The following is a 72,089-nucleotide window of genomic DNA, read 5'->3' as shown; positions in this document are numbered from 1 at the left end:
AACCGCAGCAGCCTTATACTGGCCACCTGATGTAATTGCAGCAGCCTTATACTGGCCACCTGATGTAACAGCAGCAGCCTTATACTGGCCACCTGATGTAACCACAGCAGCCTTATACTGGCCACCTGATGTAACCGCAGCAGCCTTATACTGGCCACCTGATGTAACCGCAGCAGCCTTATACTGGCCACCTTATGTAACCGCAGCAGCCTTATACTCGCCATCTGATGTAACCGCAGCAGCCTTATACTGGCCACCTGATGTAACCGCAGCAGCATTATACTGGCCACCTGATGTAATTGCAGCAGCCTTATACTGGCCACCTGATGTAATTGCAGCAGCATTATACTGGCCACATGATGTAATTGCAGCAGCATTATACTGGCCACCCGATGTAACCGCAGCAGAATTATACTGGCCACCTGATGTAGCCGCAGCAGCCTTATACTGGCCACCTGATGTAACCGCAGCAGCATTATACTGGCCACCTGATGTAACCGCAGCAGCCTTATACTGGCCACCTGATGTAACCGCAGCAGCCTTATACTGGCCACCTGATGTAACCGTAGCAGCCTTATACTGGCCACCTGATGTAACCGCAGCAGCATTATACTGGCCACATGATGTTTATACTGGCCACCTGATGTAACCGCAGCAACCTTATACTGGCCACCTGATGTAACCGCTGCAGCATTATACAGGCCATCTGATGTAACCGCAGCAGCCTTATACTGGCCACCTGATGTAACCGCAGCAGCCTTATACTGGCCTCCTGATGTAACCGCAGCAACCTTATACTGGCCACATCATGTAACCGCAGCAGCCTTATACTGGCCACCTGATGTAATTGCAGCAGCATTATACTGGCCACCTTATGTAACCGTAGCAGCCTTATACTGGCCACCTGATGTAATTGCAGCAGCATTATACTGGCCACCTTATGTAACCGTAGCAGCCTTATACTGGCCACCTGATGTAACCGCAGCAGCATTATACTGGCCACATGATGTTTATACTGGCCACATGATGTAACCGCAGCAGCATTATACTGGCCACCTGATGTAACCGCAGCAGCATTATACTGGCCACCTGATGTAACCGCAGCAGCCTTATACTGGCCACCTGATGTAACCGCAGCAGCCTTATACTGGCCACCTGATGTAACCGCAGCAGCCTTATACTGACCACATGATGTAATTGCAGCAGCATTATACTGGCCACATGATGTAATTGCAGCAGCATTATACTGGCCACCTGATGTAACTGCAGCAGCCTTATACTGGCCACATGATGTAATTGCAGCAGCATTATACTGGCCACATGATGTAATTGCAGCAGCATTATACTGGCCACCTGATGTAATTGCAGCAGCATTATACTGGCCACCTGATGTAACTGCAGCAGCATTATACTGGCCACATGATGTAATTGCAGCAGCATTATACTGGCCACCTGATGTAATTGCAGCAGCATTATACTGGCCACCTGATGTAACCGCAGCAGCCTTATACTGGCCACCTGATGTAACCGCAGCAGCATTATACTGGCCACATGATGTAACCACAGCAGCATTATACTGGCCACCTGATGTAACCGCAGCAGCCTTATACTGGCCACCTGATGTAATTGCAGCAGCATTATACTGGCCACCTAATGTAACCGTAGCAGCCTTATACTGGCCACCTGATGTAACCACAGCAGCATTATACTGGCCACATGATGCTTATACTGGCCACATGATGTAACCGCAGCAACTTTATACTGGCCACCTGATGTAACTGCTGCAGCATTATACAGGCCATCTGATGTAACCGCAGCAGCCTTATACTGGCCACCTGATGTAATTGCAGCAGCATTATACTGGCCACCTGATGTTACCGTAGCAGCCTTATACTGGCCACCTGATGTAACCGCAGCAGCCTTATACTGGCCTCCTGATGTAACCGCAGCAACCTTATACTGGCCACATGATGTAACCGCAGCAGCCTTATACTGGCCACCTGATGTAACCGTAGCAGACTTATACTGGCCACCTGATGTAACCGCAGCAGCATTATACTGGCCACCTGATGTTTATACTGGCCACATGATGTAACCAAAGCAGCCTTATACTGACCACCTGATGTAACCACAGCAGCATTATACTGGCTATCTGATGTAACCACAACAGCATTATACTGGCCATCTGATGTAACCGCAGCAGCCTTATACTGGCCTCCTGATGTAACCGCAGAAACATTGTACAGGCCATCTGATGTAACCGCAGCAGCCTTATATTGGCCACCTGATGTAACTGCAGCAGCCTTATACTGGCCACCTGATGTAACTGCAGCAGCCTTATACTGGCCACCTGATGTACCCGCAGCAGCCTTATACTGCCCACCTGATGTAACCGCAGTAGCCTTATACTGGCCACCTGATGTAACTGCAGCAGCCTTATACTGGCCACCTGATGTAACAGCAGCAGCCTTATACTGGCCACCTGATGTAACCGCTGCAGCATTGTACTGGCCACCTAATGTAACCACAGCAGCCTTATACTGGCCACCTGATGTAACCACAGCAGCCTTATACTGGCCACCTGATGTAACCGCAGCAGCCTTATACTGGCCACCTGATGTAACCGCAGAAGCCTTATACTCGCCATCTGATGTAACCGCAGCAACCTTATACTGGCCACCTGATGTAACCGCAGCAGCCTTATACTGGCCACCTGATGTAACCGCAGCATCCTTATACTGGCCACTTGATGTAACCGCAGCATCCTTATACTGGCCACTTGATGTAACCGCAGCATCCTTATACTGGCCACTTGATGTAACCGCAGCAGCCTTATACTGGCCACCTGATGTAACCGCAGCAACCTTATACTGGCCACCTGATGTAACCGCAGTAGCATTATACTGGCCACCTGATGTAACTGCAGCAGCATTATACTGGCCATCTGATGTAACCGCAGCAGCCTTATACTGGCCACCTGATGTAACTGCAGCAGCCTTATACTGGCCACCTGATGTAATTGCAGCAGCATTATACTGGCCACATGATGTAATTGCAGCAGCATTATACTGGCCACCTGATGTAACCGCAGCAGCCTTATACTGGCCACCTGATGTAATTGCAGCAGCCTTATACTGGCCACCTGATGTAACAGCAGCAGCCTTATACTGGCCACCTGATGTAACCACAGCAGCCTTATACTGGCCACCTGATGTAACCGCAGCAGCCTTATACTGGCCACCTGATGTAACCGCAGAAGCCTTATACTCGCCATCTGATGTAACCGCAGCAACCTTATACTGGCCACCTGATGTAACCGCAGCAGCCTTATACTGGCCACCTGATGTAACCGCAGCATCCTTATACTGGCCACTTGATGTAACCGCAGCATCCTTATACTGGCCACTTGATGTAACCGCAGCATCCTTATACTGGCCACTTGATGTAACCGCAGCAGCCTTATACTGGCCACCTGATGTAACCGCAGTAACCTTATACTGGCCACCTGATGTAACCGCAGTAGCATTATACTGGCCACCTGATGTAACTGCAGCAGCATTATACTGGCCATCTGATGTAACCGCAGCAGCCTTATACTGGCCACCTGATGTAACTGCAGCAGCCTTATACTGGCCACCTGATGTAATTGCAGCAGCATTATACTGGCCACATGATGTAATTGCAGCAGCATTATACTGGCCACCTGATGTAACCGCAGCAGCCTTATACTGGCCACCTGATGTAATTGCAGCAGCCTTATACTGGCCACCTGATGTAACAGCAGCAGCCTTATACTGGCCACCTGATGTAACCACAGCAGCCTTATACTGGCCACCTGATGTAACCGCAGCAGCCTTATACTGGCCACCTGATGTAACCGCAGCAGCCTTATACTGGCCACCTGATGTAACCGCAGCAGCCTTATACTCGCCATCTGATGTAACCGCAGCAGCCTTATACTGGCCACCTGATGTAACCGCAGCAGCATTATACTGGCCACCTGATGTAATTGCAGCAGCCTTATACTGGCCACCTGATGTAATTGCAGCAGCATTATACTGGCCACATGATGTAATTGCAGCAGCATTATACTGGCCACCCGATGTAACCGCAGCAGAATTATACTGGCCACCTGATGTAGCCGCAGCAGCCTTATACTGGCCACCTGATGTAACCGCAGCAGCATTATACTGGCCACCTGATGTAACCGCAGCAGCCTTATACTGGCCACCTGATGTAACCGCAGCAGCCTTATACTGGCCACCTGATGTAACCGTAGCAGCCTTATACTGGCCACCTGATGTAACCGCAGCAGCATTATACTGGCCACATGATGTTTATACTGGCCACCTGATGTAACCGCAGCAACCTTATACTGGCCACCTGATGTAACCGCTGCAGCATTATACAGGCCATCTGATGTAACCGCAGCAGCCTTATACTGGCCACCTGATGTAACCGCAGCAGCCTTATACTGGCCTCCTGATGTAACCGCAGCAACCTTATACTGGCCACATCATGTAACCGCAGCAGCCTTATACTGGCCACCTGATGTAATTGCAGCAGCATTATACTGGCCACCTTATGTAACCGTAGCAGCCTTATACTGGCCACCTGATGTAATTGCAGCAGCATTATACTGGCCACCTTATGTAACCGTAGCAGCCTTATACTGGCCACCTGATGTAACCGCAGCAGCATTATACTGGCCACATGATGTTTATACTGGCCACATGATGTAACCGCAGCAGCATTATACTGGCCACCTGATGTAACCGCAGCAGCATTATACTGGCCACCTGATGTAACCGCAGCAGCCTTATACTGGCCACCTGATGTAACCGCAGCAGCCTTATACTGGCCACCTGATGTAACCGCAGCAGCCTTATACTGACCACATGATGTAATTGCAGCAGCATTATACTGGCCACATGATGTAATTGCAGCAGCATTATACTGGCCACCTGATGTAACTGCAGCAGCCTTATACTGGCCACATGATGTAATTGCAGCAGCATTATACTGGCCACATGATGTAATTGCAGCAGCATTATACTGGCCACCTGATGTAATTGCAGCAGCATTATACTGGCCACCTGATGTAACTGCAGTAGCCTTATACTGGCTACCTGATGTAACTGCAGCAGCCTTATACTGGCCACCTGATGTAACAGCAGCAGCCTTATACTGGCCACCTGATGTAACCGCTGCAGCATTGTACTGGCCACCTAATGTAACCACAGCAGCCTTATACTGGCCACCTTATGTAACCACAGCAGCCTTATACTGGCCACCTGATGTAACCGCAGCAGCCTTATACTGGCCACCTGATGTAACCGCAGAAGCCTTATACTCGCCATCTGATGTAACCGCAGCAACCTTATACTGGCCACCTGATGTAACCGCAGCAGCCTTATACTGGCCACCTGATGTAACCGCAGCATCCTTATACTGGCCACTTGATGTAACCGCAGCATCCTTATACTGGCCACTTGATGTAACCGCAGCATCCTTATACTGGCCACTTGATGTAACCGCAGCAGCCTTATACTGGCCACCTGATGTAACCGCAGTAACCTTATACTGGCCACCTGATGTAACCGCAGTAGCATTATACTGGCCACCTGATGTAACTGCAGCAGCATTATACTGGCCATCTGATGTAACCGCAGCAGCCTTATACTGGCCACCTGATGTAACTGCAGCAGCCTTATACTGGTCACCTGATGTAATTGCAGCAGCATTATACTGGCCACATGATGTAATTGCAGCAGCATTATACTGGCCACCTGATGTAACCGCAGCAGCCTTATACTGGCCACCTGATGTAATTGCAGCAGCCTTATACTGGCCACCTGATGTAACAGCAGCAGCCTTATACTGGCCACCTGATGTAACCACAGCAGCCTTATACTGGCCACCTGATGTAACCGCAGCAGCCTTATACTGGCCACCTGATGTAACCGCAGCAGCCTTATACTGGCCACCTGATGTAACCGCAGCAGCCTTATACTCGCCATCTGATGTAACCGCAGCAGCCTTATACTGGCCACCTGATGTAACCGCAGCAGCATTATACTGGCCACCTGATGTAATTGCAGCAGCCTTATACTGGCCACCTGATGTAATTGCAGCAGCATTATACTGGCCACATGATGTAATTGCAGCAGCATTATACTGGCCACCCGATGTAACCGCAGCAGAATTATACTGGCCACCTGATGTAGCCGCAGCAGCCTTATACTGGCCACCTGATGTAACCGCAGCAGCATTATACTGGCCACCTGATGTAACCGCAGCAGCCTTATACTGGCCACCTGATGTAACCGCAGCAGCCTTATACTGGCCACCTGATGTAACCGTAGCAGCCTTATACTGGCCACCTGATGTAACCGCAGCAGCATTATACTGGCCACATGATGTTTATACTGGCCACCTGATGTAACCGCAGCAACCTTATACTGGCCACCTGATGTAACCGCTGCAGCATTATACAGGCCATCTGATGTAACCGCAGCAGCCTTATACTGGCCACCTGATGTAACCGCAGCAGCCTTATACTGGCCTCCTGATGTAACCGCAGCAACCTTATACTGGCCACATCATGTAACCGCAGCAGCCTTATACTGGCCACCTGATGTAATTGCAGCAGCATTATACTGGCCACCTTATGTAACCGTAGCAGCCTTATACTGGCCACCTGATGTAATTGCAGCAGCATTATACTGGCCACCTTATGTAACCGTAGCAGCCTTATACTGGCCACCTGATGTAACCGCAGCAGCATTATACTGGCCACATGATGTTTATACTGGCCACATGATGTAACTGCAGCAGCCTTATACTGGCCACCTGATGTAACAGCAGCAGCCTTATACTGGCCACCTGATGTAACCGCTGCAGCATTGTACTGGCCACCTAATGTAACCACAGCAGCCTTATACTGGCCACCTTATGTAACCACAGCAGCCTTATACTGGCCACCTGATGTAACCGCAGCAGCCTTATACTGGCCACCTGATGTAACCGCAGAAGCCTTATACTCGCCATCTGATGTAACCGCAGCAACCTTATACTGGCCACCTGATGTAACCGCAGCAGCCTTATACTGGCCACCTGATGTAACCGCAGCATCCTTATACTGGCCACTTGATGTAACCGCAGCAACCTTATACTGGCCACTTGATGTAACCGCAGCATCCTTATACTGGCCACTTGATGTAACCGCAGCATCCTTATACTGGCCACTTGATGTAACCGCAGCATCCTTATACTGGCCACTTGATGTAACCGCAGCAGCCTTATACTGGCCACCTGATGTAACCGCAGTAACCTTATACTGGCCACCTGATGTAACCGCAGTAGCATTATACTGGCCACCTGATGTAACTGCAGCAGCATTATACTGGCCATCTGATGTAACCGCAGCAGCCTTATACTGGCCACCTGATGTAACTGCAGCAGCCTTATACTGGCCACCTGATGTAATTGCAGCAGCATTATACTGGCCACATGATGTAATTGCAGCAGCATTATACTGGCCACCTGATGTAACCGCAGCAGCCTTATACTGGCCACCTGATGTAATTGCAGCAGCCTTATACTGGCCACCTGATGTAACAGCAGCAGCCTTATACTGGCCACCTGATGTAACCACAGCAGCCTTATACTGGCCACCTGATGTAACCGCAGCAGCCTTATACTGGCCACCTGATGTAACCGCAGCAGCCTTATACTGGCCACCTGATGTAACCGCAGCAGCCTTATACTCGCCATCTGATGTAACCGCAGCAGCCTTATACTGGCCACCTGATGTAACCGCAGCAGCATTATACTGGCCACCTGATGTAATTGCAGCAGCCTTATACTGGCCACCTGATGTAATTGCAGCAGCATTATACTGGCCACATGATGTAATTGCAGCAGCATTATACTGGCCACCCGATGTAACCGCAGCAGAATTATACTGGCCACCTGATGTAGCCGCAGCAGCCTTATACTGGCCACCTGATGTAACCGCAGCAGCATTATACTGGCCACCTGATGTAACCGCAGCAGCCTTATACTGGCCACCTGATGTAACCGCAGCAGCCTTATACTGGCCACCTGATGTAACCGTAGCAGCCTTATACTGGCCACCTGATGTAACCGCAGCAGCATTATACTGGCCACATGATGTTTATACTGGCCACCTGATGTAACCGCAGCAACCTTATACTGGCCACCTGATGTAACCGCTGCAGCATTATACAGGCCATCTGATGTAACCGCAGCAGCCTTATACTGGCCACCTGATGTAACCGCAGCAGCCTTATACTGGCCTCCTGATGTAACCGCAGCAACCTTATACTGGCCACATCATGTAACCGCAGCAGCCTTATACTGGCCACCTGATGTAATTGCAGCAGCATTATACTGGCCACCTTATGTAACCGTAGCAGCCTTATACTGGCCACCTGATGTAATTGCAGCAGCATTATACTGGCCACCTTATGTAACCGTAGCAGCCTTATACTGGCCACCTGATGTAACCGCAGCAGCATTATACTGGCCACATGATGTTTATACTGGCCACATGATGTAACTGCAGCAGCCTTATACTGGCCACCTGATGTAACAGCAGCAGCCTTATACTGGCCACCTGATGTAACCGCTGCAGCATTGTACTGGCCACCTAATGTAACCACAGCAGCCTTATACTGGCCACCTTATGTAACCACAGCAGCCTTATACTGGCCACCTGATGTAACCGCAGCAGCCTTATACTGGCCACCTGATGTAACCGCAGAAGCCTTATACTCGCCATCTGATGTAACCGCAGCAACCTTATACTGGCCACCTGATGTAACCGCAGCAGCCTTATACTGGCCACCTGATGTAACCGCAGCATCCTTATACTGGCCACTTGATGTAACCGCAGCATCCTTATACTGGCCACTTGATGTAACCGCAGCATCCTTATACTGGCCACTTGATGTAACCGCAGCAGCCTTATACTGGCCACCTGATGTAACCGCAGTAACCTTATACTGGCCACCTGATGTAACCGCAGTAGCATTATACTGGCCACCTGATGTAACTGCAGCAGCATTATACTGGCCATCTGATGTAACCGCAGCAGCCTTATACTGGCCACCTGATGTAACTGCAGCAGCCTTATACTGGCCACCTGATGTAATTGCAGCAGCATTATACTGGCCACATGATGTAATTGCAGCAGCATTATACTGGCCACCTGATGTAACCGCAGCAGCCTTATACTGGCCACCTGATGTAATTGCAGCAGCCTTATACTGGCCACCTGATGTAACAGCAGCAGCCTTATACTGGCCACCTGATGTAACCACAGCAGCCTTATACTGGCCACCTGATGTAACCGCAGCAGCCTTATACTGGCCACCTGATGTAACCGCAGCAGCCTTATACTGGCCACCTGATGTAACCGCAGCAGCCTTATACTGGCCATCTGATGTAACCGCAGCAGCCTTATACTGGCCACCTGATGTAACCGCAGCAGCATTATACTGGCCACCTGATGTAATTGCAGCAGCCTTATACTGGCCACCTGATGTAATTGCAGCAGCATTATACTGGCCACATGATGTAATTGCAGCAGCATTATACTGGCCACCCGATGTAACCGCAGCAGAATTATACTGGCCACCTGATGTAGCCGCAGCAGCCTTATACTGGCCACCTGATGTAACCGCAGCAGCATTATACTGGCCACCTGATGTAACCGCAGCAGCCTTATACTGGCCACCTGATGTAACCGCAGCAGCCTTATACTGGCCACCTGATGTAACCGTAGCAGCCTTATACTGGCCACCTGATGTAACCGCAGCAGCATTATACTGGCCACATGATGTTTATACTGGCCACCTGATGTAACCGCAGCAACCTTATACTGGCCACCTGATGTAACCGCTGCAGCATTATACAGGCCATCTGATGTAACCGCAGCAGCCTTATACTGGCCACCTGATGTAACCGCAGCAGCCTTATACTGGCCTCCTGATGTAACCGCAGCAACCTTATACTGGCCACATCATGTAACCGCAGCAGCCTTATACTGGCCACCTGATGTAATTGCAGCAGCATTATACTGGCCACCTTATGTAACCGTAGCAGCCTTATACTGGCCACCTGATGTAATTGCAGCAGCATTATACTGGCCACCTTATGTAACCGTAGCAGCCTTATACTGGCCACCTGATGTAACCGCAGCAGCATTATACTGGCCACATGATGTTTATACTGGCCACATGATGTAACCGCAGCAGCATTATACTGGCCACCTGATGTAACCGCAGCAGCATTATACTGGCCACCTGATGTAACCGCAGCAGCCTTATACTGGCCACCTGATGTAACCGCAGCAGCCTTATACTGGCCACCTGATGTAACCGCAGCAGCCTTATACTGACCACATGATGTAATTGCAGCAGCATTATACTGGCCACATGATGTAATTGCAGCAGCATTATACTGGCCACCTGATGTAACTGCAGCAGCCTTATACTGGCCACATGATGTAATTGCAGCAGCATTATACTGGCCACATGATGTAATTGCAGCAGCATTATACTGGCCACCTGATGTAATTGCAGCAGCATTATACTGGCCACCTGATGTAACTGCAGCAGCATTATACTGGCCACATGATGTAATTGCAGCAGCATTATACTGGCCACCTGATGTAATTGCAGCAGCATTATACTGGCCACCTGATGTAACCGCAGCAGCCTTATACTGGCCACCTGATGTAACCGCAGCAGCCTTATACTGGCCACATGATGTAACCACAGCAGCATTATACTGGCCACCTGATGTAACCGCAGCAGCCTTATACTGGCCACCTGATGTAATTGCAGCAGCATTATACTGGCCACCTAATGTAACCGTAGCAGCCTTATACTGGCCACCTGATGTAACCACAGCAGCATTATACTGGCCACATGATGTTTATACTGGCCACATGATGTAACCGCAGCAACTTTATACTGGCCACCTGATGTAACCGCTGCAGCATTATACAGGCCATCTGATGTAACCGCAGCAGCCTTATACTGGCCACCTGATGTAATTGCAGCAGCATTATACTGGCCACCTGATGTTACCGTAGCAGCCTTATACTGGCCACCTGATGTAACCGCAGCAGCCTTATACTGGCCTCCTGATGTAACCGCAGCAACCTTATACTGGCCACATGATGTAACCGCAGCAGCCTTATACTGGCCACCTGATGTAATTGCAGCAGCCTTATACAGGCCACCTGATGTAACCGTAGCAGACTTATACTGGCCACCTGATGTAACCGCAGCAGCATTATACTGGCCACCTGATGTTTATACTGGCCACATGATGTAACCAAAGCAGCCTTATACTGACCACCTGATGTAACCACAGCAGCATTATACTGGCTATCTGATGTAACCACAACAGCATTATACTGGCCATCTGATGTAACCGCAGCAGCCTTATACTGGCCTCCTGATGTAACCGCAGAAACATTGTACAGGCCATCTGATGTAACCGCAGCAGCCTTATATTGGCCACCTGATGTAACTGCAGCAGCCTTATACTGGCCACCTGATGTAACTGCAGCAGCCTTATACTGGCCACCTGATGTACCCGCAGCAGCCTTATACTGCCCACCTGATGTAACCGCAGTAGCCTTATACTGGCCACCTGATGTAACTGCAGCAGCCTTATACTGGCCACCTGATGTAACAGCAGCAGCCTTATACTGGCCACCTGATGTAACCGCTGCAGCATTGTACTGGCCACCTAATGTAACCACAGCAGCCTTATACTGGCCACCTGATGTAACCACAGCAGCCTTATACTGGCCACCTGATGTAACCGCAGCAGCCTTATACTGGCCACCTGATGTAACCGCAGAAGCCTTATACTCGCCATCTGATGTAACCGCAGCAACCTTATACTGGCCACCTGATGTAACCGCAGCAGCCTTATACTGGCCACCTGATGTAACCGCAGCATCCTTATACTGGCCACTTGATGTAACCGCAGCATCCTTATACTGGCCACTTGATGTAACCGCAGCATCCTTATACTGGCCACTTGATGTAACCGCAGCAGCCTTATACTGGCCACCTGATGTAACCGCAGCAACCTTATACTGGCCACCTGATGTAACCGCAGTAGCATTATACTGGCCACCTGATGTAACTGCAGCAGCATTATACTGGCCATCTGATGTAACCGCAGCAGCCTTATACTGGCCACCTGATGTAACTGCAGCAGCCTTATACTGGCCACCTGATGTAATTGCAGCAGCATTATACTGGCCACATGATGTAATTGCAGCAGCATTATACTGGCCACCTGATGTAACCGCAGCAGCCTTATACTGGCCACCTGATGTAATTGCAGCAGCCTTATACTGGCCACCTGATGTAACAGCAGCAGCCTTATACTGGCCACCTGATGTAACCACAGCAGCCTTATACTGGCCACCTGATGTAACCGCAGCAGCCTTATACTGGCCACCTGATGTAACCGCAGAAGCCTTATACTCGCCATCTGATGTAACCGCAGCAACCTTATACTGGCCACCTGATGTAACCGCAGCAGCCTTATACTGGCCACCTGATGTAACCGCAGCATCCTTATACTGGCCACTTGATGTAACCGCAGCATCCTTATACTGGCCACTTGATGTAACCGCAGCATCCTTATACTGGCCACTTGATGTAACCGCAGCAGCCTTATACTGGCCACCTGATGTAACCGCAGCAACCTTATACTGGCCACCTGATGTAACCGCAGTAGCATTATACTGGCCACCTGATGTAACTGCAGCAGCATTATACTGGCCATCTGATGTAACCGCAGCAGCCTTATACTGGCCACCTGATGTAACTGCAGCAGCCTTATACTGGCCACCTGATGTAATTGCAGCAGCATTATACTGGCCACATGATGTAATTGCAGCAGCATTATACTGGCCACCTGATGTAACCGCAGCAGCCTTATACTGGCCACCTGATGTAATTGCAGCAGCCTTATACTGGCCACCTGATGTAACAGCAGCAGCCTTATACTGGCCACCTGATGTAACCACAGCAGCCTTATACTGGCCACCTGATGTAACCGCAGCAGCCTTATACTGGCCACCTGATGTAACCGCAGCAGCCTTATACTGGCCACCTGATGTAACCGCAGCAGCCTTATACTCGCCATCTGATGTAACCGCAGCAGCCTTATACTGACCACCTGATGTAACCGCAGCAGCATTATACTGGCCACCTGATGTAACCGCAGCAGCATTATACTGGCCACCTGATGTAACCGCAGCAGCCTTATACTGGCCACCTGATGTAACCGCAGCAGCCTTATACTGGCCACCTGATGTAACCGTAGCAGCCTTATACTGGCCACCTGATGTAACCGCAGCAGCATTATACTGGCCACATGATGTTTATACTGGCCACCTGATGTAACCGCAGCAACCTTATACTGGCCACCTGATGTAACCGCTGCAGCATTATACAGGCCATCTGATGTAACCGCAGCAGCCTTATACTGGCCACCTGATGTAACCGCAGCAGCCTTATACTGGCCTCCTGATGTAACCGCAGCAACCTTATACTGGCCACATCATGTAACCGCAGCAGCCTTATACTGGCCACCTGATGTAATTGCAGCAGGCTTTTACTGGCCACATGATGTTTATACTGGCCACATGATGTAACCGCAACAACCTTATACTGGCCCCCTGATGTAACCGCTGCAGCATTATACAGGCCATCTGATGTAACCACAGCAGCCTTATACTGGCCACCTGATGTAACCGCAGCAGCCTTATACTGGCCTCCTGATGTACCCGCAGCAACCTTATACTGGCCACATGATGTAACCGCAGCAGCCTTATACTGGCCACCTGATGTAATTGCAGCAGGCTTATACTGGCCACCTGATGTAACCGCAGCAGCATTATACTGGCCACCTGATGTAACCGCAGCAGCCTTATACTGGCCACCTGATGTAATTGCAGCAGCCTTATACTGGCCACCTGATGTAACCGCAGCAGCCTTATACTGGCCACCTGATGTAATTGCAGCAGCCTTATACTGGCCACCTGATGTAACCGCAGCAGTCTTATACTGGCCACCTGATGTAACCGTAGCAGCCTTACACTGGCCACCTGATGTAACCGCAGCAGCATTATACTGGCCACATGATGTTTATACTGGCCACCTTATGTAACCGCAGCAACCTTATACTGGCCACCTGATGTAACCGCTGCAGCATTATACAGGTTATGTGATGTAACCGCAGCAGCCTTATACTGGCCACCTGATGTAACCGCAGCAGCCTTATACTGGCCTCCTGATGTAACCGCAGCAACCTTATACTGGCCACATGATGTAACCGCAGCAGCCTTATACTGGCCACCTGATGTAACCGCTGCAGCATTATACAGGTTATGTGATGTAACCGCAGCAGCCTTATACTGGCCACCTGATGTAACCGCAGCAACCTTATACTGGCCACCTGATGTAACCGCTGCAGCATTATACAGGTTATGTGATGTAACCGCAGCAGCCTTATACTGGCCACCTGATGTAACCGCAGCAGCCTTATACTGGCCTCCTGATGTAACCGCAGCAACCTTATACTGGCCACATGATGTAACCGCAGCAGCCTTATACTGGCCACCTGATGTAACCGCTGCAGCATTATACAGGTTATGTGATGTAACCGCAGCAGCCTTATACTGGCCACCTGATGTAACCGCAGCAGCCTTATACTGGCCTCCTGATGTAACCGCAGCAACCTTATACTGGCCACATGATGTAACCGCAGCAGCCTTATACTGGCCACCTGATGTAACTGCAGCAACCTTATACTGGCCTCCTGATGTTTATACTGTCCACATGATGTAACCACAGCAGCATTATACTGGCCATCTGATGTAACCGCAGCAGCATTATACTGGCCATCTGATGTAACCGCAGCAGCATTATACTGGCCTCCTGGTGTAACCGCAGCAGCATTATACTGGCCACCTGATGTAACCGCTGCAGCATTATACTGGCCTCCTGATGTAAACGCAGCAGCATTATACTGGCCACCTGATGTAACCGCAGAAACATTGTACTGGCCATCTGATGTAACCGCAGCAGCCTTATATTGGCCACCTGATGTAACCGCAGCAGCATTATACTGGCCACCTGATGTAACCACAGCAGCCTTATACTGGCCACCTGATATAACCGCAGCAGCCTTATACTGGCCACCTGATGTAACTGCAGCAGCCTTATACTGGCCACCTGATGTAACAGCAGCAGCCTTATACTGGCCACCTGATGTAACAGCAGCAGCCTTATACTGGCCACATGATGTAACCACAGCAGCATTATACTGGCCACCTAATGTGACCACAGCAGCCTTATCCTGGCCACCTGATGTAACCACAGCAGCCTTATACTGGCCACCTGATGTAACCGCAGCAGCCTTATACTGGCCACCTGATGTAACCGCAGCAGCCTTATACTCGCCATCTGATGTAACCGCAGCAGCCTTATACTGGCCACCTGATGTAACCGCAGCAACCTTATACTGGCCACCTGATGTAACCGCAGCAGCATTATACTGGCCACCTGATGTAACTGCAGCAGCCTTATACTGGCCACCTGATGTAATTGCAGCAGCATTATACTGGCCACCTTATGTAACCGTAGCAGCCTTATACTGGCCACCTGATGTAACCGCAGCAGCATTATACTGGCCACATGATGTTTATACTGGCCACATGATGTAACCGCAGCAGCCTTATACTGGCCTCCTGATGTAACCGCAGCAGCATTATACTGGCCACCTGATGTAACCACAGCAGCCTTATACTGGCCACTTGATGTAATTGCAGCAGCATTATACTGGCCACCTGATGTAACCGCAGCAGCCTTATACTGGCCACCTGATGTAACCGCAGCAGCCTTATACTGGCCACCTGATGTAACCGCAGCAGCCTTATACTGGCCACCTGATGTAACCGCAGCAGCATTATACTGGCCACCTGATGTAACCGCAGCAGCCTTATACTGGCCACCTGATGTAATTGCAGCAGCATTATACTGGTCACCTGATGTAATTGCAGCAGCATTATACTGGCCACCTGATGTAACCGCAGCAGCCTTATACTGGCCACCTGATGTAACCGTAGCAGCCTTACACTGGCCACCTGATGTAACCGCAGCAGCATTATACTGGCCACATGATGTAACCGCAGCAGCCTTATACTGGCCACCTGATGTAACCGCAGCAGCCTTATACTGACCACATGATGTAATTGCAGCAGCATTATACTGGCCACATGATGTAATTGCAGCAGCATTATACTGGCCACCTGATGTAACTGCAGCAGCCTTATACTGGCCACATGATGTAATTGCAGCAGCATTATACTGACCACCTGATGTAATTGCAGCAGCATTATACTGGCCACATGATGTAACTGCAGCAGCATTATACTGGCCACATGATGTAATTGCAGCAGCATTATACTGGCCACCTGATGTAATTGCAGCAGCATTATACTGGCCACCTGATGTAACCGCAGCAGCCTTATACTGGCCACCTGATGTAACCGTAGCAGCCTTACACTGGCCACCTGATGTAACCGCAGCAGCATTATACTGGCCACATGATGTAACCGCTGCAGCCTTATACTGGCCACCTGATGTAACCGCAGCAACCTTATACTGGCCACCTGATGTAACAGCAGCAGCCTTATACTGGCCACCTGATGTAACAGCAGCAGCCTTATACTGGCCACCTGATGTAACCACAGCAGCATTATACTGGCCAGCTAAAGTAACCACAGCAGCCTTATACTGGCCACCTGATGTAACCGCAGCATCCTTATACTGGCCACCTGATGTAACCGCAGCAGCCTTATACTGGCCACCTGATGTAACCACTGCAGCATTATACTGGCCACCTAAAGTAACCACAGCAGCCTTATACTGGCCACCTGATGTAACCGCAGCATCCTTATACTGGCCACCTGATGTAACCGCAGTAGCCTTATACTGGCCACCTGATGTAACCGCAGCAGCCTTATTCTCGCCATCTGATGTAACCGCAGCAGCCTTATACTGGCCACCTGATGTAACCGCAGCAGCATTATACTGGCCACCTGATGTAACTGCAGCAGCCTTATACTGGCCACCTGATGTAATTGCAGCAGCATTATACTGGCCACCTTATGTAACCATAGCAGCCTTATACTGGCCACCTGATGTAACCGCAGCAGCATTATACTGGCCACCTGATGTAACTGCAGCAGCCTTATACTGGCCACCTGATGTAATTGCAGCAGCATTATACTGGCCACCTTATGTAACCATAGCAGCCTTATACTGGCCACCTGATGTAACCGCAGCAGCATTATACTGGCCACATGATGTTTATACTGGCCACATGATGTAACCGCAGCAGCCTTATACTGGCCTCCTGATGTAACCGCAGCAGCATTATACTGGCCACCTGATGTAACCACAGCAGCCTTATACTGGCCACTTGATGTAATTGCAGCAGCATTATACTGGCCACCTGATGTAACCGCAGCAGCCTTATACTGGCCACCTGATGTAACCGCAGCAGCATTATACTGGCCACATGATGTTTATACTGGCCACCTGATGTAACCGCAGCAGCCTTATACTGGCCTCCTGATGTAACCGCAGCAGCATTATACTGGCCACCTGATGTAAACGCAGCAGTTTTATACTGGCCACCTGATGTAATCGCAGCAGTTTTATACTAGCCACCTGATATAACTGCAGCAGCCTTATCCTGGCCACCTGATGTAACCACAGCAGCCTTATACTGGCCACATGATGTATCCGCAGCAGCCTTATACTGGCCACCTGATGTAACCGCAGCAGCATTATACTGGCCACCTGATGTTTATACTGGCCACATGATGTAACCAAAGCAGCCTTATACTGACCACCTGATGTAACCACAGCAGCATTATACTGGCTATCTGATGTAACCACAACAGCATTATACTGGCCATCTGATGTAACCGCAGCAGCCTTATACTGGCCTCCTGATGTAACCGCAGAAACATTGTACAGGCCATCTGATGTAACCGCAGCAGCCTTATATTGGCCACCTGATGTAACTGCAGCAGCCTTATACTGGCCACCTGATGTAACTGCAGCAGCCTTATACTGGCCACCTGATGTACCCGCAGCAGCCTTATACTGCCCACCTGATGTAACCGCAGTAGCCTTATACTGGCCACCTGATGTAACTGCAGCAGCCTTATACTGGCCACCTGATGTAACAGCAGCAGCCTTATACTGGCCACCTGATGTAACCGCTGCAGCATTGTACTGGCCACCTAATGTAACCACAGCAGCCTTATACTGGCCACCTGATGTAACCACAGCAGCCTTATACTGGCCACCTGATGTAACCGCAGCAGCCTTATACTGGCCACCTGATGTAACCGCAGAAGCCTTATACTCGCCATCTGATGTAACCGCAGCAACCTTATACTGGCCACCTGATGTAACCGCAGCAGCCTTATACTGGCCACCTGATGTAACCGCAGCATCCTTATACTGGCCACTTGATGTAACCGCAGCATCCTTATACTGGCCACTTGATGTAACCGCAGCATCCTTATACTGGCCACTTGATGTAACCGCAGCAGCCTTATACTGGCCACCTGATGTAACCGCAGCAACCTTATACTGGCCACCTGATGTAACCGCAGTAGCATTATACTGGCCACCTGATGTAACTGCAGCAGCATTATACTGGCCATCTGATGTAACCGCAGCAGCCTTATACTGGCCACCTGATGTAACTGCAGCAGCCTTATACTGGCCACCTGATGTAATTGCAGCAGCATTATACTGGCCACATGATGTAATTGCAGCAGCATTATACTGGCCACCTGATGTAACCGCAGCAGCCTTATACTGGCCACCTGATGTAATTGCAGCAGCCTTATACTGGCCACCTGATGTAACAGCAGCAGCCTTATACTGGCCACCTGATGTAACCACAGCAGCCTTATACTGGCCACCTGATGTAACCGCAGCAGCCTTATACTGGCCACCTGATGTAACCGCAGAAGCCTTATACTCGCCATCTGATGTAACCGCAGCAACCTTATACTGGCCACCTGATGTAACCGCAGCAGCCTTATACTGGCCACCTGATGTAACCGCAGCATCCTTATACTGGCCACTTGATGTAACCGCAGCATCCTTATACTGGCCACTTGATGTAACCGCAGCATCCTTATACTGGCCACTTGATGTAACCGCAGCAGCCTTATACTGGCCACCTGATGTAACCGCAGCAACCTTATACTGGCCACCTGATGTAACCGCAGTAGCATTATACTGGCCACCTGATGTAACTGCAGCAGCATTATACTGGCCATCTGATGTAACCGCAGCAGCCTTATACTGGCCACCTGATGTAACTGCAGCAGCCTTATACTGGCCACCTGATGTAATTGCAGCAGCATTATACTGGCCACATGATGTAATTGCAGCAGCATTATACTGGCCACCTGATGTAACCGCAGCAGCCTTATACTGGCCACCTGATGTAATTGCAGCAGCCTTATACTGGCCACCTGATGTAACAGCAGCAGCCTTATACTGGCCACCTGATGTAACCGCAGCAGCCTTATACTGGCCACCTGATGTAACCGCAGCAGCCTTATACTGGCCACCTGATGTAACCGCAGCAGCCTTATACTCGCCATCTGATGTAACCGCAGCAGCCTTATACTGACCACCTGATGTAACCGCAGCAGCATTATACTGGCCACCTGATGTAATTGCAGCAGCCTTATACTGGCCACCTGATGTAATTGCAGCAGCATTATACTGGCCACATGATGTAATTGCAGCAGCATTATACTGGCCACCCGATGTAACCGCAGCAGAATTATACTGGCCACCTGATGTAGCCGCAGCAGCCTTATACTGGCCACCTGATGTAACCGCAGCAGCATTATACTGGCCACCTGATGTAACCGCAGCAGCCTTATACTGGCCACCTGATGTAACCGCAGCAGCCTTATACTGGCCACCTGATGTAACCGTAGCAGCCTTATACTGGCCACCTGATGTAACCGCAGCAGCATTATACTGGCCACATGATGTTTATACTGGCCACCTGATGTAACCGCAGCAACCTTATACTGGCCACCTGATGTAACCGCTGCAGCATTATACAGGCCATCTGATGTAACCGCAGCAGCCTTATACTGGCCACCTGATGTAACCGCAGCAGCCTTATACTGGCCTCCTGATGTAACCGCAGCAACCTTATACTGGCCACATCATGTAACCGCAGCAGCCTTATACTGGCCACCTGATGTAATTGCAGCAGGCTTTTACTGGCCACATGATGTTTATACTGGCCACATGATGTAACCGCAACAACCTTATACTGGCCCCCTGATGTAACCGCTGCAGCATTATACAGGCCATCTGATGTAACCACAGCAGCCTTATACTGGCCACCTGATGTAACCGCAGCAGCCTTATACTGGCCTCCTGATGTACCCGCAGCAACCTTATACTGGCCACATGATGTAACCGCAGCAGCCTTATACTGGCCACCTGATGTAATTGCAGCAGGCTTATACTGGCCACCTGATGTAACCGCAGCAGCATTATACTGGCCACCTGATGTAACCGCAGCAGCCTTATACTGGCCACCTGATGTAATTGCAGCAGCCTTATACTGGCCACCTGATGTAACCGCAGCAGCCTTATACTGGCCACCTGATGTAATTGCAGCAGCCTTATACTGGCCACCTGATGTAACCGCAGCAGTCTTATACTGGCCACCTGATGTAACCGTAGCAGCCTTACACTGGCCACCTGATGTAACCGCAGCAGCATTATACTGGCCACATGATGTTTATACTGGCCACCTTATGTAACCGCAGCAACCTTATACTGGCCACCTGATGTAACCGCTGCAGCATTATACAGGTTATGTGATGTAACCGCAGCAGCCTTATACTGGCCACCTGATGTAACCGCAGCAGCCTTATACTGGCCTCCTGATGTAACCGCAGCAACCTTATACTGGCCACATGATGTAACCGCAGCAGCCTTATACTGGCCACCTGATGTAACCGCTGCAGCATTATACAGGTTATGTGATGTAACCGCAGCAGCCTTATACTGGCCACCTGATGTAACCGCAGCAACCTTATACTGGCCACCTGATGTAACCGCTGCAGCATTATACAGGTTATGTGATGTAACCGCAGCAGCCTTATACTGGCCACCTGATGTAACCGCAGCAGCCTTATACTGGCCTCCTGATGTAACCGCAGCAACCTTATACTGGCCACATGATGTAACCGCAGCAGCCTTATACTGGCCACCTGATGTAACCGCTGCAGCATTATACAGGTTATGTGATGTAACCGCAGCAGCCTTATACTGGCCACCTGATGTAACCGCAGCAGCCTTATACTGGCCTCCTGATGTAACCGCAGCAACCTTATACTGGCCACATGATGTAACCGCAGCAGCCTTATACTGGCCACCTGATGTAACTGCAGCAACCTTATACTGGCCTCCTGATGTTTATACTGTCCACATGATGTAACCACAGCAGCATTATACTGGCCATCTGATGTAACCGCAGCAGCATTATACTGGCCATCTGATGTAACCGCAGCAGCATTATACTGGCCTCCTGGTGTAACCGCAGCAGCATTATACTGGCCACCTGATGTAACCGCTGCAGCATTATACTGGCCTCCTGATGTAAACGCAGCAGCATTATACTGGCCACCTGATGTAACCGCAGAAACATTGTACTGGCCATCTGATGTAACCGCAGCAGCCTTATATTGGCCACCTGATGTAACCGCAGCAGCATTATACTGGTCACCTGATGTAACCACAGCAGCCTTATACTGGCCACCTGATATAACCGCAGCAGCCTTATACTGGCCACCTGATGTAACTGCAGCAGCCTTATACTGGCCACCTGATGTAACAGCAGCAGCCTTATACTGGCCACCTGATGTAACAGCAGCAGCCTTATACTGGCCACATGATGTAACCACAGCAGCATTATACTGGCCACCTAATGTGACCACAGCAGCCTTATCCTGGCCACCTGATGTAACCACAGCAGCCTTATACTGGCCACCTGATGTAACCGCAGCAGCCTTATACTGGCCACCTGATGTAACCGCAGCAGCCTTATACTCGCCATCTGATGTAACCGCAGCAGCCTTATACTGGCCACCTGATGTAACCGCAGCAACCTTATACTGGCCACCTGATGTAACCGCAGCAGCATTATACTGGCCACCTGATGTAACTGCAGCAGCCTTATACTGGCCACCTGATGTAATTGCAGCAGCATTATACTGGCCACCTTATGTAACCGTAGCAGCCTTATACTGGCCACCTGATGTAACCGCAGCAGCATTATACTGGCCACATGATGTTTATACTGGCCACATGATGTAACCGCAGCAGCCTTATACTGGCCTCCTGATGTAACCGCAGCAGCATTATACTGGCCACCTGATGTAACCACAGCAGCCTTATACTGGCCACTTGATGTAATTGCAGCAGCATTATACTGGCCACCTGATGTAACCGCAGCAGCCTTATACTGGCCACCTGATGTAACCGCAGCAGCCTTATACTGGCCACCTGATGTAACCGCAGCAGCCTTATACTGGCCACCTGATGTAACCGCAGCAGCATTATACTGGCCACCTGATGTAACCGCAGCAGCCTTATACTGGCCACCTGATGTAATTGCAGCAGCATTATACTGGTCACCTGATGTAATTGCAGCAGCATTATACTGGCCACCTGATGTAACCGCAGCAGCCTTATACTGGCCACCTGATGTAACCGTAGCAGCCTTACACTGGCCACCTGATGTAACCGCAGCAGCATTATACTGGCCACATGATGTAACCGCAGCAGCCTTATACTGGCCACCTGATGTAACCGCAGCAGCCTTATACTGACCACATGATGTAATTGCAGCAGCATTATACTGGCCACATGATGTAATTGCAGCAGCATTATACTGGCCACCTGATGTAACTGCAGCAGCCTTATACTGGCCACATGATGTAATTGCAGCAGCATTATACTGACCACCTGATGTAATTGCAGCAGCATTATACTGGCCACATGATGTAACTGCAGCAGCATTATACTGGCCACATGATGTAATTGCAGCAGCATTATACTGGCCACCTGATGTAATTGCAGCAGCATTATACTGGCCACCTGATGTAACCGCAGCAGCCTTATACTGGCCACCTGATGTAACCGTAGCAGCCTTACACTGGCCACCTGATGTAACCGCAGCAGCATTATACTGGCCACATGATGTAACCGCTGCAGCCTTATACTGGCCACCTGATGTAACCGCAGCAACCTTATACTGGCCACCTGATGTAACAGCAGCAGCCTTATACTGGCCACCTGATGTAACAGCAGCAGCCTTATACTGGCCACCTGATGTAACCACAGCAGCATTATACTGGCCAGCTAAAGTAACCACAGCAGCCTTATACTGGCCACCTGATGTAACCGCAGCAGCCTTATACTGGCCACCTGATGTAACCACTGCAGCATTATACTGGCCACCTAAAGTAACCACAGCAGCCTTATACTGGCCACCTGATGTAACCGCAGCATCCTTATACTGGCCACCTGATGTAACCGCAGTAGCCTTATACTGGCCACCTGATGTAACCGCAGCAGCCTTATTCTCGCCATCTGATGTAACCGCAGCAGCCTTATACTGGCCACCTGATGTAACCGCAGCAGCATTATACTGGCCACCTGATGTAACTGCAGCAGCCTTATACTGGCCACCTGATGTAATTGCAGCAGCATTATACTGGCCACCTTATGTAACCATAGCAGCCTTATACTGGCCACCTGATGTAACCGCAGCAGCATTATACTGGCCACCTGATGTAACTGCAGCAGCCTTATACTGGCCACCTGATGTAATTGCAGCAGCATTATACTGGCCACCTTATGTAACCATAGCAGCCTTATACTGGCCACCTGATGTAACCGCAGCAGCATTATACTGGCCACATGATGTTTATACTGGCCACATGATGTAACCGCAGCAGCCTTATACTGGCCTCCTGATGTAACCGCAGCAGCATTATACTGGCCACCTGATGTAACCACAGCAGCCTTATACTGGCCACTTGATGTAATTGCAGCAGCATTATACTGGCCACCTGATGTAACCGCAGCAGCCTTATACTGGCCACCTGATGTAACCGCAGCAGCATTATACTGGCCACATGATGTTTATACTGGCCACCTGATGTAACCGCAGCAGCCTTATACTGGCCTCCTGATGTAACCGCAGCAGCATTATACTGGCCACCTGATGTAAACGCAGCAGTTTTATACTGGCCACCTGATGTAATCGCAGCAGTTTTATACTAGCCACCTGATATAACTGCAGCAGCCTTATCCTGGCCACCTGATGTAACCACAGCAGCCTTATACTGGCCACATGATGTATCCGCAGCAGCCTTATACTGGCCACCTGATGTAACCGCAGCAGCATTATACTGGCCACCTGATGTAACCGCAGCAGCATTATACTGGCCACCTGATGTAATTGCAGCAGCATTATACTGGCCACCTGATGTAACCGCAGCAGCATTATACTGGCCACCTGATGTAACCGCAGCAGCATTATACTGGTCATGTCATGTATCCGCAGCATCCTTATACTGGCCATCTGATGTATCCGCAGCAACCTTATACTGGCAGCCTGATGTAACCGCAGCAGCCTTATACATGCCGGCTCGATAAGATTTAAAGGCCCAGCGCTGGCCTGATATAAATTCCTGCCACTTCCTGCGACCCTTGCCAGATCTTCAAACCTGAAGAGAAAGCTCTCCTGTGTTTCCTGCGTTCCTGTGATTCCTGCATTTCTGTGTGCCTGTCCGTTCTTGTGGTTTCTGCGTTTCTGTGTGCCAGTCCGTTCCTGTGAATTCTGCGTTCCTGGTGCCAGTCTGTTCCTGTGTTCCTTATGCCAGCTCCTTTGTTTCCTGACGTGAGTCCTGGTGTGCCTTCCTCTGCTATTCTCCTGTCGTCACCCTGGATACAGACTGCCTCCTGTATTGCTACCTTGGTAGCCACCGCGGGCTAGTCGCACATGTGGAACGACCTGGTGGCATCCTGCAGCAGCAAGCCCATCTTTCTTTGCAGCAGGCTCTGGTGAAGACCGGGTGCCACTTAGACTCCGGTCCCAGGTCGGCTAGTACCATCTTCCGCGGTGGTCCACAGACTCCCAGCCCTGACAATGAGACTTGATCCCAGGACCCCAGTGCTGCAAGGCTGTAATGCTAACCACTGAGCCACAGTGCTGCACCAATGAGCCACTGTGCTATCCATTTTTTCTGCAGTTAACACAAGGCCTTATTACTGTCTATGGGTTGATACCCACTGTCATACCCAATGCTGACAGCCCATGCTGCAAATTATAGCTCAGGTCCTATTCCTGTTAGTCTTTGCAGCCAGATCTGTTTGTTCCTTTGTTTGTTGCCTACCAAGTGCACAAAACCGTGGCCTAAGATTTGTGGGGACAGGAACGTTATTTTTTATATAAGGCCTAGCTGCCTAACACAAATCCCAGATTACCCCTCTAATTGGATGTTTGCATGTACCCTAGATCATTGTAAGCGGCATCCCGTTCATCCCGCGTCAGTGACAGCACGCAGCCGTTTCTCTGCTGCACTCGAACATCTCGGTTTGGGCACTTGGGCAGCACAGAATCTGCCACTCAAACAGCAGGATCCCCTGTAGTTTTTGACCTGATGAAGATGCCATTACGGTGTTGAAACGCGTTGTAATAATTCTAATAAAACCCTTAATACTTTACTTTGGACGTAGCGCGTCTCACTACTTGACCCCGCATTTTCCTTCGTTGCCGCATATTTCATCTGGATTCACAACCAGCCCCGGGGCCTGACGCTGCAACTCCATCACAACATCCCCCAACTCTCCCCCCCCCCCTCTCTTTTGTGCACACGTTCTTTGGCGCCTGGCTCAAAAAAATCCCCCAAATTTTTTTTCCTCCCCCTCAGATCATTGTAAGGTATTCTCCGTTCTTGTGACTTCATAATAATGGCTGGCTAATGGCTAAGGAAGTGATGGCAATAGAATAACTCTGTTCCAATGTCAAAACCATGTTTCTAGCTGTTAACACTTGGAAAAGAACCAGCGGTGCACCAGCCATCAGCCGAGTTTAACCTCTTGCCTCAAGCAGCACCAATTGCAACAAGATGGGGGGCAGCATCCTACAAAGTATGTCATGTATTATTTTACAATAGAACCCGAAGCAAACATTCTTAGAAGTTTACTCATAGGCCACAGCTAATATGTGTGCACACCCTGTAACATGAACTGTTCATATGGGATGCATCACTGTAAAGAATTGATTTCTTACCTTATTTATTATACTCTAGAAAAGTTATAGATCTTGTTCTACTGAGATAAACATTTGAAAATGTAACCACTGCAGTTTACAGACATGGTCAAGTAAGACTCGCAGAGTTTAGCACAGCTAGGCTCTGGTTGGGAAGAAATCCTGTTTATGGGTTGACATTTAGGATTGCTCTGGATGTTTATCAAGGTCAAATGGCTCAAGTAGAAATAAACCACTAAATCAAAGGTCTATGAGTGTTCCTGTCTATTTTAAGCTTCTGGCTTACTTATTGTTATTCCTGAAAAGTCTTAGAATTTCCTAATTTGAATAAAATCAATTCTTAGAACAAGATTCCTCCAAATATGTTAATATTCGTTTTAGTCCTAAAGAAAAACTACCATCAGAAGTGTACCTATTAAGGCAGATTCGATGGTTCCTTCTCTCCTCAGCCCTAATGTTGAATCCTTTTATATAGCCAAACCTGAAATTAACTTTGAATTACTATCTTTGAATTCCGCAAATTATTAGCAGAGACTTCTTGGGCATTTTTGATCTTCTGCACAAGCTGTAGTCACGCTGCCGGCTACTGCGAAGCTCTGCGCATGCACAGTAGCTCCTCCTTCAGTGCCAGTGGCAGCGACTAGATATGAATGTATGAAGAGTCGCACATGCGCAGACCTCCGAAGAAACCAATGGCAAGACCATAGCATGTGCACGAGCAAAAATCACGAGGATGCACAAGTAGGCAGATCAGCAGAGCCTACTGAGACGAATAACCTTTGCTCCCATAGCCTGTACAGGCTACTCCCCGATCTAGTAATCTCTGCCAATAATTTGTATAAATCAAATATAAAATTTATTTCAGTTTTGGCTACATAGAAAGATTAGAGCAAAATACTTTAGGGCTGAGGATAGAAAGAGAAACTTAGATTCTTGATGGTAGTTTTCCTTTAAAACATTTTTCTGATTTTAGTGAGGGCTGAGCCAATCGTGCAAGATTTGCTCCACTGTACCTTCAACCAATTTTTTTTGGAGATTTGGTGCAGGTTCGATTCGAATAAGTCCGAACTGATGTCGCTCTAATTGTCCTGGAATTTGGTATATAACTCATAGATGGTAAACTCCTGCGAGCTGGACCATCACTCCTATTGTTTCATATAAACATGTTATCACTCTGTAATGTTTTATTTTGTTTGTTTATGTGCCCCATAATTGGTAAAGCGTTGTGGAATATGATAGCGCTATATAAATTTAAAGGGAACTTTTTACAAGCTTCCAAAGCACTAAAGAAAGCAGCTCCCACAGGTAGGGTATAACTTATCCTTTTCAGCATTCCCACAGTGGTGAAAAGAACAGTGTGCTGACAGGTTTAATAAAGTTTTATTCTATTTAAGTAAAAACTCACTTGTTTAACTACATAAATTACCTCACATGTAAATAAGTTGAAAGGAGCCACTAAGTTATTTTCAACTCTCCTACCCGGGTTTTATAGCACCTGAAAGCATTATTCTGGTATTATTTCAAAGATGAGATGTGGTCAGTTAAATACATTGTTGGAAACACTTTGGGCACATTTGCTTACCATTCCTTTGAGTTCATAGATTCACTAATATTGTGCGCCCGTTATGTGTCGTTTCCCCCACTCAGGTCCGCCAGAGGTTCATCTTCTTCGTGGTGCATGTAAGTGCATTATCTTGCGACACAATTTGAATCTTAAATCCTGTGCTCAGTCCAAATCAGTTGCGCGGCTGCGCAACAATCCGATTGCGTGCGACACAATCCCAGCACAAACCCCTATTAAATACAGAAACTGGCGAACAGTCCAATGAAAGTGTGATCCGCGACCTTTAGTAAATAAGCCCCTTTGTCTATGGCTGCGTATATGTTTCAATAGCATGAAAATTACAACCCTAATATAAGATTGTCCTCTTTAGAATCACACCAGAAGCAAATGTCTAGGTGCTATAGAGCTCAAGATACAGATGTCTATAGTGTTGCTATTCCTTCATCACCTTCATCATGACTCATCTCTCTTATCCTCTTGGCGCACCTGAACATACATCATCAAGGCTGGTGTTGAAAAATGTCTTTGGAATGGAAGATCCACCAACAAAATACTTAACCTGATATAACAATACATTTCTTGTATTACCATGGTGTTTAGAAATTATGCATATATATGAATAAATTGCAAAGGAAAACGATTCTTTTTTTCTTATTGTTACTCATCTTAGATAAAAAATGACACTTTTCAGCTCATTTGAGTGTGATAATTTTTCATGGATAAACAGGTGGAATTTCACATAATGCTAGAAAAGATACTTCATGCCCTACCTGAGGGGGTGGTAGTTTAGTGGTGTAATAGTTGGGCAGAGTACATTTTAAAGCTCAATAGTTATGAATTAAGCAGATGGTTGGCATTTTTAAAATGTGGCCTAATACATAATTCCAGATGACTTAAATAGGAAATCATCATCTCGAAAAAAAACTTTCTACTCATCCCGAGTAACCAGATGGCATGTTTCTTTAAGAAAGGAGAGAAGAGTAGGAGTGGACATTCCCCACCATATAAAAGACAGCGAAGGGCCAATTTTAGGTCAGTAAGATCAGTGACAGAAAGAGAACAAGACCGATCGAGGACAGAGATCCCTCGAAATACCATCTGCAATCCTCCCTGCCTCTCCTTCCCTCCTCTCCCAAAACCATTTAGCAGGGAACATAAGAAAACACCAAGGATTCACAGTCATGAGTGAAGGAACAGCTGAAGAACCAAAGCCCAAAGCTCCAGGGACGGAGCCAATTGCTGCCGCCCCTGGTCCTGGTGAAGTGGAGAGGAAAGTATTGGGTGAGTACAATGAACATATCAATATCTAGTAATGAACGTACAATATCTAGTAATTCTGTTGTAGTTAAAACTTTTGCTGCACCACAACATGTGGATTTTCTGTGTTATAGTAAGTTTTGTGAATTAATCGCATAATGTCCCTGTCATGGTCTATTTCTGGCCTGGATGAATCCCATCTGTTCAGCTAATGTGCTAAATTTGGCTCAGCGTAGTGAGGCAAGAGAAAGGAACACATGTTTCTACTATCAGTCTTATCTTAGATGTTTTATATTAAACCAAGAGTAGATTAAAATAAGAGTGTGACCACTTTTGTACTTTTTTCACTAAAATATTGAAAATTTGCATCTGTAAAAACTTCATGCTCCTGCCAAAAATGACATGAAACCCCAAATTTTTTTTTTTAGCAACAAAAGTCCAGGGAACTGTAAAATGGTTCAATGTAAGGAATGGCTATGGATTCATAAATAGGTAAGTTTCCAAAAATTTTAGTTTATAATACAGACGAAGGTCTTAAAAATAGAAGCACATTACAAAACCTGTTATATAGACTTACAAAATACTGAGGACTACAGCGCCTCTGTGTGTATGTATGGATTTTAAATAGAGATATTTGTGTTGTCGTTATAGAGCAGCACATGGAGTGCCTATAGATCCAAAGTACAGACCCAGAACCACGCCATATACCGATACTTCATAACAGACCTTATCTGTACCGACTGCTATACTTCCAAATTGTCACATTATTAAAGGGGTTATCCATTGACAACAGGTTAGCCCCTACCCACAGATGGCACCCCCACATATCATGAGAACTGTGCACCCCAAAGAATAAAGCGGCCGTTCACACATACACACTGCATTCAATGTCTATAGAACCGCAGGAGATAGCTGATCACAGCGCATGCGTGGCTGCTTTATTTATTGGGAGTGTAACGAAGCCCTTTTCTGATCAGCAAGTTGTCACTTGACAACACATTTAAATACTAAACTATATGGTCAAATGTAGATTTGGCATCTCTCTGCCTGAGTAAAGTTAAGTTTGGGGGATGCCTAATACATATCTCCTTTTCAAGAAGAAAAGCAGGAAGTCTATGCTCCAGACTCTGCCATCGCTTTAAGGCTACATACACACGACCGAAATTGTGGCCGTGATCTGGTGCCACCAGATCACAGCCACAGTAAAGGTCTAGGGCACCAGGTTTTGATGAGCGCACCGTGACCTGGCCAGGTTGCCGAGCCGCCAAGGATAGGACATGTCTCCCTTCCCTTATACTTAGCTTTTTAAAGTTTTGTAGTGGCCAACCCATTAAACTATATAATAGTAAATAAAAGGTCTTCAGTATATTTCCCTTTTATTTGTTATCCATGGTCTCCTTCCTTTTAAAATCAACTTTTTAAATTCTGCTAATGAGCCGGAAGGGCTGTACCAGAGCCCATCCATGCTGTAGCTTCACAGGCTGTTAAACAGAGCAATCAGCACTTTCCCTTCCCACCATGTTCTGAAACTACCTTGCTGCAGTGAGGATGGGGATGGGGAAATGCTGAGGGAGCAGGGGAGAGGGGAGAAAATGTGAAGCCTTGTGAAGTTGCATCACATAGGGACTCTGGGAACACCCCCAGATCTGTATAGATTTTTGAAGGTTATCTACATTTCCATTAATACTCTGCATTGACTTTACAAATATCCGAGCTGAGCTTCCGCTCATCTACAATCTATGGCTTTTCTCTCACAATATACTGTACCTGTGTAGAACAAACTATTAACTAATATCTCCGTGTTTGCGTGGGTTTCCTCCGGGTACTCCGGTTTCCTCCCACACTCCAAAACATATGGTTAGGCTGTTTAGATTGTGAGCCCCATGGGGACAGGCACGATTTTACATGCTTTGTGCAGCGCTGAGTAATCTGTGCTGCGCTATATTAATAAAGGAATTATTATTATTATTAATATCTTTTTTATATGTTATCTTCCTAGAAACGACACCAAAGAAGATGTCTTTGTCCACCAGGTATTTCAATCCATTGTAAAATTTCTATTATTATATGGTAGAGGGATTATAGAAGGTCTATAGATTATAAAGTTAATGGATCTCTAGACTGTTTGTTACACAGTTCATTTCACCTATAAGTGTAGGCCTCATGTACACTACCGTATACTTTCCAATTTTTTTTCGTACAATAGGTCTGGTTATCCCATGATCCTAGAAAGCCATGTCCCTCCCCTATAAGCCAATACCCAATTTTTAACAACATAAAAAATGTCTAAAATACTTAAAGGTGTATCCTCATCTTGTGTACATATGAAATATCCTTTGGACATATTATAAATATTATAAATAAGCATTGGGCTTATCCCTCTTGGTTCAAGCACCAAAAATAGCTGTTACCGCTTTCTCTGCTACAGTAATTTTGCTGCTGCAAATTACATGAATTGACCTCCCTTCTCACAGTAGTGCGGTGTCAGGTGTAAGACCGATATCAATTAGGTACTTTGTGATGAATCCTACAGATATCAAAACCTGAGATAGGGCAAAGACACTGAGGGGGTCATTTATCTTTAGTCAGGACATTTGTGCATGTTTTTTCTTGGGTTTTTTTCCAACTTTTGGACTTCTTTGATTTATCTTAGAGGTTGATATATCAGGCAGCTGAGTCTATAGGGGTTTTGCGACTTTTTGTTAAAAAATTGCACAGAAGTCGCAAACTTTTCTGCAATGTCTTCTAAAGTTTTTCCTACAACTGGCCAGGACTGGAGTTTATTTGCAACTTTTTAACCACGATTTGTGCCAAAATTTTAAATTTTTCCTACCTCCACATCAGGATTTTAAAGATATATCAGGCACAACTCTGAAAATTTCTTGCGCGCTAATTTTGCTAGTCGATTGAAAGATTGGAATAGTCGTAAATTTAGGCAATAATATTTTACGTTAAATACTAAAATAATTGATCCCCTAAGTCTTTTGATGAACTACAACTCTGTATCCTCAAAAAGGTTGACAATTTAAAGTGCTGTTGTACAGAGTTTTTTTCCAAGGAACCCAAAATTGTATTTACACTCAGTCAGTAGTGAGCCTAACTGGAATATCGGGCGTTGAAAGTAACAGCACTGATTGGTGGGGGGTTGAGAAAAAACTCTATCTGTGCCAAAAACAGGGAGTTGGTAGAGGTTCCAAAAGATTTTACAGTTTAGAAAATATTGTGCAAGGCATGTTTTCCATTTTTTGGGTGCATAATATGTTAGAATTGTGGTACAAATTGACATCTACATCTTAATATATTACTAAGCATGGTTGGAACTACAGTGGTAGAAGACATAGCACCTGCCATGGATGTGTGCTAGCAGTTTTTTTTTCAACAGTCGTTGTAGTGGTGTTCACGATTATGGGACGGGAACCCCATGATGAATTTTGCCACGGAGCCCACTGTTACTAAGTATATTATATATAGTATATAGTTTGTGTCTTTCTCTCCAGAATGTTTTATGGTAAGGATAATGATTGATTGGTCACTGACTTCATCCCTTCTGGTAAGGTGTTAGAGCTGAGTAGTTAAAATAGAACACCCATCTCCTTCCAGCGCTGTCAGCCTGTAACCTGAGAAAGTCACTAACACTGAGAGCAGAGGGAAGGGTCAATTGGAGAAGTCAGTAGGACAATCATGTCTGAATAGTAGTAAACTCATGTTTCATACTGAGAAAGCATCCAGACAATTCACCGTCATAGCGAGGGACTGAAATATGAAAACAATATAGTAGGACTGACAAAGCTATTTGTCTGTATGAGGACCAGCTTTGCCTAACTTGGTGATAGGTAGTCGGTGTGGCTGGACGGGTTCCAGTTTTCTAGCAGTGTTCTATTCCATGTCATGGCACAGAGCCTGTTATTACTGCCGTCCTATGGAGAAGGCACCTGTTCCCTTCACATAATGCCATGCACAGCGAAAGTGCTGAGGAAGTCAACTTTATAGTCTAGGTTTTAAGATGAAGCAGGAGCTTTCCCCTTGTCCTGGTCGTGACACTCCTATTTTATTTTAAGCCATTTGCACTTATTGTATATTCTTGGCACACTTTACAAAGACAAGTTTTTTTAATTTGCATTGTGTATGAGTAATGGAGATATGTTTTTTTTTTATCTGGGTTAAGTTGTTTGTGGTAGTTGTATAGGCAGCACCGCACCCACTCCATGGTTTCCTAGACACTATGGGGAGGACGTTTTTTATTGACTTTGCACCAGATTTTTTGTTCCTGCGCAATGTACGTCATATTTATTATATGTCAGCACCCACAATTCAGCTTCTTTATGACACTTTTTTATGCTGCTCAATTTGGGCGCAGCTCTACAATCCCGGGACCTTTCCTGCAATACTACTGCAGGTCTACCAATTTCAAAACCCCTTCATGAATGTGGTTTATCAGTGCTGTTCTTCTGTTTGTTCATCTTATGGTATGCCAAATATATTAAGGCTGTGCTTCACAATATAAAATCACAGTACAAATCACCACGCCAAAAACCAAGGCCTAGTGCCAAAGATAATAAATAGTCCCCTCTGCAGCTTTTACTACATCAGAGAAAGGTCCACCTGACCAAAAACTATATCGGGGCATGTCAACTCTCCTCCCACTCTCACATTAACAACACATACATAAACCAATTTAAATAGAGGGCACATTTTTATGCTTACCAGTATTCCTTTAAAGGGGGTTGTTCGAAAAAAAAAAAAAAACATTAGTGGTCGGGAGGGGGCTACTGAAAAGAAATAAACATTCACTTACCTCCGCGGTTCCTCAAGGCGTCCCGCGCTTCTGTCTCTCTGGCCCATGACCTTGTAAAAAAAAACAGGAGCACGGAAGCGGAGATGCGTTCAGCTTCAAGCCAGTCGAGGTGGCAGGGCCACGCCTACCCGTCACTATTCCCAGTGCTATATAATGTGGGATTGGTGGGCATGGCCGGTCACCTCGGTCGAAGCGCTTTTCAGTTTCCGGACTGGAGAGACAGCAACAAAGGACGTAAATGTTTATTAAGTGAATGTTATTAAGTAAATGTTTATTTTTTAAGCAGCCCCCTCCCGACCACCAATGTTTTTTTACAGTGTCGGACAACCCTTTAAGTGAGTGAGACAAAGGTCAATACAATACATCGTATTCTGTAATTTCTATCCCACAGATTAGACCCATCAGGTATACAGGCAGTCCCCTACTTAAGTACACCTAACTTACAGACAATCCCTAGTTAAAGACGGGCCCCTCTGCCAACTGTGACCTCTAGTGAAGCTCTCTGGATGCTTTACTATAATCCCAGACTGCAATGATCAGCTATGAGGTTAATCTTTATTGATATTCTTCGGTCCCATTAGAGGAAAAAATTTGCAACTCCAATTGTCATTAGGACAAAGAAAATTTTTGTCTGGAGCTACAATTATAAAATATACAGTTTCAACAAATTCAACTTAAAAACAAACCTATGGAACCTATCTTGTACGTAATGCGGGGACTGCTTATATCTAATGGGTTTGTCAAAAATCATGAGATGGGAGTATCCCTTTAAGGACTGATTAGAAAAAAAGAAAACCCAAATTTCTACCCAGGGGTATTCATAAAATGTATCCCAGCTCTAGTAGTTACTGATCCAGTAAATGCTAGTTTAATCAATAACATTTTTTTGTAACTTTGTAACTTTCTTATTATGAGTGTAAATGGATGGTTGTATTGCTCATTGAAATGAATGGGGCCGTATGCTACCCGTATGTGTGCTAGTGTGAATGCAGCCTAACATCTCCAAAAAGTTGCTTTTATTATACAACTTTATGAAATTGTACTGTTTTTTTTACTTCACAGACAGCAATCAAGAAAAATAATCCTCGCAAATACCTGCGGAGTGTAGGGGATGGAGAGGTGGTGGAGTTTGATGTTGTTGCTGGGGAAAAGGTAAGAGGTTTGCTAAGTATTTGTCTAGAACTTAGTTCTTAATATTTAGAAATATATATAAGTATCACTAATCTTTTTCCTATTTTACTATGTTTAGCCGTTGTTCCCAAAAAGTTTTGATTGGAAGATAGTGCACATGCTTCATCCAAATGGTTGGGTTCCAGAGATTCTACCAATGTAACAACTATCCACTGGATGGGTGATTACTATTGTTGGTCATAGTACCCTATTAAAGGGAACCTGTAATGTAAAACCTTTCATCCAATGCATGGGTAGATGTTATAGAGCAGTACCCTTACTTAAAGAAAACCTACCATCAGAAATCTACCGATTAATCTAGATGTGATGGTAGGTGGCTAGTAACATGCTAAGCCCTAATCTATTTTTACCTAATCCTAACATACTTTCTAAACTAAACTACACTCTATCTAGCCCAGTAGCCTCTGCCGATAATTAGCATATTAGTTAAATAAAGTGTAGTTTAGTTTAGGAAGTATTCTAGAATTAGGTAAAAATAGAGATTTAGTATGTTACTAGCCACCTACCATCTCATCTACCTTAGTAGGTAGATTTCTGATGGTAGGTTACCTTGAAGAATAGGGTGTATTAACATAGCAAGAAATGTTTTTTACCTACATTTAAAGTTCATCTTGTCTACCAAACCTATAGGGTGCCGAAGCAGCTAACGTAACAGGCCCAAAAGGAGCTCCAGTCCAAGGCAGTCGTTATGCTGCTGATCGTCGCAGATATCGCCGCGGTTATTATGGACGCAGAAGAGGACCACCAAGAGAGGTTTGTGAAAGATATAATTGTTGTATATTGTGGAACAAAGAGGGCAAGGAAGAAAAAAAAGTTCCAGCATTCTTAAAATCTCCATGTTTTATTAGTTACAAAATATTCGTAAAATGCATGAAGTTCATTGTATGGGCATACAGACACGGCGATATTCCAGATGAGAACAGAAACGTACTCAGATTTTCAAATCCACAGTCCTTTGTCAAGCATAGCAGCCTAATCATACAAACGAAATGTATATTACAAAAACCAGGGCTAGTGGTCAAAACAGTTGTATATTGTGACTTAGGTGTGATCATATTAGCTTTGTGTATAGTACGAATGTATGAAAACAGCCGTATGCTACCCGTACTGTACTGTTTTCATATGTTAGCATATGGCCACATTCATTTGAATGGGCAATCTGGCCATCCACTTGAATGAATGGCCATATATTTCCAGCCACCAGCCAGCCCACCGTATTTTATACCGATACGATACAGATATAGTGACATACGTATCAAAAATATCCTGTATATACAAATTCATACAGCACAGAAATACAGGACTGGTGGCTGATCGTGGGTGTTACACTGGGGTGCCGGCTATATGTTACGATATATCGGACGCAGAGCAGGAAAGGGTTAAGGACACCTGACTTACAGACACCCCTTAGTTACAGACAGACTTCTCTGCCCACTGTGACTTCTGGTGAAGCTCTCTGGATGCTATTACTTAAGTCCCAAGCTGCAATGATCAGCTGTATTGTGTCTGTAATGAAGTTTTATTGATAATACTTGTTCCCATAACAGCACATAATTGTGAAAATCCAAATGTCACAGGAACAAAATCAAAATTCTAATTCACATGCAAATTCAACTTAAAACAATCCCAAAGAATCTTGTATGTAACCTGGTGGCTGTCTGCACTACCAAAAAAACTATTTAGATGCATAAAATAGTACTGTAAATATCTATTTGATTGCTTGTTCTTTACAAATGTCTCAGCTTTGTGTACATCTGGATCTGGAATTTTCTTACCAGGTGTGCACTATTTTCGGTAAATTGACAACCAAATCTAGCGAAGTAATAGACCTAAAAGAGATGTCACAGTTCTAACTTGTATATGACTGCCAGCCGGTTCTTCCTGGAAATGAATGGGTAGATGAAGAATTAACTGGAGCAGCTGCTGTTGTTGAAAGTCTAAATTGGTCTCCTGAATTTCAGACTTTGAGAGAGAGAAACAGATGCTTAGGATTATGAGAGAAAAAGGAGTGTGATAGCCCAGTCAACTTGAACAACTCGGGTTACAAGCACACATGTCTAAGGGTCAGCCCACAATGACTTGTCATGTTTTAACGGCTGCAGAATTGCTTAATGGCCATGTCTATCGGGTAACCTACCCATATTTAGGAATTACGGATTATGGATATGAATTTTCTTTGCAAGACCTTCGCTGGTCAAGTTGGTTCTTTTCAGATACAATGGGGCACATATACTAAGGGCCATCCGCCAGTTTTCTGTCGGACTTTGCACATCCTTTGTAGCACAAACTGCTACGCAAAATGGGCATTCTGGTGCTCAGTCGGGCCGTGAGCCACATTTAATATGCAAAGTCCGACAGAAATGTGCCACACACACTCTGGTGCACTCTGTCGGGGCAGTGCAGGGGGGGCTAGATTCATGAAGAATGGGCACCACAATTCATGAATCTGGCGCAACCTGCACAATACACAGGCAAACTGCACACAGCACAGACTTTACTGTTTTTACTAAATGTGCTGCATTCAGTTGAAATTTAATGGACTTTCTTTTTATTTAATAATGTCAAATAATTCCTGCACTATTTTACAATAAAGTCCCTTCTTCCAAAGGTACTTTGCTCTTTGTTCATAACTCCATTGCTCCATTACATTCCATCTTAAGTTGACCATACACATTAAAAGCATCTTAGGTAGATCCAATTGGGCATAAATGGCTGATTATCTAATATGTACAAAGGCCAACTCAAATGTTAAACCTACCCAAAATTTTTGTCTTCATGGAGATAAGCCAACAGAGGTGTATGGCTGCAGTTTACAACCCTATCTCATTCAGAACGTATACACACTATGCGATTCCATGCTGAGTCAGCATGTGTATAGCAAGCTTAAAGCACACCTGTCACCAGGAATGTCATGTTTAGTTGGTGACAGGTTCCTACGCTATGCTGATTTTAAAAATGTCATTTCATTTCATTAGTTTCTATAAGTTTAATTCACATTACGTGGCTCCCTGCCAGCAAATTGTGGTGAGTCCTGGGGGAAGGGAGAGGCAGCTGCGGCCTGTGTGTGTCTCAGTTGCTGTACTTTTTACACTATAGTTATTTAATGACCCTGTTCCAGCCCTGAGTTAAAGCCATTTTCTAATCTAGTTTTAAGGAGTTGTGCAGGTTTAAATATTTGTTTGTACATGGCTGGAGGAGGGGCTTGAAAGATAATAAAGAACATATATTCACTTCCCCTAGCCTCTGTATACAATGAGAGTATGTTCTTCAATATTTTTAAAGCCCCCCCCCCCCAGTCATGTATAAAAACATCTTTAAACTGTGATAACCCCTTAAAAATTGATTGATTTCAGGGCACAAGGACATATACAGTATGCTTTCATTCAGATTTGCTACACGGGGCCCACTGTATGAATGTATGAGATTTTAATTACATTGTAATCCTAATAACTGAGCTAATCCTTTACCAAACTTCAGGGAGGTGATGGAGAGTTCAAAGACGGTGCCCCTGACGCAACCCAAGCCCAGCAACCAATTCGCCAGCCTACCAACTACAGACCAAGGTATCGCAGGTAGGCTTTACTAGTTATCCTTATCTTTTTTACTAATAATTAATTAGTTAATATTTGAATTTGTTTGATGGCAAAATGCCAAATCACCAAATAACATATTGTTATTGGGGCGGATTTAACATTCCCAGTTTTCTATAAGCCATGAAAAAGTGACTATTCCTTGCCATGCACCAACTTTTTATCCCCCCAACGCCACCCTTGCGCCAAGTGGGTGGGGAGGGGGTGTGGAGGGGCAGGAAGTGGGCCGAGGCCAGGACTTGTAGAATTTACCTAAGTGCACATTGGTTCTCCGGCCTCTTGGTAAATAGGGCATGTCTAGTGCACAAACAGTCATGATAGATCCTTCTAGATCGTCAATGTCCCTTACATTTAGTGAAGTTCTAGCAAACCTTCTTATTGCAAATATTGGTTTATTTTGTCTAAAGCATTACGTGCACAATTTAAATGTAAAAACTCCTGTGTTTATGCAACACCCCTGCCGATGTAAAGGGATAGGTAGGTGTTGTGAAACTCATCCCTTTCCATGTCAGGAGCTGCTTGGTGAGCCTGATCACCTCACTAGGGGGGTCTCCAGCATGGAAATCTAGTATTTAGCTATAAGTCTCTGTCTGTGACGCAGGGGTTGATCTGATTGTCCAATTGTTTGCTCTGTGTGACTGTGATGGTAAGAGCAAGCTGGTTGGATGAAAGGGCTTGCTACCTCACAAGGGTAACTTATAAAATCTCTTTTGGGTGGGGCATGCTGCCCTAAAACCAGGCCCAAAGCAGAGCTCCACCACAAGGACTCTGCTTCAACACTCCTAGCCCAACCTGAAGCTATTTACCAGGCTGTATGCACACCTTCCTGAGGACCTGAGATCCAACCAGCGACTTCCATCCAGCTGAGGTTTTGCTGTTGTTATGGCCGTTGCCTGTTGCCAATAAACAACTGTAAGTTATGCTTTATCAACGAGCCTTAGATTGATCTCTGGATCCGGCTGTATATCATCCCGGGTGCCCCATACGTCATCACCAGAGATGTTGCACTTTCAACAATGTCAACCTCTCCCTCCATTTTCTTGCACACACCACCTGCTAGAGATCTGCCAGGCTGTGGGCGAGGCCTCCGCTCCTGATACCAAGCACCGTGACCACCGGCGTGTGCTAGCCCGCACTAGCCAGCCACTCCGGTATGCTGGGCCCTGGCTTCATCAAGCCCTAGAAAAAAGGCTAGGCCCCTGTGGGGGATGTTTCATTTATAGTCCAGAGAAAAAAAAAATTTAAAACATGCCTTTACTTTCTTGTGTAGAACAAACTGGAGTTTAGGTAATCTTCAATTATGTATCGGAGGAGATTTACAAATTTAAAATATAGTAAATGCACCATAATCCTGCTTTGCAGATTTTTAATGACTTCTAGACACAACTTCTTCCTTTCTCTTTTGTCTAGAAAGGTAACAGGAAGGAAGGGGACATTGATTGATGCAAGTGAAAATGTGCCATGCGTCTTTAGAACAGAAGGCACATGGCTGCACTAAATACAATACTTTTTAATCAGCAGGGTTGGATTAAGACTGCTATGGTCCCTGGAAAGTTTGAATAACATAGCCCCTACAAGTCTGGAATTCACTTCCTACATATGATCCTAGAATTCAACTTCTTGGAGAATAGAGGATTACTCCTTTCTGCCTATTTTAAGTCTGTAGTTTCAGGACCTTTGGAGGGCCTTCAAAGGTCTTGAAATGGCTCTTGTGTACATGTGTAGGAACAGATCGGTAAAAGCCCCCTTGAAGGCTTGGACCCCAGGCTACCACCCAAATTGCCTATATTATAATCAGTGCCCTTGGCCATTATTTTAACAGATCATAAAGGTGTCCTAGTCTGATCCGTTTGTCAGCGATTGTTCATAGAGTATAGTTTATAAAATTCCTTGAAAATAAGAAGCCAAATTGATACAAACTAGGGTGAAAATTTTACTTTTTTAGATTTTTCAAAAGAGTTTTATTGAAGCCTTTTTCTATTAAATCTGTACATCATACGCAACAGTAACAACAAAACATGTACAGGTGGTCCCCTACTTAAGGACACCCGACTTACAGACAACCTCTAGTTAAAGGCTAGCCCCTCTGCCCACTGTGACCTGTGGTGAAGCTTTGTGGATGCTTTACTATAGGCTGAAACTGTAACGATCAGCTGTAAGGTGTCTGTAATGAAGCTTTATTGATAATTCTTGGTCCAAGGAAAAGAGGGGATAAAAGGTCAGAAATAAGCCACATAGCGGGGAGACAGAACCTCATTTAAGGAGGGTTCCGCAGTCTTTTATAGTGAGTAGATGATTAGCTATGAGGGTGAGTCATCATGCTTCAAGCAGGTTGAGAATCCTATAAAAATGAATTTTACACTCTGTTTTCCACAGCCAATTTTGGCCAGATTCATTTGGATGTAGCCTAATGAATTAAGAAAATTATACAGGATCATTTCAACAGTTGTATTTATTTTTTGTTCCTTAAAGACCTATGCCTCAGTCTAGACCTGTTCCACCTACTGGAGAAAATGAGAACAAAGAAATCCAATATGATACAGGAGCTCCGGATCGACAAAACCAACGCGGTTTCCGAAGACCGTACAACTACCGGCGTCGCCCTAACCAAGCAAGTGCTCCAATACCGGGGAATAAGGAGGCCAAGGTATGGAAGATACAATTTGTAAGCCACAAACATTGTATAACAATATCAGTAATAATGGGGTCACCCAAGTCTAAGTAAAATCTTGAAATTATGTTAATGAGGCCTGAAGGACTAAGGGCGTGTTACAGAAGCCCTCTGTGCTGTTGCTTCACAGGCTGTTGTTACACTTCAGCCGCACATCCCAGTCTCATCCTCCCCCTGCACTTCCTGTTATCTCAGCAGCAGTGTGCGCACAGCGGGAGGGGGAAGAGCTCTTTCAAAATGTAATAGCCTGTGCAGCTACCGTACAGAGGGTCTCTGATACCACACTCATAGCCTTTCTGGCTCATTAGCATCAATTTAAAAGTTGATTCTGCAAATAAGTAGGCCATGGATAACAAATATAAAAAGATTACCATAGTCACAGTGCCTGGATCAATGAGTAATTGTCCCTGGTGTATCATGTTAATTTTTATGGTAGATTTTCTTTAATGTATCAAATATGTTGTTTAGTAAATTTAGTACAGTAGTGGTCTGTGAGCTTGAACTTGTTGATGTGGTTAGGGGTAGAAGAATTTTGTGTAATTTTACTTGGATTGTTGTAGATGGTTCACTCCCTCCTTGCTTTCAAGGGACATTATAGTATAGGTCATTTAATTCATGGTGATGTGTGTCAAGGAAAAATATAGCAGGACTGTTTAACCCCTTAAGGACCAGGCCCTTTTTCGTTTTTGCGTTTTTATTTTTCACTCCCCACCTTCAAAAATCTATAACTTTTTTATTTTTCCGTGTACAGAGCTATGTGATGGCTTATTTTCTGCGTAACAAATTGCACTTCGTAGTGATGGTATTAAATATTCCATGCCGTGTACTGGGAAGCGGGAAAAAAATTCTAAATGCAGTGAAAATGATGAAAAAACACATTTGCGCCATTTCTTGTGGGCTTGGTTTTTACAGCTTACACTGTGCGCCCCAAATGACAGGTCTATTTCATTCATTAGGTCAATACGATCACGGGGATACCAAATTTGTATAGGTTTTATAATGTTTTCATACATTTACAAAAATTAAAACCTCCTGTACAGAAAAAAAATTCTTCATTTTGCCGTGTTCTTGCGCTAATAACTTTTTCATACTTCGGTGTATGGAGCTGTGAGTGGTGTCATTTTTTGCGACTTCTGATGACGTTTTCAATGCTTCTATTTTTAGGACTGTGCGACCTTTTGATCACTTTTTATAGAATTTTTTCTATTTTTCAAAATGGCAAAAAAATGCCATTTGCGACTTCGGGCGCTATTTTCCGCTACGGGGTTAAACGCAGTGAAAAACGGTTATTATATTTTGATAGATCGGGCATTTTCAGACGCGGCGATACCTAATGTGTTTATGATTTTTACGGTTTATTTATATTTATATCAGTTCTAGGGAAAGGGGGGTGATTTGAATTTTTATGTTTTTTTAATATAATTTTTTTTTTTTTACTTTTTTTTATTTTTTTTTTTCACTATTTTTCAGACTCCCTAGGGTACTTTAACCCTAGGTTGTCTGATTGATCCTACCATATACTGCCATACTACAGTATGGCAGTATATGGGGATTTTGCATACCATCTATTACAATGTGCAGATCGCACATTGTAATAGATGGCCTAAAACATGATAGCCTCGGATCATTGTGTGATCCGAGGCTGTCATGGCAACGGATCGCCGCTCCCCGGTGACGTCACGGGGAGTGACGATCGGAGCCAAGATGGCGGCGCCCACGCGCCGCCGGCTCTTTAATGCCGCCGGCAGCTTTGCCGGCGGCGATCAAAGGGTTAACACCCGCGATCGGTGCAAGCACCGATCGCGGGTGTTAGCGACGGGCATTTGCTTCATTATGAAGCAAATGCCCGGTGAGTATGAAGAGGGCTCAGCCCGTGAGCCCTCTTCATACTCCCCCATGCGCAGTAAGACGTAAGGGTACGTCTTATTGCGCTATGGGGTTAACAAGCCTAAATTCTAGATGTATAAGAAGCAAAATAAAATACCAGGAATATACGGACGCACTACTCTGTTTTGTTCGTATGATGATATTTATTTTTCAACAGTGGGCAGACAAATAAAAATAATAAAAAAATGTTTTTAATTATCATACAAACAAAACAGAGTAGCGTGTCCGAATATTCCTGGTATTTTATTTTGCTTCTTACCGTATTTACTCGAGTATAAGCCGAACCGAGTATAAGCTGAGACCCCTAATTTTACCACCAAAAACTGGGAAAACCTATTGAATCAAGTATGATCCAAGGGTAGGAAATGCATTGGTCACAGTCTCCCTGTAGTATACAGCCAGCCAGCCCCCCTGTAGTATATAGCCAGCCAGCCCCTCTGTAGTATACAGCCAGCCCAACCTGCCCCTCTGTAGAATACAGCCAGCCAGCCCCCAGTAGTATACAGCCAGACAGCCCCCTGTAGTATACAGTCAGTCAGCCCCCTGTAGTATACAGCCAGCCCCAAGTAGTATACAGCCAGCCCCCAGTAGTATACAGCCAGCCTGCAGCAGTATACAGCCACCCTGAATTAGTATACAGCCAGCTCCCAGTAGTATACAGCCAGCCAGCCCCATGTAGTATACAGTCAGTCAGCCCCCTGTAGTATACAACCAGCCGCCAGTAGTATACAGCCAGCCACCCCCTGTAGTATACAGCCACCCCCCAGTAGTATACAGCCAGCCCCCTGTAGTATACAGCCACCCCCCTGTAGTATACAGCCAGCCAGCCCCCTGTAGTATACAGCCAGCCCCCAGTAGTATACAGCCAGCCAGCCCCATGTAGTATACAACCAGCCAGCCTCCAGTAGTATACAGCCACCCCCCAGTAGTATACAGCCAGCCCCTAGTAGTATACAGCCAGCCCCAATTAGTATACAGCCAGCCCCCAGTAGTATACAGCCAGCCAGTCCCAAGTAGTATACAGCCAGCCAGTCCCAAGTAGTATACAGCCAGCCAGCCCCAAGTAGCATAAAGCCAGCGAGCCCCAAGTAGTATACAGCCATCCAGCCCCAAGTAGTATACAGTCACCCCAAGTAGTATACAGCTAGCCACATGCCAAGCACATACAAAAAAACAAACTTCTGCGCCCCAATGTTCGTCGCGGCTCCCAATCCTCGGCACGGCTCCTCTTCGGCCTTCCCACTGCTGTATTAGCCGGCAGAGACGTGTCCATGTGATCTGCCGGTCGGCGCACACTATGACGTCATCAGCAGCATCATAGTGTGCGACAGATCACATGGAAGTGCCGAGGATCGGGAGCCGGCCGAGGATAGAGATCCGTGACGAGCATCGGGGCATCGGACGGTGAGTATGTAAGTTTATTTGTTTTAATTGACTCGTGTATAAGCCGAGGTGAGGTTTTTCAGCACATTTTTTGTGCTGAAAAACTCAGCTTATACACGAGTATATACGGTATACTCTCTCATCCGGATCCTTTGGATTCCGGCAACCAGTGGACGCTGCAACTCCTGAAAAGAATATTTGAGATTTCTATTATCTTTGTTTATATTTTACCAATTGTATTTATTTTGACAAATTCTAATTGTGCTGTGACATTTTTGTATATCCTAAATTCTTGATGGTGAGAGATTTATTTTGTTTTATCTGTTTTATGCTTATTGTACATGTATCTAAGCATGATATGTTAATACATTAATATATGCAATTAAAGTTTACCAGAATAATATATTGTGAAGAACTAGTGATAAGTAAATGAGCGGAGAGCTCTTCTTTCAGTGACCTACCCTGAGAATATATGATATGCTGTTGGCTGTTGTTATCTTATTACCATAGCAATTAATGATGTGCTTATTGCTGATATGAATTTGTCTTATCTTTGCACTGTAGCCGACTGAGACCACAGCTGAGAAGCCCGTGCCAGTAGCTGAGAAGAGCAATGCTGTGTAATCTGAGTGACCCGATCTTCCATCATGTAAGTGAGACGTTTAGTTACAATTACATATAATACAGTTGTCTCTATGTCCAACCCCAAATAGAACTGTGATCATCATCAAAATCAAGTTATATTTAAAAGAAGGACACATTTAATATTCCCAATTTTTCATGTGCAACTCAAGTGGAAAGGTGAATAATAATCTGTTTTATAGATGTGAACTATTTTATACTCCCATGTGGATTGAGCTGTGGTGGATTTGGCATTTCTAATTCCACTTCAAAGATTTTCTCTAAATGGCAAAGCTTATGGCATACCCTCAAAGAGGTATTCCCATTAAAGAAAACTCTCAAATTTCAATACCCTAGTGTACACAGTAAAGATGATTTTTAACCCCTTAGTTTACAGCTTCTATCACTAAATGATGGTCAGTGATGTGCAAACACTTCATAATTCCTCTGTGCTGTGAGATGCTGCATGCTGACAATGTGCTTAGACTATCAAGGTACAAGGTTTGTATACAATTCCATTTCGCTTCTGAACATTGTACTAGTATCTGACACATAGAAAAAGAGATGAGACAGATCAGAGATGATGAGATCCGCCAGCAGGAAGTCTGTTGGGGACATTTACATAAATTGTTGGTGTCTGCACTGGCTTGGTTACCGACTTGCTTTTTGAAAGGAGACACATATTTAATATTGTGGAGCTGTACAGATACATTTCTGGTGCCGAGATCATTTTCTATCCCAAGCTCCAGAAATGTGTCTCGCAGTCAGAGAACAGGCTAAGCAATCTGCCCTGAAGTGGAGCAATGGCCTCTGCGGCAGTGCATTGGTGGCTGACCTCGTCCGACAGCTCGTCCAGTCTGAATTAGATGCCAGAAGGACAGGCAGCAGACATCCTAATGTGGTGAGTGTTTTCCGGGTACGGTAATGTAAGCTGAGTACAGTAGCACAATTTTGTGTCCCTGCAAGACCAAATTTCTCATGCAGTGTTGGGGGAAGCAATATGGCTTCCCCGACCCTAAGTCAGAAGATCTATTGTCTAAGACACATGAAAACCAGGGCCAATTTTTATGCACATTTTGCTATACCATGCTGTGCTCACACTGTACATACAGATCACTGAGGTAGGTGATAATGTTTTGGTAAAACAAAGTGAATGTTTTATTTTTGGTCTAATTTTTTTCAGGCAAAATGTGAGCAGAAGAAAGAAGAACCTTACAAGTGGCCACTAACTATTACTAATGCTAGAAGTTCTAAAGTTGCCTATTAATTAGGAGGGTGACGGACTGCCTCTTCGCTATTCAGCTTGTATGCTGCGGATTTCTGCATTATGAACAATTTGGGTTCTACAACCTAACCATGCCAATGTCAGAATTAAGAATATATATCATTTTATCAATGAGAAAAAAAAACTATTGAGCTGTGCGGAAGAGATACAGATTAATTGATATTCTTTTACTATTGTACCCAGAACCAAACATTATATAGATCATATAACTGTTCTGATGAATGAGAATGTGATTTCCAGCTACTGCAGCACATGTCAAATGCACTTCTAAGCAAAGAATAGTGAAAATGGAATGCAAAAAAGAAAAAGCTTGAGACAACCTTTCCCCTCCTAGCTGATGCACATCTGATGACATCATGGGCCATACATTGACCTTGGTTCACAGATACATTATTGACAAGTTTGTTATTTTGCACAAGCCGAGCACAACCTTCAGATGCCTTGAAATAAAATCAATCAACCTAAAAGATCATAATGTATTATGTTTATTTAATTACATATATGGGGGACATTTATCAGGACTTGTATGCAAGATTTCTGGAGTACATAATTGCAATTCCTTTAGAATCACCAGGAATTGTTATTATTAAGGGGGCCAGCCTGAGGCGGAGGGGGCCGGCACAAGGCATTTCTGCGCCTGCGTACTCGCTATAGCCTGCGACCGAACAAATTTGAACAGTTTCTGGTAAAAGTGCAACTATACGCTTGACAGACTTATATGCACCGGATCCCCAGAATACAACATCAGACTGGAGCCTTGTGATGTAACCCTACAACTAAAGGGGAAGAAACTTCATCATACACCAGGACACAATGCACTTGTGTGTTATAAATGTCCCCCTTGGATTGGTGTGTTTGGTATCTTTGCCCTCCATGTACCACATTAATTTTCTAGAGGAGATACGGATGCACCTTGCCTGCCCAGACCTAACAGGATTGGTGTGGTCTGAGGCCTAGTTAGGTGGTCACAGTGACCACTCCTGGCTGGTGTTAATTCTCCCATACCTCCTGGTGCTGACAGGGATGCTGTGATGATTCAAACTCACAGTTCTTTATAATGGTCAACATCAACAATCTATTAGCAGATAGGGCTCAGGTAGGGCTGTCTGTCTGTAGGCCCCAAACAACTACCTCAGGCTTAAGGATGTAGCTGCGGAGGAATTTTGGGCCGTATACATCAGATGCAGATTTGCAGTGATGGTCTGCAGGCAGGGGCATAAATACAGGTGTATAGCCATAGCAGCTGCTATAAGGCCCGGAGTGTCAGGGGACCCAAGCACCCGACATAACACACTAAAGAATAGAGGAGGTACACTGGTATATACATATTATGCTGCACAGTGCATATTTTCCAGAGTATACAATTCAGCCGGGAGCAAGGAGGCCAACTGGGACTAATTTGATAGTAATGACCCATCCTGCGGGCCATTACAATAGCAATATAGAACATATTGGGAAGCATTGTATAATACAAAGCGCTCCTGTTCACTTGTTTTACTTTGCAAGTATCTGCTCAGCTCTAGAATTAGTATGCTGTTTACCATTTTGATATGATGTCAGAGGTTCTACATATGTTTTTACCAGTACATGACACAACCCCCAGTTATCCTCTGGCTTATACACTTAGCTAAGCTGTTTGCTCCTCATCGTCCTTGCGGGTACTGCCAGTGAAGACAAATACCAGTTCAATTCTGCTATTTCGTTCGATGACAGGGTGAAAAAATGAAGCTAAGTCCTTAAGGATCTCCAACATTTGGACAAAATTAACAACAATGCTATAAAGCTGCGTAATCTAACATTAATATTAAAAGCAACATTATGTCCTATATTACAGTATTCAATGCAAAAGGACAACTTTATATAAGTGGCTGGTTACAGCATACATGTCTGTCCCTAGAGACTTGCACTTGAGAGATAAACAAAGGTAACCTGACACAGAGCAGCCTGTGACTCCTGTAATGATATACCTGAGGACGTGCATTTGAATAGGACGCCGCTACTGTTAAGGTGGACTGTAAAAACACGGAAAGTCTTTTACAGCCCAAGTCGACGATACAAGTTATGGTTTATGATGATTTGCCATAGATGACCATACATTCTGTTTGGTCCATCAATTTGGGATAAAATTATATGATTATTCCAAAAGAGGACATCTACTATATTTCATGTCTGTTAGGTCTTCATATTTTGATGAAGTGCTATCCGCACAGGAAACTGTGTGTCACCATTAATATGCAATAAGGCAAAATATCCCATTATTCTGCAAAATATATCCCACCATTATTAAGAAATATGATTATTTGAAATACTATGTACAGTAAGTACAAAATGTGGCAGTATGTATAGCTGAGGTTATTCCTATTTACAGACTTGAAAGTTTTGTGTTACTTTTAATAAATAGAACCAAAAAGCAAAACAGCAAACTGTGATTTAAGACAAAGTTGAAATATCCAAAGTAGAAACTTGTAAAATGAAATATACAGTAATTGAAAATTACGGATACCTCACATATGGGAACAATAACTTGAAACAAATCCAACAGAAAAGGCAACGGATATGGAATACAGAGCTGAAATGCATACATACTTATAAATATATATTAGGCGTATATGTAGATAATAATATATATCGTATATGTATCGGCTGCAGCAGAACTTTGGTATCTGGGGATATTTAGAGAACTACCTTAAGTACAGTCGTCTGCTTTGATCACATTACCAGTGGCGTGTTGCCAGCAAAAAAAAACACAAGAGAAGATCACTGAGCAATATATTAACCGAGATGTACCACAAGCATCAAGAAGCAACAGTTTGCAGCATTCCTGAAAAATGGTCTTTTTCATAGAAATTTAGCATTTTAAGTGGTGAAGAATTTCTGCAGCCTGACATCAGCGACAGCCTCCAATCCATTGGTCTAAATACATTACCTATAACAATGAGCGAAAAAGATTCTGTATCCAGCCAGTATATCCCTGCTGTACTTCGTGCCCTGGGGACATTGGCTCTGGCAGCTGCCACAGTTGTAGCCATCAAATGGATTATTTCCCGTGTGGAAAAGGAAGAGGATAAGGATTCAAAGTTACAGTGCACCCAACAAGATCCAACTGAAGAAAGACAATCCTCGGAGGACAATCCTATAGGAGATGAAGAAACACTGGGAAATGATAAAAAGGAACCTCAGGTCAGTGATGTACAAGAAATGGCAATTTTAGCATTTTTACGTGGACCGGTGAAAAGTTCACTAGACACATCCTATGCAAATATTGTTCCTAATACAGAGGATGGTGAATGTCCGACAGATCATCAAAGACTTTTAGGTGATATAACACCAGTTTTCTGCGAACTCAACAACATGACAGAACCCCAGAATATTCTGCATGACTCAGATGGAGCAAATGTCAGTATTTCAGGATTACCTACTGCTTTTATGGATGATAAAACAAATAATGCACAGAACGAAAAGGTACCCTATGAAAGATCACAGGAACAGCAGCTTGATATTGGAACCAGTTCATGTTTTGGTGAGTGCACTGATGTAATGAATGAAAAGCACCAGCTTATTGGTGATGGCAAGACAGTGTCTGAGATATGTCCAGAGCAGAAGACTGTAAATGAGGTTTTGGATAAAGATGTATTTAATATGGATATCTTTGGTATGATTGTAAATTATAATTGTGATAGGAACTATGCAAATCATACCCAACCCAATGATGAGGATAATGATGACACATCTCATTCAATTGATGTAAACAGTAGAGAAGACAATACCAAGGGACATGTCTGTAAAGGAGAAAATCCTGTGAATACATGTCTCTCAGACCTTTCTGAATCACAGGAGAGTGTGCCATTCATAAAGACTTATGATCCTCCTGCTCATGAAGTTCTTACAAGATCTCATAATACCAAACAGAAGACTATCTGTACAACATTCGACACGCAGGATGTCCAAACTTTCAATGTAATACACCAGACAAATCAGACCACCATAACTATATCCAATAAAGACAATGGATTACCAAATATAATGTGCAGGCACAACTCCCAAGGTGAAAAATTCAATAATGTGCATAATAATCATATTTCCTGCACACATCAAACAAGCTTGGAGCACATGACCTGTGTGACTTCTGACGACATGCAAACAAACCAAAACTTTACATTTTCCAGGATGAGATTTGCACCAGCTTCTGTAGAGAGTTCTGAAGAGAAAATGTCTTTTGAAAGCAACATCCTGTATCCTAATGAAAAACATTGCAATGAGACTGTAAGAGATGTGCAGATTTCTGGTGGTTCCCAAAATCAGATGGAATTGCTAGACTTACCTGAGGCATGTAAAATGGATAAATGGAAATTCAACACAATTTCGAATCATGTACTTCAATGGAAAACTACAGCTGTATACAATTCTACGGAATATATTGACCAAAGGTCCCCACTGGATCTTCATGCACCTGAAAGTTCAATTTCTTCATCTTTAGAAAAGGTTGAAGGCCAAATTAACCATGATGGCACAGATTCTCTATTAACTGAAAACCTACTATCTGTTTGTACAGAAAGAGAATATAATAATTTGGATGCTGGTATGAACTATCCCTCTGAATGTTGTACATCACACAATATAACACATGATGACCATGCACCAATCATAATGACAAGGAATATCTTACATGATCCCTTCTCTTTAAACGAGAACCAAGTTAAAACAACCAAGTTAACAGTGATTGCCAAGGCTGAAAGTCAAAGTATCAAATCAATAACAACAGGACAACACACTGAGGTTATCCACAACTGGCATAAACATAATGCTAACTTCCTAACTGTGGACAAAGAGGAATTCTGTACAGTCATCTCTAATGGATATTTCAGTAGGTATCAGAAACAAGTAGGCACCAACAATTCTAGTTGTACTTCTGAGAACTATAAGCCAGAAGTTTGCAATGGCACAAATCAACAGTCAGCCATTTCTAAACCCTTGCCAAACGTTTCACAGAACCCTCTGATGATTACAGAGGAAGCCTCATCTTCTATCCCGTTGTCCTCTGATGACGATCACACTTCAAGTGTTATGATAGACATGTCTTTGAGTCAACTAAACAATCAACAAATAATACATTCATCAAAGAAGGACCCAAATCTGTCCATAGAAAATTTTACTGTAGGCATTGAAAAAACATCTGACCCCTTGTGTCCTTTAATTCTTGGGCATGATAATCTTGTAGAAAGGATGGAGCAAGCATCTGATCCCTTGTTGTCCTCAACTGTAATTCTTGGACACGATAAACTTGTAGGAAAGATGGAACAAGCATCTGATCACTTGTGGCCTTCACCTGTAATTCTTGGACATGATAATCTTGAAGGAAGAATGGAACACGCGCCTGATACCTTATGGTCTTCACCTGTAATTCTTGGACATGATAATCTTGTAGGAAAGATGGAACAAGCATCTGATCACTTGTGGTCTTTACCTGTAATTATTGGAGATGATAATCTTGTAGGAATGATGGGACAAACATCTGATCCCTTGTGGTCTTCACCTGTAATTCTTGGACCTGATAATCTTGAGAACACAGATCTCAGTTTCAGTGATACATTTTCTGAGCAAGAGGAAAATGATAAATCATCACAAAGTGAAGATCACGAAGGACAAGATACAGTATTTTCAGATGATCAACCATTTTCCCGGAAAAAGATAATGTCTACAATTGCTGAGACTCCAGAATATCAATCAGTGTTTACATCTGAGAGAAAGATGCCTCTGGTGACTAAAAGCTGTGATAACATATATTCTGGGCCTTCATGCCATGAATCAGCATTGAAAACCAAAGCAAGGAGCATGTTATGTTTACTTACAGAATATTACTCTACAAAATTACATTCCCTGGAGAATGGGCCACTTGAAGAAGTAGCCAGGGGATGCTTTTTCCGTATTCCAAAGGGCTTTCAGAACATTCGAGAAGGTGTGAGGTTCCAGCTAACTTTAGGGAACTGCCTAGAATTGTTAAAGTTAGCCAGAAAAAACTGTGTTCCTGAACTTCTGAAGGCAGTGTACACCCTGATCAGTGATAACTACTTAAATGTGCTAAAGAACTCCGCTATTTATGGCCAATTAACAGGCTTGGAAAGAGAGAAAATCCTTCAGCTGAGAATGAGAGGAAAATTGTCTCTTTGTTTTATTGAAATAGAAAGCATATTTGGTTTGAATAAAAATATAAGCCGTTCAGACGTCATGCATTCTGATGAACCCAAAAACCATATTTACTCACTCGATATGGAATCAAACCAATGGAAACGAGTCAGTAATATTCCAGAGGAAGCCTGCCTTAAAGGTTGTAGCATCTGCTCAATGCATAACTATCTATTCATTGCAGGGGGCATCCAAAAGTCAACAAATGGCTCATCATGCTCCAATAAACTGTTTTGTTATAACCCTCTTACTGACATATGGACACAACTCACTCCAATGAACCAGGCAAGGTCCCAGCTGAAGCTTGTCCCACTTGATGGCTACCTTTACGCCATTGGAGGCGAGTGCTTGCACACCATGGAAAGATATGATCCAAGATCAAACAAATGGATCTTTGTAGCCTCTCTCCCAAAAGGATCTTTTGCTGTAGCCCATGAAGCTGTTGCCTGTGGAGGAGAAATATACATATCAGGAGGTCATTTATTTTACAGGTTATTAAAATACATCCCTGTTCGAGATGAATGGGTAGAATGTCCTTTCAATGCAAGTAAGGGACGTTCTTGTGACATGGTGGCTGTTGGCCATATCCTGTATAGATTTGACATGCACAAGGACTCCACCGTCCATATTTTTAAGTATAACACCGCTGCCAAGGTGTGGTCTGAATATACAGCAACGTTTCCAAAAAGCAAGGTTCCCTTTAGATGTGCAGTGTTGGACAGTACCATCTACTGCATAAACAGGGAGACAACAGCACGCTTTTCAATGGAGGAGGAAAAAGCAGTGTTTGAGTCAACTATGTTCAGCCGAGTTCCGACCAAGGGGTTAAGCTTCCCTTGTCCTGTTGTATTGTGCCTTCAAGGATCACTGTCTCAAACCTCTGTATAGTAAATTGAAATATCTGTCAACTAATTCAGTTGACAATAGAAATGTTAATTTAGAAGAATAAAGTTCTATTCTTCTGGGATTCTTTTTCTTATCTCTCAGTTTGGATTTGTTCCATTATTTTAGTGATATACACATCCAGTTTAATATAAAGGGAATCTGTCAGCATATCTGTGACCATATTATTAGATAGCAGTTTTTCACTGAGGAGAGATACAGGTAGTATAGATTGGTTAAAACGTACCCGTTAATAAATTGTTAAAATTTCCAAAATAATATTGAAACCACAGTGTAAACCACAGTGTGAACCTTACACCAAGGATTGTACAGAACAAGTGAAATTTAAGACCCCAGACTACAAGTAGATAATCACTGTCAAAGTCTGGGAACAGTTGATGTGCAGAGGAGGCTGTATACTTGTGGGCTGCAAGGATAGACTGAGCTGCCAAACTATCAGTCCATTGCTGTATTCACATATAGACTGTACTGTGCTGCTCTCAAATGCTAACTATCCCCCACTAGCTCTCCTACAGGATTGATCCGACGCGTTTCCTGAACATATTCATCAGGGATCATGATGCACAAAACTAATAGTAGACTAAACTAAAAGATTCATATTAGGTCAGACTATTTGGACATTGAAACAGCGTCTCCCCGCATTGATGACAGCGGCAGGCGCCAGCGGGGAACGCCGGGTATATAAAGCTAACACCGCGCCCTCAAGTATACAGCCTCCTCTGCACATCAACTGTTCCCAGACTTTGACAGTGATTATCTACTTGTAGTCTGGGGTCTTAAATTTCACTTGTTCTGTACACTGATTGGTGTAAGGTTTACACTGTGGTTTACACTATCTATGTATGTTCAATATTATTTTGGAAATTTTAACAATTTATTAAAGGTTAAGTTTTAACCAATCTATACTCCCTGTATCTCCCCTCAGTGAAAAAGTGTCCTTTAATAGGGAGGTTTACAATTCTTTATTCATTCTCAGTGAAAATATTAGATAGCAGCCTTGGTGCTCTTGTAACCATATTATTGTGGGTGTTGTCAGTAGCAGCAGGACTGTGAAAATGCATTTACATTCCAGGATTCTAGCTGGATTCAGAGCACTCTGGTGCACTGTTATGAGAGATCTATTCAATGTACTGCTGAATAGTCCCTCCTACTTGAGTAATCACTGTGGTATCCAACCAGAAGCTTGCTACAGCAGGGGGTGGGATGAGATCTTGCACACTAGTGCACCACAGTGCTTTCAAATTCAGCTACAATCCTGGATTATGAAGGGACTTGTTGCTACCAACAACACACACCAAGGTAGGATTACACAGATGTCTCCAGGACTACTGCTGCTGATTTTTATTGGCAAAACTGCAGACAAATTCCCTTTGAAGATGACCTATCACCTCTCCTGGAATGTCTATTTTTGGTAAATAACATTTCTGTAGCACATCTCTTAAAACTTGGCATTGTGCTTCTTCAAAGAAATTTATGAGTTAACTGACAACTGGGACTTACCATTATAGTCTCTACGTAGTCTGACATAATCAAATTGATAATGAAGAAGTATAGGGACACGTCTCTTTCAGAATGGGAATACTAGGACCTTGACCATGCCAATTTTTACATAAAATGAAAGTTCAGCAAAGGATATACCAGCATTGTCATCTTTTAAAGAACTCAGTTATTTATTAATGCAGATATTTCAGAAGTGATGGCAGGTTCTTTTGTATCTGTTCTTCTCTCTAAAAGACCTTTCTCCATCTCTTGTAGCTACATTTTGCATCATTTAATAGATGTTGCTTTATTTCTTCATCTAATATGCTAATTAGATTGATGGAGATGGATAAGAGCACATATTGCTCAGGAATCAATGGAGCAGCAGAACTTTTAAAATGTATTTAAAGTTGATAGAGATGAAGAAAAACCCATTAGATCTTCAATGCGATGGAACTGTAAAGCGTGGGTTCCCAATTTATTGTATTCTTCCTCTTTTTTAACCAGAGGGTAAAATGGGTTACATTTGATCTGTGTTGTTGGAATATATACTTAAAATATGTACAGTATATATTACAAGTGGTTAGGTAAATGTACTAAAACGTATACTTTTCTCAGTTTGGATGATTCCATACTACTTCTAGATATAGTGCATGACAAACTGGTCATTCACAGTACAAAAACCTCTCTGGTTATGTCTGCCCATGTCAGAAAATTGTAATGCTGATCCATACAAGATAAGTTCACATAATAGTGCTCTAATGGTTAACTACAGTGATTCTGGACGGTGGTGAACTTAAAGTGTGTAATGTGTCTCTTTATTTTGTTTTACAGTTTTATGTCATTTTGTTATGTATTATATTAGGATTGTCAAGCTTTTGTCTCCCATTATCCTTCAAGCAGATTGGGTTTTTCTGATAAAATATACCACAAGTGGTACAATAATAAAGGAAATGTTTATCCAGTGACACATTCAAGCTCCCACATTCTACATTTGTATATATTTGTTTATATTGTGAATTTGGATTATCTATTGACTATATTTTATATGTAGTTAAAGTCACCGACATTAAAGGGAACAACATTATGCACAAATACAGCTGGAGACAGGTTTCCATATAGCCCTATTTACTAAATGCTACTAGACTTTTAGCTAATTGTTTAACTCACATCCCTATAAAATCAACTTTATCTTACCTGGCATCAGAGGGGGCATGTCTGCTCAGCTGGCCCCTCCCATCTACTCCTCCTCATGCCATTATCCTCCTAACCTTTAAGCACTCATGTGACCAGAGTGATGTTGTCTAGGGTCCTTTACCCAGTAACATTTGCAAAGTCTACCCCATGTATGTATCTGATTACATTAAATCACAGAATGTCTTCATGGTCTTTAATACCACCCCTTGCCTACATGGGGTAGATTTTGTAAATGTTGGGTAAAGGACCTCATATGACATCACTACATGACATGAAGTGCTCAATGAACGTTCTCAATGTTCCAACAAGGCATTGTGTAAAACATTTGAAAGAGTATTTCCTACCACTAATAATAAGTAAACAGAGCTTTATGTCTGTAGTTGAATATTGGCAGACGGTCCCTAAGTACTAGTTTCACACAGCAGCATGTCCAAACAGTGAGACCTTTTTTAGTAATCAGAAGGATGAAACAAGCAACAAAATAAATGCACAAATGCAAAAATGCACCTAGTAATAGTATCAGTCTTTCCAGCACTTGAGGCACTTGGTAGCACTGTCATATTAGAGGTCATAGCTTTCATCATATCAATGCACAACTTACTGTACAGTATGAATGCCTTTAGTCACAGTGGATACTATTATTGCAGTAGAGATAAAACAAAATTAAAGCAAATCAACCATGTAAATTTTTTTTTTTTAAAAAACCTATGAATAATCATTTGTCCTTCTCTTCACATAGAATAGAAACTTATAATTAACAGCCCAGAGTGCGGGGGCAAGATGTTCGGCGCTCCGGGCTGCTAATTGTGAATGCCCCCACACCTCCCTCTCCCAGCATGGGAGAGGGAGGTGATGTCACATAAGAGGCGTGAATATATGCCTCTCGCGTGATGTCACCTCCCTCTCCCATGCTCCCAGTATAGGAGAGGGAGGTGCACATGTGTGCATAATTAGAAGCCCGGGGATTGGACCAGTGTGGGCATTTACCCAGTAACATTTGCAAAGTCTACCCCATGCATGTATCTGATCACATGAATCACAGAATGTCTCCATGGTCTTTAACACCACCCCTTGCCTACATGGGGTAGATTTTGTAAATGTTGGGTAAAGGACCTTATATGACATCACTCGGGTAACATAACATGAAGTGCTCAATGAACGTTCTCAACGTTCCAACAAGGCATTGTGTACATTTTGAACAGTATTTCCTACCACTAATAAACAAGTTTGCTGCAGTCGGCGGAATTCATACATGAAAAGTCACCGGCTGCGTTTATTTCTAGAGATAAACTCTACACAGGACCTCGCCGAAAGTGCTAGAGCATCGGCATATGATAAATAACTCCCAGTGTAAGTGTTCCCTGCCATCTTGTGGTTGTTAGTGCTCATTACAGCGGTACAAAAAATTATTAAGGGCATCCATGTTTTTACAAATTGTAATTAATAATAATTCTTTATTTATATAGCGCACACAGATTACACAGAGCTGCACAAAGCAGGTCAAATTAGTCCCTGTTCCCATGGGGCTCACAATTTAAACAACCTAACAGTATGTTTTTGGAGTGTGGGAGGAAACCGGAGAAACATACAAACTCTTTGCAGATGTTGACCTGGGTGGGATTCGAACCCAGGACCCCAGCGCTGCAAGGTAGAAGTGCTACTCACTCAGCCACTATGTAATTGTTAAATATTGGAAATAATTCAAGGAAAATTAATTTCTTAAAGGTTGCACTCATAGCACCTGATACTTTTTCCTTAAGATGGATACATACAGCTCCTCTCTATGGGATTATAAAGGTTTAAAAACTGTGTATATCATGTATCCTGAATAACAGGACAATTTGTAAAAAGAATTGTCAGCTTAAAAAAGGTGATTATCCCACAGTTGTTTTTTGCAGCTTAAATGAGTCGCATGTATGGGTATGTAAATATTGGGAGCACTATGGAGGCTTGTGAACCAAACTATGCAGGTCATGTTCCCCAGACTATATATCACATTATTTTTCTATCCACTCCTGTTGAAGTCTGAAGTCCTGTTGATTGTCACACAGTAACTGAAAATTTTGTCACACATAGAGATGGCTAAATCTATTAGTTGCTTAGTCGATTTCCTACCTTTCCTGAAAATCTAACTCATTTTAGCCCTCTAAAACACAGATTTTTTTTTTGTAATAACAAAAAGTCTTACCTATTTTTGTTCATTTTCTATGAATTTTTGCTTTAGGGGTCGGTTGTGGTTAGGGTTGAACCTAACCCCGAATTCTAATGGTAAGCCTAATACTAACCCTAAATTTTTTTTTAAAAAGTGGAAAATTAAATGAGAGAGGAGCTTTTTATATGAAAAATATTTGTACTTTAATTATACCGATTTTCAAGACAAGGGGAGCAACATTGGTTTGGACTGAATCAATTTGAAACCGATCCGAAAATTCAGATCAAGTTTTGAAGGATTTGCATTTCTCTTGTCATACACAAATTAAAGACAGATGGACAATTCTAGGATTCTGAGCAACAAAGATATTTATACTATCAGCTTCAAAAAATAAATTGTAAAAAACAGATCTGATTGATTCTTTATTGATGGGAATGTTTCATACTGAACACATTTACTGTTGTTCTGGTTTCTTCTTGGTTTCATCCAACATAGCTTTCCACTTCTCCTCTATTTCTTCTCTGCACTGCAAGAAGCTTTCATCCAATCTTCTCAGTTGGTCGATCAGGACCGGATCTTTACGTGTTGCTATCATTTCATACACCATCCATGTAGTTCGAACTATTAACAAAAAAGAATATAAAGTATCCAATGAAAGAAAACCACAAATAGACGCTAAGGCTACCTGCTACATGACGAGGAAATGAAGACGTGAGCTGGCCATATTTTCTGTATCTAGTACACATCGTAAATTGCTTCTATGGGCATTCGCAAAACTAACCTATACAAGGAAGGAATGCTGTTTGAGATTTACTTTTATAGTGAAGTTGTAGTTTTTTCATCACATAACTTGCATATTTATATATTCATGGAATAAAAAAATGGAGAAATGAAAAGGAGTGATCTGCCGAATAAATTTGAACTTTGTACAAAAAGGCTACATAAAGCTCTACCAAAAGGCTCTAGAAACTCAGTATAGGATGTTTCCAGTAGAGGTAAGCTTCATGACCAAGTTCCAATAAATACCTCTGACCCTACCTGATACTTTTTCCATGTGTTCTATCATTCTTTCCAGTTCCTTTTCAAGTTCTTTTAACCTCTTAGAAACCTCTTCACTTGTCTGGTTTTCTGAGTCTGCTTCTGCCATCTAGTCAAAAGTTAAAAAAAGCCCCCCTGAGATCAGTGCTGACTATACAGTGTTATGGATTGATTTATAAAAACTAAAGGATAACTAATATACTCGTAGGTGTGATATTTTTGTGAGCTTATGACCCTCCTAATCATAAGCTCAGTCTTCACAGAGCCCATTCCATGGGGCAGATTTTTTAAAAGTCTTTAAATGTAACACAGTCTAATACTGCACCAGATTCATGCTGAAAGTTAAGTCTGGCATAGTCTAAGACTGTCTAGTCTAACTTTGCAGCTCTTATGTGTTGGCTTAGTTTACACCAGAAAAAATTCTGGAAAGTATTTTAGACAGTTTTTTGGTGCAATTTGGAGCAAAAAACATGTGCAAATCCTAATTTGCCTCTTTTTATACTTTGTTTGCCCGAGAAAAGACAAAGTCAAAGGTCTTAAAGGGGTTTTCCCACGAATGCGAAAACGAGGGGTCCTATGGGGTCCCACGTACCTCTGTCGGACCCCTCGTCACTCCTTCAGAGTAATGGAGCAGACCTTTCTGCTCTATTAATCTCAATGGAGCTGATGGAAATTGCCAAGCGCCATGCTCGGCAATCTCTGTCAGCTCTATAGCCACACTCACCCCTCCCATAGTTTACAGGGCTGGAAATAGGGGCAGGTAGGTGTGGCCGGGCACCTTGGCCGTCCGGAAGCTGAACGGCACCGTATGGCGACAGGAGGGACCGCACTCAGCGATCTCTGCCCACTTCGTAGAGATTAATGGAGGAGAACGGTCATGTGCAGCCATCTGCGCCATTACTCTGACAGAGTGACAAGGGTTCCGACGATAATATGTGGTGTTAGTGATATATTCCTCTACAGCGGCTATTTTGGACCAAGCGAACCAAAAGACGCCATTTTGGAGATCAAGCGGACATTTTAGTTTCAGCCGGGGGTGCAATTGACCTGTGTCAGGATTCAGACTTCATTTTGTGTGAAAGTGTTTAGAAATTACTGGATCTTCATTATTGCTACCTTATCTTTTCTCTGCGTGAAGGCCATATTGGAACTTATACAGAGCTAACACAAGGACAATTAGTATAAACATTTGTCTCCTTGGAAACGGTGCTCGGTGAGAGAAATAATGTGGCAGATTTACTTACCCGGTCTTGTCGCGTTCCTGCGGTGCGTTTTTCTATGAGGATTCGGGTCTGCTGAGATTCACTAAGATCGTGCGCCCGGGTTTCTGCATCCGTAGCTTCTGCGCCGAGGTCCGCCGGAGTTCAATTGCTTCTTCTTGGTGCTTGTAAGTGCGTGTTTTGCGACACAATTCTAAATGTTAAATCTGAATCTGTTGTGTTGTCCAATGGCCCGCCCCCGATTTCTGTCGCATGCAAATGCCGATGCGCCAAAATCCAATTGCGTACGCCAAAATCCCGGGGCAATTCAGCGCAAAACGAAAATCGCTGGGAAACCCGACGAAAATGCGCCTGTCAGACCCTTAGTAAATGAGCCGAAAAAAGTAAAGTCCACCTACATGTTTTGGGAAAGTGAATTTATGGGGGTATATTCATTATGGCAAATAGCATTGCAGTATTTTATCACCTGTTCACACCCCTTATGAAAACGATCTTCTGTGTTTGATATATGCGGCTGCGGACTAATAAAGTGGAGAGAGAGACTGGTGTGTCTTAGTTTGTGCGCTCGTCTTGGTACCGGGGGCCATGAAAGGGTTAATTCAAAAGTCACCTTGCAAATGATAAGGGGAGTTTAAGCCCTAGATAAAAATCTCTATGAGTGGGACCCCATCAGACCCCTCAATTTCGTGATCTGTGGGGTTTTATCACTGAGACCCCTACTGATCAATAAGTTAGGCCCTATCCCTTTTGTTTGTGGGAAAACCCCTTTAAGCCTAATCATATATTAGACACACATTACACAGCTTAACTGTATCTCTATTAATAGCATAGACCAGGGGTCCCCAAACTATTTACATAGGGGCGATTCACTGTCCCTCTCAGACCGTTGGACTAATGTTTAAAAATAAATAGAGGTACATGTGACCGCATCCGCAATACACTGGGCCCCCTCTAAATTAATTATTTAATATACTGCACCCCCTTGTGAACTATTTTATATACTGGCCCAATTAATTGGGTCAATTAATTATTAAATATACTGGGACCCCTCTCCATTATTTATTGAATATGCTGCCCTCACCACCCCATTAATTACTAGACTGCCCCGCATAATTAATTCTTTTCTATACTGCCCCTCATAATTAATTATTTCCTATACTGCCCCTCATAATTAATTATTTCCTATGCTGCCCCCACCATTAAAGGACACCTGTCATCAGGTCTGTGTCACTTGTCCCATCACCTCTACCTGTTGGAGCAGCTCACATAGATCGATCCCAGCCTTTATCTAGTTATTTCATACATTAATCACTGCAAAATCATCTTTTCTTTATTATGTAAATGAGGCTGGTCACATGGTCAAAGGCAGTGATGTCACCCCTGTTACCCCTCCCCTCTCCTCCCCCTGCTCATGTCTGTGTGTAATGTATAGTAAAGCATTGCTAGTGTCTGTGCTGCATCTGCTGACATGGTGCATCCTCCTAATACACAGGTGAGAGGCACAGACATCAGCTACACAAGTACCTGACAAGTTCTGCTATATCATGGCTGCCTGGATCTTTCACATACACACACACACAGGCTGCAGGAGACATAGCCACCAGCAAGCTCATAGAGCAGCCATTACACCATTATACAGGCTGTCAGTCAAGCATTGGGGGTGTGGCTGTGCCTCCCACTCATGAATAAGCTGGACAGCTTGAATATGCTAATGACTCATTGGACATTTCACAGGTCATTTGCATACAGCTTTAGGACCTCATTGCTTAGGTTTACAGGCATGTAGAGGGACAATGAAGGGATAGAGGCAATGCTCTCTAATGGCAGTTTATGAAAATCTATTTAGATTAAGGGGGTTATTTCGCATGACGGGTTCTCTTTAATTATTTCCTATGCTGTCCCTCATAATTATTTCCTATGCTGCCCCTCCCAATTAATTCTTTTCCTATGCTGATCGCCGCTGCCACATGGGCGCCGTCATCTTGCCGAGGATCGTCGCTCCCCATGAGGTCATCGGGGAGCGGCGATCCATTGCCATGACACCCTTCCCGAGGCTGCTTCGTGTTAACCCATTCATTACAATGTGCTATCCCCATATACTGTAGTATGGCAGTATATGATAGGATCGTACAGACAACCTAGGGTTAATGTACCCTAGGGAGTCTGAAAAATAGTAAAAATAAAAAAAGTTTAAAAAAAAAATATAATAAAAAAACACAAATCATCCCCCTTTCCCTAGAACTGATATAAAAAAGCAGGAAAAAGGATAAACACATTAGGTATCGACGTGTCCGAAAATGCCCGATCTATCAAAATATAATAACGTTTTTTCACTGCGTTTAACCCCGTAACGGAAAATAGGGCCCAGAGTCAAAAATGGCACTTTTTTGCCATTTTTAAAAAAATTTAAAAATAATATAAAAAGTGATCAAAAGGTCGTACAGTCATAAAAATTATAACATTGTAAACGTCATCAAAAGCCGCAAAAAAACGACACCTCCCAAAGATCTGTATATCAAAGTATATAAAAGTTATTAGCACCAGAAGATGGCAAAATCCAAAAAAAAATTTTGTACAGGAGGTTTTAATTTTTGTAAATGTATAAAAACATTATCAAACCTATACAAATTTGGTATCCCCATAATTGTACCGACCCAAAGAATAAAGTAGACATGCCATTTGGGGAGCACAGTGAAATCCGTAAAATCCAAGCCCACAAGAAAATGGCACAAATGCTTTTTTTTACCAATTACACTGCATTTGAATTTTTTTTCCCGCTCCCCAGTACACGGCATGAAATTTTAAATACCACTATTTTGAAGTGTAATTTGTTATGCAGAAAATAAGCCATCACACAGCTATGTGCATGGAAAAATAAAAAAGTTATAGATTTTTGAAGGTGGGGAGTGAAAAATGAAAATGCAAAAACGAAAAGGGGTTAATTATTTCCTATGCTGCCTCTCATAATTAATTATTTCCTATGATTCTCCCCCCCACCATTTATTATTTCCCATGCTGCCCCTCATAATTAATAATTTCCTATGCTGCCCCCCATAATTCATTATTTCTTATGCTGCCCCCCCACACCATTATTTCCTATGCTGCCCCCCATAATTCATTATTTCTTATGCTGCCCCTCATAATTAATAATTTCCTATGCTGCCCCCCCACACCATTATTTCCTATGCTGCCCCCCATAATTCATTATTTCTTATGCTGCCCCCCCACACCATTATTTCCTATGCTGCCCCCCATAATTCATTATTTCTTATGCTGCCCTCCACCATTAATTATTTCCTATGCTACCCCACACCATTAATTATTTCCTATACTACCCCTCATAATTCATTATTTCCTATGCTGTCCCTCATAATTGATTATTTCTTATGCTGCCCCTCATAATTGATTATTTCTTATGCTGCCCCTCATAATTCATTATTTCCTTTGCTGCTCCTCATAATTATTTCCTATGCTGCCCCATATAATTATTTTCTATGCTGCCCCCCCCCCCACACACCATTAATTATTTACTATGCTGCCCCTCATAATTAGTTATTTCATATATTGGTCCCCCGTCCGCCACAATCCTTTTAATGCTGTTTTTTTTTAAAAAAAAAACTTGTACTCATCTCAGTCTCCCGCCATCATCACACGGCCACGCATCCTAGTTCATGGAGCGATGTGCGCGGTGTTGTCTTCTGGCCACATTGCTCCAGTAATAGTGGTCGAGCAGACGTTTCCAGCCGCATCGAACACTCTACAGTGACAGGAAGGAGCTTCCTGTCCGGACGGACGGAGGCCCCTGCTCGACTGTGGAAGGCCGCGAGGGCCTGGCGCTGGCGTGCCAAGCAACGGGGTCTGGATAAAAACTGCCCGCGGGTGTAGTTAGGGGACCCCTGGCCCTTACAATGGGTAAAAATGTCTAGAGACATAAAAGATATTATAATTATACTTTTTAGTTCTGAAACCCTTTTTCAAAATACCATACACCTCATACTGTATGTGCAAATGCAACCTTTACAAAGTATGGTTGTCACTATATGGTGGTTGTGTCTGTTTGAAGACTGTGGAGGATATAGCTATCATTAAATGGAGACTGTGGCTGTAAATGGGGGGGGGGTTGTCACTATAGGGGGGATATGGCTATTACTGTATGGAGGCTGTGGCTGTATATAGAGGTAGGGGTTGTCACTATATGGGGGGTATGGCTATTACTGTATCGATGTGGCTTTATATGGAGGTGGGGGTTGTCACTAAATAGGACATTAGACTCACTGTATGGAGGCTGTGGCTGTATATAGAGGTGGGGGTTGTCACTATATAGAGGATATGGCTTTACTGTATGGAGGATGTCGCTGTATATGGAGGTGGGGGTTGTCACTAAATGGGGCATATGACTATCACTGTATGGAGGCTGTGGCTGTATATAGAGGTGGTGGTTGTCACTGTATAGAGGATATGGCTATTACTGTATGGAGGCTGTGGCTGTATATGGAGGTGGTGGATGTCACTATATGAGGGATATGACTATCAATGTATTGAGGCTGTGGCTGTATATAGAGTCGGGGGTTGTCACTATATTTGGGCTATGACTCACTGTATAGACGCAGTGACAGTATATATACAGTAAAACATTTCATATTGATGCTGTGTTACATACGGGTATAATTATTGTAACAATATGGTGTTTATGGTTGTTTATGGAGGTTAACCTAGTTACTTATAGGAGCAGTCACTATGTGGAGAAGTACAGCAGCATGTAAAGCGTTATGATTAGCTATCACATATAAGGCACATAACATTGGTCGCTTCCCGTGGTCTCACTTTTTCCTCGTGTTTCTGTGATTTCCCTCCTTGTTTCTCCTCAGTAACTGCCAATCACCCAGTGCACAGGCTGCGTTGTCATAGTGACTGCATGAGGCCTACACAGCCTGACACACATCTCACCATGTGCTTGTTGTCTCCTCCACAGGACATGGATTTTTTCAATGAAAAATGAAGGCAATTGTTACCATTTTATAATGTGCATGATGTTTGGATTTATCAATGGAAGGGAGCTTTACCATATATTAGTCCCAACCGAAATATTATTTAACTGTCGGCAGTCACCTGAATGTCTGTCATTAACCCCTTAACAACTTGGCCCTTTTTAGTTTTCTCACTTCCATTTTTCACTCCCCACCTTCAAAAATCTATAACTTTTTTTATTTTTCCACATAAAGAGCTCTGTGATGGCTAATTTTTTTGCGTAACAAATTGCACTTCATAGTGACGGTATTTAATATTCCATTTACTGGGAAGCGGGAATAAAAATTCCAAATGCAGTGAAAATGGTGAAAAAATGCATTTGCAACGTTTTCATGTGGGCATGGATTTTACAGCTTTCACTGTGTGCCACAAATGACACGTCTACTTTATTCTTTGGGTCAGTACGATTATGGGGATAACAAATTTGTATAGGTTTTATGATGTTTTCATACATTTACAAAAATTAAAACCTCCTGTACACATTTTTTTTTTTTTAATTTTGCCATCTTCTGCCGCCAATAACTTTTTCGAACTTTGGTGTACGAAGCTGTGACTTTTGATGACGTTTTCAATGTTATCATTTTTATGACTGTACAACCTTTTGTTCACTTTTTATTGATTTTTTAAATATTTTTCAAAATGGCAAAAAAGTGCCATTTTCGACTTTGGGCACTATTTTCCGTTACGGGGTAAAACGCAGTAAAAAACCGTTATTATATTTTGATAGATCGGGCATTTTGGGACACGGCGATACCTAATGTGTTTATGATTTTTACTGTTTATTAATATTTATATCAGTTCTAGGGGAAGGGGGTGATATGAATTTTTAAGAATTTTTTTTATAATTTTTTGAAAACTTTTTTTATTTTTATTTTTACTATTTTTCTGACAAGTCCCACTTATAGAATAAACATTATAATTCCAAAATAAATAAAAACACCATAAACCATGTTGGATTAAAAACTGGAGATATAGCTTTGAGTAGAGATGAGCGAGCACTAAAATGCTCGAGTGCTCGTTACTCGAGTCAAACTTTTTCCGATGCTCTTTTTTCAAGGGGACCAAGGCTTGGCACAGGGAAGCTTGGCCAAACACCTGGGAACCTCAGAAAAGGATGGAAACACCACGGAAATGGACAGGAAACAGCAGGGGCAGCATGCATCGATGCCTCTGAGGCTGCTTAATCGCACCATTATGCCAAAATTATGGGCATCTCAGCATGGTCATGACAGAGTGACCAAATGAGGCGAGATAGCATCTAAAACACCCAATAATTGACCCTGACACTATAGAAGACGGCATGCAGAGGCAGTGGCAGCAGCGCCAGGCTAGAGAGTGGCATGGCGACATACCCAAAAATGGACTCAGGCTTCAAACCAATTAAAAAAATTCCTTTTGGCGAGGATAACGTGTAGCACTGTATGTATCAGTATTTTGCCTGGTTAAGGCGGCAGAGAGGAACCAAAGGAGGTGAGCAAGAAGCGCTGAAATGATTTCCTATGTGAACAAAAGGTTGACGGTATATTTAGTCGATAACACAGCATGGTGGCGACATAGTGACCAAGTTCCAGAACGTATCTGGTGAAACACCCGAAAAATGAGCCTGACACAGCTCGTTTGCTAAGGGGATGGCATGTGGAGGCAGCTATGGAGATGACTTTTGGAGGTAGCTATGGAAACGGCGTCTGGAGGCTGCTATGGAGACGACGTGTGGAGGTAGCAATGGAGACAGCGTGTGGAGGCAGCAATGGAGACAATGGAGACATTGATAAGTTTTGCGTTTATTTACAAAGAAAAGAAAAAATGATTAATTTTTAAAAAAAATTTGCCATTTTCGAAATTTGAAATCATTAAGTTTTCAGGCAGATAGATTTACCACCCAAATAAGTTGCTGAATAACATTTCCCATTTGTCTACTTTACATTTTCATCATTTTCTGGATAATATATTTTGATGTCACGCGGCTTACAAATTGAATATCGATTTTCCGGATTTTCAGAATTGACTATTTTGGCGATAAATACAGTTTTGAATGAAATTTTACATATTTAGCATCAAAACCCCTACATAATCAACCAATTTTCAAATCTGCCCCCCTCAAATTATCAGAAACAGCTGTTACGAAGATTGTTAACCCCTTGAGATCTTCATAGTAATTGAATCAAAATGGAGGTGTAATTTAGAATGGTTAAATTATGCCGGGTATACGTTCATTTAGCCCTAAAATTTACACATTTCCAAAAGATAAAAAGAGAAAACCCACCATACAATTTGTTCTATAATTTCCCCTGAGTACAGAGACCCCCAACATGTGGCCGTTACTTGTTTTATGGGCGCATAGCGAGGTGCAGAAGGGAAGGAGCGCCCTGCAGCTGCCAGGATTTTAGTTTCCTCATTGGCCCCTTTTGCAGGCTATAAAATTTTCGCTTTTTCGTTATTGGGGCCATGTGATGGCATTTTTTTTGCGGGACGAGATGCTTTTTCTATTGTTACCATTTTGGGGTTGGTATCCCCTATTGTTGAAAATGTAGGAACTTTTTTTTGAGGGCAGAAGTAGAAAAGCATCAATTCTGTACTGGATTTTTTACTTTTTTTTTGGTGTTCACCGTTTAGCCTAATAATCATGTTATCTTTATTTTATGGGTTGATACAATTACGGGGATACCATACATGAACATTTTTTCTTGATGGTTGATGGTTGATGGCTTGTTTTTTGCGGGACATGTTGTACTTTTCACCAGTATAATTCTGGAGTACATATGTTTTTTGGATCACTTTTTATTGCATTTTCTGTGGGATTCAATAGGTAAAAATCTTTTTTTTTGGCGAGTTTTTATTTACGACGTTCATCGTACAGAGATGCCATAGCAACGATCTCCCCCCCAAAAAACGATGCAGGGGCGCCGATCGTGGGGGAAAGACCCCCGGGAGGCATGTTAAATACACTTTTCCAATATACTTTCTGTATTAATTCCTTATGGTTTTCTGGATCTCTGCTAGCTTTACTTCTATAGGAAGCGTCTATGTTTACTTCCAGTGGACAAAAATCTGACCATGGTCACACAGGTGTACAGCTCGGTATAACACACAACTCTGATTACTCTCTGTGATATAACGTGGCGTGCACCTGTGTGACCATGGTCAGATTTCTGTGCCCTGAAAGTAAAAATAGAAGCTTTCTATAGAATGACAGCAAGCAGAGATCTAGAATACTGTGAGGAATTGATACAGAAAGTATATTATAAAATTGTATCTTTTTATAATACAAACAATAACATTAATTTGCTGAAATGGGAACACCACTTTAAGTTTTAATTTGTGGTATGACGACAAGGAGTTGGCCACAGCTTTATTTAAGATTATTTACAATAAACTCCTATTTATAGACTCACAACTTTTAATAACTTTCTATAACTTTAATGAGATAAGTATGGACTCCTGAATGCCAGCCTACATAAAGGGCATGTAGGTACAAACCCACTTACATGACTGCCACATGTGACATTAACAAGCCCAAAAGCAAATATAAATGGGGAGGGAGGGCAGGAAGATTTCCATAAAGAGGAAACCAACCCCCCTTTATGACCTAAAGCTCCCCCCCAGACATGACCAGCATTAAGCACTAGCCCACTGTCTCGTAGCCCATATTCTGCCCTTGCAACCAGCCTAGACCTTAACCCCTTAACGCCGCAGCCCTTTTTCGTTTTTCCGTTTTCATTTTTCACTCCCCACCTTCAAAAATCTTTAACTTTTTTATTTTTCCATGTACAGAGCTGTGTGACAGCTTATTTTCTGCATAACAAATTACACTTCAAAATGGTGGTATTTAATATTCCATGCCGTCAGGGGTGCACCTTGCCTTTCTGCTGCCTGAGGCGAGCTATAAAAAGATGCCCCCCCCCCCGACTCCAAATATGTAATATATCATGGAGTGTCAGGACCAGATGCAATCATATTGGTTCAATGTGAAAATAAAGCAATGCAATATACATAGAGCTTCCCTCCATGTACTATATAATAAACACTGTGAGCTACCATAAAGAACAAAACACATACAACAATCCGCCTTATATAATATAAAATCAATACAGCATGCCACCATATACCATATAATACATACAGCGTGCCGCCATATACCATGTAATACATACAGTGTGCCGCCATATACCATATAATACATACAGTGTGCCACCATATACCATATAATATATACAGCATGCCACCATATACCAAATAATACATACAGCGTGCCCCCATATACCAAATAATACATACAGCGTGCCACCATATACCAAATAATACATACAGCGTGCCACCATATACCATATAATACATACAGCGTGCCGCCATATACCATGTAATACATACAGTGTGCCGCCATGTACCATACAATATATACAGCGTGCCCCCATATACCAAATAATATATACAGCGTGCCGCCATATAACATATTATACATACAGCGTGCCGCCATATACCATATAATACATACAGCGTGCCGCCACATACCATATAATACATACAGCGTGCCGCCATATACCATATAATACATACAGCGTGCCACCACATACCATGTAATACATAGTGTGACGCCACATACCATATAATACATATAGCGTGCCGCCATATACCATATATTCCATATAATACATACAGTGTGCCTCCATATACCATATAATACATACAGTTTGACGCCACATACCATATAATACATGCAGGGTGCTGCCGGTGGGTGGGGGGGGGTGAATCGGAGCCTGGGGGTACCTGTCCTGGCGGGCGGAGGAAAGTGCCGGTCGGCAGGTGGATGTGATGTGCAGGCCGCGGGGCGATGTGCGGTCAGGTGCGCCCCTGCATGCCGTGTACTGGGAAGCATTAAAAAAAAATTCCAAATGCAGTGAAATTGGTAAAAAAACGCATTTGTGCCGTATTCTTGTGGGCTTGGATTTTACGGATTTCATTGAGCTCCCCAAATGACAGGTCTACTTTACTTTTTGGGTCGGTACAATTACAGGGATACCAAATTTGCATAGGTTTTATAATGTTGTCATACATTTAAAAAAATTAAAACCTTCTGTACAATTTTTTGGGGGGATTTTGCGTCTTCTGGCGCAAATAACTTTTTTATACTTTGGTGTACGGAGCTTTGGAAGGTTTCGTTTTTTGCAGCTTTTGATGACGTTTACAATGCTATTTTTAGGACTGTACAACCTTTTGATCACTTTTACAGAATTTTTTATATTTTTTTTTAAATGGCAAAAAAGTGCCATTTTCAACTTTGAACACGATTTTCCATTACGAGGTTAAACACAGTGAAAACCCGTTATTATATTTCGATCAGGCATTTTCAGATGCGTAGATACCTAATCTGTTTATGATTTTTACTGTTTATTTATATTTATATCAGTTCTAGGGAAAGGGGGGTGATTTTAATTTTTAGGTTTTTTTATTATACTTTTTTAAACTTTTTTAAAATTTTTATGTTTTACTATTTTTCAGACTCCCTAGGGTACTATAACCCTAGGTTGTCTGTACAATCCTATCATATACTGCCATATTACAGTATGGCAGTATATGGGGATTTTACTCCTCATTCCTTACAATGTGCTAATAGCACATTGTAATGAATAGGTTAACACGAAGTAGCCACGGGCCTTCGGAAGACCTGAGGCTACCATGGCGACGGACCGTCGCTCCCCGATGACGTCAATCTTTTTGAAGCCTCCGGCAGCTTTGTTGGCGACGATCAGCGGGAGAACACCCACGATCGGTGCTGGCAGAGACTTACCGGCTATGGAGAAGGCTCAGCCCATGAGCCCTCTCCATGCACCCGTATGTATATGTGTGTGTGTAAGTATATGTGTGTGTGTATGTATATGTGTGTGTATATGTATATATGTGTATATGTGTGTGTGTGTGTATATATATGCTGTATTTGTGATATTCATCAGAGCTTCTATTTTGCACTATATGGTGGTACTCTGTATGCATTTTATACTACATGGCGGTACTCTGTTTGCATTTTATACTACATGACGGTACTCTGTATGAATTGTATACTACATGGCGGTACTCTGTAGGCATTTTATACTACATGGCGGTATGCTGCATGCATTTTATACTACATGGCGGTGCGCTATGTGCATTTTATATTACACGGC

At 43.7% G+C, this 72,089-nt stretch overlaps 3 protein-coding genes across 5 annotated transcripts; 2 read left to right on the top strand and 1 right to left on the bottom strand.

The window, feature by feature from the left end:
• Positions 1-29,067: 29,067 nt before the first annotated feature.
• On the top strand, positions 29,068-47,206 carry YBX3 (Y-box binding protein 3). Of its 2 annotated transcripts, none has more exons than XM_072129386.1 (9): positions 29,068-29,332; positions 29,737-29,800; positions 31,308-31,341; positions 35,166-35,255; positions 35,925-36,047; positions 38,772-38,857; positions 41,357-41,531; positions 45,390-45,474; positions 46,630-47,206. In XM_072129386.1, exons 1-8 carry the CDS (start codon positions 29,233-29,235, stop codon positions 45,447-45,449), a joined length of 732 nt encoding a protein of 243 aa, XP_071985487.1. In that variant the 5' UTR covers positions 29,068-29,232; the 3' UTR covers positions 45,450-45,474; positions 46,630-47,206. The 2 variants fall into 2 exon arrangements, with proteins under 2 accessions (XP_071985487.1, XP_071985486.1); XM_072129385.1 differs by having other exon boundaries at positions 29,070-29,332; positions 38,772-38,866.
• Positions 47,207-47,345: 139 nt separating this feature from the next.
• On the top strand, positions 47,346-54,016 carry LOC140105428 (uncharacterized). The gene has a single exon (XM_072129384.1). It carries the CDS (start codon positions 49,666-49,668, stop codon positions 53,800-53,802), a length of 4,137 nt encoding a protein of 1,378 aa, XP_071985485.1. The 5' UTR covers positions 47,346-49,665; the 3' UTR covers positions 53,803-54,016.
• Positions 54,017-59,054: 5,038 nt separating this feature from the next.
• On the bottom strand, positions 59,055-65,832 carry SYCE3 (synaptonemal complex central element protein 3). Of its 2 annotated transcripts, none has more exons than XM_072130748.1 (3): positions 65,728-65,832; positions 59,684-59,792; positions 59,055-59,266 (listed from the first exon to the last, which is right to left on the bottom strand). In XM_072130748.1, exons 2-3 carry the CDS (start codon positions 59,790-59,792, stop codon positions 59,100-59,102), a joined length of 276 nt encoding a protein of 91 aa, XP_071986849.1. In that variant the 5' UTR covers positions 65,728-65,832; the 3' UTR covers positions 59,055-59,099. The 2 variants fall into 2 exon arrangements, with proteins under 2 accessions (XP_071986849.1, XP_071986850.1); XM_072130749.1 differs by lacking the exon at positions 65,728-65,832 and adding an exon at positions 65,624-65,677.
• Between the last annotated feature and the right edge of the window lie 6,257 nt (positions 65,833-72,089).

The sequence above is a fragment of the Engystomops pustulosus genome, chromosome 11 (assembly GCF_040894005.1).
Source record: "Engystomops pustulosus chromosome 11, aEngPut4.maternal, whole genome shotgun sequence".
Taxonomy (NCBI): Eukaryota; Metazoa; Chordata; class Amphibia; order Anura; family Leptodactylidae; genus Engystomops; species Engystomops pustulosus.
Note: the sequence above shows the minus strand (reverse complement) of the source record. Positions and strands in the feature narration are given on the sequence as shown.

Excerpts from the sequence above, each read along its gene's own strand:
- SYCE3 (XM_072130748.1), bottom strand. The coding sequence starts at position 59,792 with ATGGCAGAAGCAGACTCAGAAAACCAGACAAGTGAAGAGGTTTCTAAG. Across the intron at positions 59,267-59,683 it reads ACACATGGAAAAAGTATCAG|TTCGAACTACATGGATGGTG; the intron begins GTAGGGTCAGAG and ends TTTTGTTAATAG.
- YBX3 (XM_072129385.1), top strand. The coding sequence starts at position 29,233 with ATGAGTGAAGGAACAGCTGAAGAACCAAAGCCCAAAGCTCCAGGGACG. Across the intron at positions 29,333-29,736 it reads AGTGGAGAGGAAAGTATTGG|CAACAAAAGTCCAGGGAACT; the intron begins GTGAGTACAATG and ends TTTTTTTTTTAG. Across the intron at positions 31,342-35,165 it reads AAGATGTCTTTGTCCACCAG|ACAGCAATCAAGAAAAATAA; the intron begins GTATTTCAATCC and ends TTTACTTCACAG.
- LOC140105428 (XM_072129384.1), top strand. The coding sequence starts at position 49,666 with ATGAGCGAAAAAGATTCTGTATCCAGCCAGTATATCCCTGCTGTACTT.